The sequence below is a fragment of the Bombus huntii genome, unplaced genomic scaffold, assembly GCF_024542735.1.
Source record: "Bombus huntii isolate Logan2020A unplaced genomic scaffold, iyBomHunt1.1 ctg00000066.1, whole genome shotgun sequence".
NCBI classification, from domain to species: Eukaryota; Metazoa; Arthropoda; class Insecta; order Hymenoptera; family Apidae; genus Bombus; species Bombus huntii.
The window spans coordinates 59,129-131,217 of NW_026099325.1; the positions used below are offsets into that span (position 1 = coordinate 59,129).

General features: G+C 38.9%; 1 protein-coding gene across 1 annotated transcript; it reads left to right on the top strand.

Annotated features, from left to right (window-relative positions):
* The first annotated feature begins 40,029 nt into the window (after positions 1-40,029).
* Positions 40,030-41,011, top strand: LOC126876135 (uncharacterized). Its single transcript, XM_050639026.1, has 3 exons — positions 40,030-40,457; positions 40,542-40,688; positions 40,916-41,011. Exons 1-3 carry the CDS (start codon positions 40,077-40,079, stop codon positions 41,009-41,011), a joined length of 624 nt encoding a protein of 207 aa, XP_050494983.1. The 5' UTR covers positions 40,030-40,076.
* Positions 41,012-72,089: the final 31,078 nt, after the last annotated feature.

Genomic DNA, 72,089 nt, shown 5'->3' on the forward strand with positions numbered 1-72,089 from the left:
TTCTGCGCCCCGGTTCTTCGTTACTGTTGTTTTCTTGGTTCTATCTTGTTTATTGTTCTATCTTCGATCCAGTGTTCTGTTTGTTGTATCCGTTTATTTCTTCGTTGCGATTCTTTGTTTGGTTGTTGTTGTTGTCTCTATAAACTTGAAATATAAATGCAATTTCCTTTTAAATACAGTAACGAGGTTTATTCAATTTCGATAACATTGTATTAGTAAGATATCGAAGCTAGCAACTTTTCGTTGAAGTTTATTTTATATTTCTTAAATTATTCGGGTAAAGATAACTCCACACTGACGGCCTATTGTCCACAGACAGATGTCGTAGTAATCGGCGGACAATGTCTGTCAGTGAAACTTAAGGCGCGTACGGGCAGACTACAGGCGTCTGTAGACATTGCCTGCCGACAACACATGCCAAAACATGTATATAAACTGCCTGCAAGCAACGTCGCTTGTCCACTAGAAGTTTGCCGGGTATCACTGCGTATCGATGAGTCGAAGATGCCTTGGAGATGCAACACACGGATCGATTAAATCTACCTGTAATCCAATCAAGCTAGCCTAAAAAAAAGACAAATTCAACATTAAATTGTATCGGACATTTTGCTACAACGCTCAACTGATAGAAATCATGCTCAGGAACAAATATATGTCTTTGCTAACTTTCTAAATATATGTAGACGACGTTTTAAATTGCTAGTAGTTGAAACAAACAATATGATATATTTTTGAGTGATCTATAAGGATTTACAGGCCCACTGGGAAATCTTATTAGTGTTCTCTTGCACTATGTACTAAAGCGCATCAACACCGATAGAAGCACTGTACACGCGATATCGTCGCAGTGTCTCCTGAAAATCGGCGATAAGTCGCTCGAAACTTTACTGGAAACATTTCTCCATGTTCTACTGACAATCACATAGCATGTGTCATTGCTGGAATTTGATAAATTTGGTTGAGAACACGAAAGAATTTTCCGTTTACAGTAAAGCAATGGACTATCGAGTTGGAACAATTCGTGTTTGAAAATAGCGTTCTATGCTAAAATAGCGGTGGAAATTATACTACATGTAAAAGTGAGTCATAAAAACAAATACAATTTTCTTATTTTCTATCTTTTTTACTTTTATCGCAAGTTTGATTTCTATACATATAACTGTTTTCAATTTAAGGAGGAACTTATTTTCTTGAGGGCTTTTCATACAAATTTGAAAAATAACTGTTGTTTTTGATCCCTTATCTCTATCTTTATCCTTCTATTTTTGTGAGACTGTATCGGTTATTTATTCTTAATATTTACAATCCGAAGTCTAATTTATGTGCCGTATTAATTTTCTGTGAATAATTTAGAGATATGTAAAATCTTGCTATATATATATATATATACTGTTTGGTACCTATTAGAAGTGCGTTCGATCTAATGTGGAAAATTCTTAATTTTAATAAAATAGTTTCAAATTGCTAAGGCTGGGGCAAACTAAGAAGTTTCTGGAATATACAGGGTAGTAAGTCGCTTCGCAGATATGTGTACATCGGGACAATATGTTACATATGTAATCCCTTACACAGTTTCATATTATCTTGTAAAATAATCATTCTTCTTTTAATATCAGTTGGTTTTTGTATTTTTATTTCATTTATCTCATAGGTTATAATTCCTTTAGGAAATTTTTGCAAAAATTTTCGCTGGAAATTTTCAGAAAACCTTATTCCTGAACAAAATTTGTTTTGTACTACGAACTGTCGCATTTAAATAAGAAAAATTCTATTTATGTAATTTTGTTATTAAGCTTATTCATATCCAACTTCAAATTATCTGTAGCTTGTTTATAATTAATTAAGTTTGAAATGTTTGTTTGTTAGTTATTACAAAAGGGTCATAGCTAAGTTTTTGAGTTGTGCTCAGGTTATTATAACTTCAGTTATTATGCTCTGAGCGTCATGTTGTTTCTTAATAAAATTCTTTAGTCTCAATAATCAATTTTCTCTGTTCGTAAAGATGGTGGTTGTTTATTTTAAGAATTTTGTTCTTAATTCCAAATATTGCGGACATTCTTTTATTATGTATTAGTTGGTATCCAATCTTCTTGGATAGGACGTATTGCATATTCCATTTTTATTTGTTTTATATTTTATCCTGTTTCCTAGACTCACTGCACAATCACGTTTGTCTCTCTGCTAATCTAACTTGTACTATTATTCTTTTAGTTATTAACAATAATTTCATATCTAAGCAACTCACTTCAATTATGTTTTCTGAGTCGTTAGTATATTTATATACTTCACCGTTGATAATCCTGTAGATTATTCTATTCTCTCCGTTTATTACGCCCCAAGGCTTACTATAGGCCGTGTTCCTAACCGTCGCAAACAGATCGTCTTACATGACCGTCGAGATATACACAAAGTAGCGATAAACGCATAGTTGTCGTCAAGCAGCGAGTTCCAGAAACATCTATTCGCCTTCGGTGCGTTATTTTATCCGCATAAAGAAGCTGGTATACGTGATCATAGGCGCGAACGGTGGCGTGATCCGAGCGTAGTGGCGGTCGTCTTCCAGAAAAGACAACGAAAAGGATCGAAGAGTAATTGGTCCCTTCTGAAGAGTCAAACGTTATAAATTGCTTAGTCTAACGAATTCATTGAGAGATATCGCAAAGTCGGGTCGAATTCCTATAACATATCAACTGTATTTATCGCTAAATAATTTGTGACGTCTTTATTATTACATTCATTATTTTTAAATATACAAGCTATATTAACCTGTTAATACAGTGTTAAATTCATTGAACCACCCCTATTATCGTAACAGAAATCAGGGGATCGATCAGTTCGAGGCGTCGGTTATCTAATTGCAACGGGAATTTACTACTCCCGTTGACGTGCTTTCTCGCGATCGCGTCTCTCCGCGAATGCTCGAATAAACACGGATTGCTTTTTAACTAAACATATTCATACCCTGTTTTCTCAAAATCGAAAGTTTAAAACATCCGTTCTTACTGATGTTATTTCAATTATATTTATATCGCGTTATTTCAATTATCTAATATATTTTTTACTTTTTTCATGTAAAATCATCATTTTACCAATTGTACCATAATTATTAGGAAGCTCTGTTAGAATTTAATCTTGGAGTTAAGATTAATAATCTGTGGAAGACACAATGTTTGTGTTGAAACAATATAATGTGATATTTATTAAACAATTATTACAGGAATTATAATTGTGTGTGTTCTGGAATGTAGACAGTTGGATAGTTATTCACAGACTGACTGGCTTAGTGACCCATTTTTTTTTATTTATTTGTTGAAATTACAATCAATTCTCGCGTTGAGAGTTTTCAGTAATTTTTCTGGCGTGGCGCAGTGACATGGCTGTTTATTTACAATAAGTTAATACTTATTATAGATAGGTATAATTTATAAGTATTATAAGTAAGTGCATATGCTTAATTTGGATAATTAAATGAATCTAACGTTTAGGTCTTGCGGGTAGTGCCTCTTCAGCCTGCGAATCTGGTCCGTCGTATCGAGTAGTCCAGTGATTAGGGGGTTTCGGGGTTTGTTGATTCTTTTGCTATATCTGTCGCTATATTTTGCTATTTCCTCTTTGACGGTGGGTATCTTGAGGTCGCGGTGTATTGTTTCATTGGTTACATACCAAGGTGCGTCAATTAGGGATCTTAGCGTTTTCGATTGAAAGCGTTGGAGTATTTCGATGTTGGAGTTACTTGCTGTTCCCCATAGTTGGATTCCGTAGGTCCAGACAGGTTTTATTACGGTCTTGTAGAGGGTAATTTTATTCTGTATATTTAGTTTGGAGCGTCGGCCCGTGAGCCAATAGAGTTTTTTTAGTTTGTCCTTTAGTTGCTTCCTTTTATCTGAGATGTGTGTCTTCCACGTTAGTCGCCTGTCCAGGGTCATGCCCAGGTATCGGACTGTGTCCCTGCTAGGAACTGTTGCATCGTTGATGGTGACCTGGGGGCAGGTTTGTTTTCGGAGCGTGAAGGTTACATGTGAGGATTTCTTTTCGTTGACTTTGAAGCTCCATTTGTGAAACCACTTTTCCATGGAGTCGAGACTTCGCTGGAGAGTGGATGAGGCTATTACCGGGTCTGCGCGGGTAGCTAATAGCGCTGTGTCGTCTGCAAATGTCGCTATTGTTATATCGTTTGATATAGGTAGGTCGGCAGTGTAGATGGAGTACAGTAGGGGTCCGAGGACACTACCTTGGGGTATGCCGGCTTCTATTGGGAATGTTGCGGAAGTGGCGTCTAGGCATTTAACCATGAATTGTCTATTGGTTAGGTAAGATTTTAGGATGGAGTAGTAGGGGTGGGGTAGGATCTTTTTAAGTTTGTATAGTAGCCTTTCATGCCATACTTTATCGAATGCCTGTTGGATGTCTAGGAAAATCGCTGAGCAATATTTTTTCTTTTCGAGTGTTTGGCTGATCGTATGAGTTAAGCGGTGGATTTGCTCTACTGTAGAATGATGTTTTCGGAAGCCGAATTGGTGATCTGAGAGTGTTTTCAAGTTCTCTAGGATTGGAAGGAGTCGGTTCGTGAGCATCTTCTCGAATAGTTTGGACAGGGTAGGTAAAAGACTGATTGGGCGATAGGAGCAGGTTTCGTATATCGGTTTATCGGGTTTAGGGATGAGGGTAATCAATGAGATTTTCCAGGCCTTAGGATAGTGTTCCAGGCGAAGGATAGCATTAAAAATCGATGTGATGAGTGCTATCCCTTTTGCGGGAAGTTCCTTGATTGCTCTATTGCCTATTAGGTCGTGTCCTGCTGCTTTCTTGGGGTTTAGGCGACTGATTGTTTCTATAGTCTCTGCAGAGGAGAAGGGTTCGATAGGAGGGGACATTTGGAAGGGGGTGTGCAGGTATTCAGTAACGTCCGCGGCGGCTTGGGGGGAATGGGGTTTGAATACTTTTGACAAGTGTTTGGCAAACAGGTCGGCTTTTTCTATAGGGCTTCGCGCCCATCCACCTTGCGGACGGCGAATAGGTGGGATTATTTGTGGGGGGCGTGTGAGTTTCCTGGAGGCCTTCCATAGTGAGTAGTTGGCGTCGGCTGTGGGGGATAAGCTGGCGAGGTATTTATGGAAACAGTCGTTTTTATAGTTTCTTAAGGTTCTGGATAGCTTTCTAGTTGCGCTGTTAAGTTTGTGTTTGTCCTTCGGTGATCTATGAGTCTGCCATACTCTTCTTAGTCTACGTTTTTCTGCTATTTTTTTTAGTATGTATTGGGGATATTCTTGTTTGCTGCTAGATGGCTTTGTCGGTGTGGAGAGGCGGATTGCGTTTATTATGCTCGTGTTTAAGTATTCCGTGGCTGCTTCGATATCTTCCTTTGTTTTTAGTGGGGTGAAGGCTGAGGTTGAGTGTGTAAAGACTTCTCTGAAGAGCTGCCAGTTGGTGTGTTGGTTGTGAATGGAGCCATTAGGTGTATTCTCGATGATTGTTGAACTGACTGTTGCTATCATGGGAGAATGATCAGAGGAGAGATCAGCCGAGGAGTTGATCTGGACGTGTCTTGATGGGATATTTTTAGTTATGAAGAAGTCGAGAAGGTCGGGTATTTTGTTGGTGTCAGTGGGCCAGTATGTGGGTTCGTATGTGGTGAGGTAGTTGAGGTTGTTGTTTATTATGCTGTTTAAGAGGTTTTTGCCTCTTGCTGTAACCAGTCTGCTGCCCCATTGGATGTGCTTGACGTTATAGTCTCCTCCATGCACGTGCTAGCCGCCGTGGTACATCTCACGAACGCACGCTAATGAGGATATCGCTGAACAACGAAGGAAAGAATCCGTTCGATCAATCACCTCATCTGTATGCGATTAATATCGTTGTATTCCAACAAACTCTGAACAATAACTTAAACACGAAACTGTAATTTGTGTCTTTATAATTTGCAACGTTGTTAAAATTTTGTATCTCCCTTTGCAAATGCAAATAATTTAAATGAAAAAATACATGGTTTTTAAATCGTTTCTCTTATATTCGTAATAATAATTTCGTTCTACAGTGAATGCATTTATTATTCAACGACGTGATTTTCGGTTGTTTATTGGAAAGTGTTAGGGAAGTGATACATTTACACTGTACATGAGAGTGTGTGTGTAAGGGTTAGAGGGCGTCAAGGTCTTAGTGGAGACAAAAGACTGTTGCCAGATGTTAGAAGGATCTAGGATAGTCGGTTGGCGACCAGCGTGCGTGCAAGACGTTCTTCAGAGAGTAATATAGATGTATAACTGTTGTGTGGGAAATATAGTCAATTATTTGTATTCCCAAATCCTCGAATTTCCTTAACATGGTAGCAGAGCGTGGTTACTAGTTTTGCAAGATATTTAGTGCGTGGTTACGATCTTGCGAGTGAGTTTTCAGTAAAGAAAAAAAACTTTCAGAGAAAAAAAATATACTTCGAGCACGTAGGAACGCTTGAGTAAGAAAAGAAAAAAAGGAAGAATCAATTAAAATGGAGAGATCGGAAATCATGATACCTATATTCGATGGTGAGGATTATGGAATGTGGAAGCAAAGAATCACGATGTTTCTCAAATATAAGGAATGCGAGGTTGTTACAACTAGAATGAAGAACGAAAGAGACGATGAAGACTGGGACAAAAAGGATTTGAAGGCGATAAATATAATTTATAGTGCAATATAGAACAGACAATTGGAGTATGTTAGGGAAGGAAAAACGGCGTATGATATAATAAAAAGGTTCGATGAAATGTACTTGAAAGAGTCGACGGCACTGCAGATCGTATGCAGAAGGAGATTGGAAAACATAAGACTGGAGAACTACAGTGATTCAGCATCATTCTTTAACGACTTTGAAAAATTAATCAATGAATTAAAAAGTGCGGGCGCACAAGTAAGTGAGAGGGAAAAGCTGAATTACATGCTGAATACGTTACCCGAAGAATACAGCTACATAGCGGACATAATAGACGCATTGAAAGAAGAGGAACGGTAGCGTATGTAAAAAATAAAATAGAGATAGCAGAGAAGAAAAATAAATCCAATCGAGGAGAAAGGCAAACCAACGCCTTTTCTGCAAAAAAGGAAGGATGCTTCAGATGTGGAAGATTAGGACACTTTGCGAGAGAGTGTCAAAATGGCGTCCAAGCGGGAAGCAGTAACGGCTATTGGCATGGGCCAACACGTGGTCGAAGCAGAGGAAGAGGGAACAAAGGCAATACGAGCAGAGGACGTGGAAACTTTCATCGTCAATCAACAACCGGCAGGGGCGAGCATGGAAACTCAAGAGCAGGCATATGGACAGCAACGGCGCACGCAGCAAACAGCAGTGAGACGAATGAAATAAGTAAGAACGAAATGGTGTGGCTATTAGATAGCGGTTGTACCGATCACATAATTAATAATATAAATTATTTCGATAAATCTATCGACCTAAAAGAACCGGTAAATATATATTTAGGCGATAATAGACCGATAAAAGCGACAAAAGTTGGGAATGTTATAAGTTATTTTGAAGCATTCGGAAAACAAAATGAAATAAATATGAGGAAAGTATTTTACGCGAAAGAAATGTCCGCAAATTTGATTAGTTTAGGTAAACTAACAGACAATAAGAATACGGTTATTTCCAAAGGAAATATTGCGAAAGTAATAGATGAGGATAATAAACTTACAGCTGTAGCGTTCAAAGAGAATGGGACATATAGAATAAAAAGTATATTGAAAGGGAAGAAGCACTTAGTACACAGCGCCGAACGTAGTGGCATGAGTAAAAAGGAAAGATGGCATAGGATGCTAGGACACGTAAATTTTAAATATTTAGAGATTTTGGGTAAAGAGCAGCTAGTGACTGGCATACCGAATGAATTTGAAAAGGAAGTTTTGAAATGTAGGGTTTGTATAGAAAGCAAAATGCATAACTTACCTTTCAAAAATAATCGAACTAAGGCTAGGGAAATAATGGAAATTATTCATACGGACGTATGTGGTCCCTTTAAGACTACCGGATTCAATGGAGAAAAATATTTCATTTCATTTATCGATGATTATAGTAAAATAGCTAGGATCTATTGTATAAAATCAAAAGATGAGGTCTTTGATTCTTTCGTACAGTTCGTAAATGAAGCCGAAAATTTAACGGGCAAGAGGTTAAAAATATTAAGATGCGATAATGGTAAAGAATATTTAAGTAATCGAATTTATAAATTTGCTAGGGATAAAGGTATAAGAATAAATAATTGCCCAACATACGTACATGAATTAAACGGGACAGCAGAAAGGTATAATAGAACAGTGATGGACATGGCGCGTTGCTTGTTAGCGGAAGCGAAAGTACATAAAAGGTACTGGCCGGAAATAGTTTGTACAGCGGCATACTTGAAAAATCGAATATTAGCGAATACTATAGAAAGAAAGACATCTTTTGAAATATTCTTCGGGAAAAAACCAAGTGTTAAAAATCTACATCTATATGGAAGTAAAGTTTTTGTAAGAAGGCCAGAACAAAAAAGAGTTTCCAAATGGGACAAGAAGGCAGATATGGGAATTCTGTTAGGATATAGTGAAGTAGGATACAGAGTCTTATTAGGTGGGAAAATAACAATAGCTAGACATGTAGAGGTCATAGAGACAGACGCTAAATGTATCGGTTTTGAGGAAAATTCATCAGAGGCAGATAGAAATGATAGCGAAGATAACTATTCATTGGTTGGTATGGATAAGGAAGAGTTAGAAGGTAGGAAAGATGAAAATAATAGTAGTATTGAAAGCTCAAACACTCCTAGGAGATCTACACGTATTAAGAAAACTCCAGTAAGGTATCCAGAAAAGGAAAATATTTGCGAGATGCATGCAAATTATTGTAAAGTAGATATCCCTCGTACATTTGAGGAGGCGATTTGTTGCGAAAATAATGAAGTTTGGAAACAGGCTATGGATAAGGAAATAGAATGTCTCTATAAGAATAAAACTTGGAAATTGGTAGAAAGGGTAAAAGGCAAAGAAGTATTAGATGTAAAATGGGTTTACACGAAAAAATCAGAGGACAGGTATAAGGCTAGATTAGTGGTAAGGGGATTTCAACAAAGAAACGTAGCCGATGACATATATTCTCCAGTGGCGAGTAATCAGACCTTTAAGATATTGCTATCATATTGTTGTCAAAATGGATTAATAATTGAGCAAATGGATGTAGAAACTGCCTTTTTAAATGGTGAAGTAAGCTCGGAGGTATATGTAAATCAACCAAAGGGATATGCGGACGGAACGAATAGAGTTTATAAATTATCGAAAGCGCTTTATGGGTTAAAAGAAAGTCCGAGGGACTGGTATGAGTGTTTTGATAAGTATGTGACGAGATTAGGTTTTAAAAAGAACAATATAGAGCTGTGCCTATATACTTATAGAGAGGGAGAAAATGTTGTTTATTTGTTAATATACGTAGACGATTTGTTGATTTGTAGTAAAAACAAAGGGAAGATACAAAGTGTAAAAAGATTATTAACTGATAAATTTGAAATGAAAGATTTAGGTGAAGTAAAAGAATATCTTGGAATAAATATAGAGTATGATTATTTAAAAAATGAAATGAGATTAAGCCAAAAGAAATACATAGAATCAGCAAACAAATATAAATTACATAATAGCAAATTGTACTGTACACCTATGGAGACCAACTTAAAAATTGAAAAAGCTGAGATAAATAGAGAGGACATAGGATACAAGAATTTAATTGGCGCATTGCTGTATATTAGTGTAAATACCAGACCCGATATAAGTTATAGTGTGAATTATCTGAGTAGATTTCAAGATTGTTGTAACGAGACACATTTTAAATATGCCTTGCGAATATTGAAATATTTGTACCGAACTAGAGATTTAGGGCTACATTATAAAAGAAATGAAAAGTGCGAAACGATAGATTGTTATGTGGACGCTGATTGGGCAGGAGATCATATAGATAGGAAATCGACTTCTGGGTATGTAATTAGATTGTATGGAAATGTAATTGGATGGAAGTCTAAAAAACAAAGGTGTGTGACAAAAGCCTCAACGTATGCAGAGTATGTTGCTCTATCGGAAGCGGTGAGCGAAGTAATGACTATCAGAGAACTAATGAAAATCTTCGATGTAAATGTAGACGATAACCCTGTAAAAATCTATGAGGATAACTCTGGAGTAATGAGTATAGCAAAATACGGAACTTTTACAAAAAATTCTAAACACATCGAAGTTCATTACCACTACGTTCACGAGTACGTAAAGGAAAATAAGATAAACATAATAAAAGTAAGTACAGAAGAAAACACTGCGGATATTTTTACGAAGGCACTGTGTAGAGAGAAATTTGAAAGGTTTAGGTCATGGATGAATGTAAAATAAGAGAAATGTAAATAAAGCGATAAATGTTAAATATTTTGTTAATTCGACAAGTATGTAAATAAAATTAAGTGTACAGTATAAATGTAAGGAGGCGTGTTAGTGAAGTGATACATTTACACTGTACATGAGAGTGTGTGTGTAATGGTTAGAGGGCGTCAAGGTCTTAGTGGAGACAAAAGACTGTTGCCAGATGTTAGAAGGATCTAGGATAGTCGGTTGGCGACCAGCGTGCGTGCAAGACGTTCTTCAGAGAGTAATATAGATGTATAACTGTTGTGTGGGAAATATAGTAAATAATTTGTATTCCCAAATCCTCGAATTACCTTAACAGAAAGTTATAATGCTGCTGATCTATAGAATTAGTACTGTCTGTTATAGTAATATGCACAGCGAGTCATTTGTAATAAATTGTAATTACTTATAATGTATATCGATTGTAATTACTTGTAAACCACTCAATTCATAAATGCATACATATGTGGCGGCACTCGACAGCACAAATACGACAACTCGACACTAACTAATACCAGACAACGGCAGCGCAGTGGTTAGCGCCTCAAGTTACGAACGTTCGGGATCTGGGTTCTTAAATCCCGGCGACCGTAGTCCGATTTTTCTTCCACGATTCTTAAATGAAAAGAAAATACAGCAGTACCCTAGCAGCGACATCTACAGCCAGCAGCTACAATTATCATTTGTGTCTTTGTTCTCTCCTAAAGGCCGTCCAAGGGACTTGAGAATGCAAAGAAGAAGTGCTGCAAGAACATAACAAATATATTTACAAACCAGAACCAATTCGTTACAACGCTCATCCTTCAATTACATCCTCCGTCGCGAAAATCCTCCGCTTCCTTTCTGTCAATCCATCTTGCCCATATGTGGTTCCATAGCTGCTGAATCTTATATAAACAAACAACAACTTGAGTAAGCAAGGGGGATGGATGTAGAGCCGACAAATAAAGGAAAAGGAGAGAGAAGTGTTTCGTCCTCGAGTTTATCATATTGTGGTGGCCGGGGGATTCAACGCTATGTCCTCGATTCGCTCTAAGTACTCAGGTTCTAGACACCCTTGGAGGGCAGTAGATTTTTCTTCATCGCCCGCGATGCTCGTGTCACGACCGGCATACTTCAAATCCGACGGACTGACGATAGAGATAAAGATGTGGCGGCACTCGGCGACAATGTATATCGCTGAAGTGCCTAATGAACCATCAACATCCCAACGGTCCTTCCACCGAAGGTTCTAGAAGAAAGAGCACGTGGCAACGATCGCGGACGCCTAGCAAATGCATGGACGGTGGGGATGTTGAGGGATGACATAAGAAAGTAATCGGATCCGATCGAAAGTAAAATCATAAGAGTCAGTCTTAGAAAGTCACGCCTAGAGTTCGGGAGTAAATTGTAAAGTGTATTGATGTTAGAAAAAAAATAAAGTTTTCTTTTTTTATTTTTTACCTCAAATTCCTTTTTTATTTTGTTATTTTACGTGACATTTTGGCGATCCTGCCAGGATAGTGAAAAGTGTTTGTTCGGAAACCAAAAGACATTCATCATCTACGGAAGATCGAATTATTTGGGACTACGGTCATCCGCAACAACAAAGTAACTATCACGAACCAAGTGAAGTAACAATAAAAGGTAAACTGAATTCCTTTGTACGTTACCGTGAAAGAAAATTTAGCTTCAGTAGCCAAGACTCGTCTTCGTCTGAAAATTATAAATCAGCGCAATAATGTCTAAGGCAAACGAATCTCAAACTTCAACCTCAACTGACCCAATGTTGCGAGCAATATGGGACAGTATTCAAAAACAGAACGAGAACATTGCCCTTTTACGAGAGGAAATGTTACGTTTGTCTATGCAAAATGACGAAGAGAACAGACACAGGGCAGCAGAAATCGAGAATCTCGGGAAAACCGTCGCAGCGCTACGGACTGGGTTCGGATCCCCTGCGACCGATGAATTTGCTTCCATTATCACCGAAGACATTGAAAGTGCGTCGACAGCAATCAATCGCACCGTGAATATGGCAAAAGCACGCAAACTGTCAGGGTTAGCAGCTCCAGACACCCCACCTGTCCACCTCGACATCGAACAACCCGAGGTGGAAGAAAGAGGCTATTTTCCGCCCGCTCCTCCCACTCTACGAGCTAAGGATGCAATACGCTACATCCCAACGCTCAACGGAGATGATGATGTAGGAGTTGAAGACTTCATCAAAGAAGTGAGAAGTATGAAGGATCGCTGTATGGAGCAAGATCTATTGCTAAAAGCAATAAAAGTGGAAAAAATCGTGGGCAAAGCAGCCCAAAGTATTCGCAACATTCCTATTGAGTGTTACAGTGATCTGTACGACGCACTGAGAAATAACTTAGCAGCACAAGTGACTTCGGATGAGTACCAAGAACAATTACGGGAGTTGAGACAGGGACGCGAGGAATCAGTGCAAAGTTTTAATATTCGGTTTAGAAGAATACTCAACCGTTTGCTGTACGCAGTAACCAATGAGTACCCACAACCACTAACACGTAAAATTATGACTGAAGAAATCACGAAGAAGACTGTTCGTGTGTACCTAAAGGGACTCAGACGCGACATAGGGCGAATACTATTAAGCAGTGAACCCTTGAATCTTCCGGAAGCTGAAAAAAAGGCAGCCGATGTAGAACGCTACTTGCGAGAAGAACGACAACCTAATTGGTCATGTAATCGCTTACCTTCGGTTAGTAATCGCCCCGACAACCAGCATATGCAGGTAAGACGATCTAATGTACCATCAAGATCGCCTAACACGCCAGTAGCTCAGAAACCTGCTACATTTAACCAAGTAGAAAATAGATTACCTGCTGAACGCGCGCAGATGAAGTGCTTCAAGTGCGGAAAGCTGGGACACATTGCCAACAAGTGTCAAAATTTTCTACCACCGAGCCAGCGCGATCGACCACCCGCAAGGATTCCAGGCAGTCCAGGAATGGGACGAAATACAAGAAACAACATCGAACCAGGAGATGGACGAACCGTACGAGACATACGAGTCAACATCGCCACGGGAAGATTACTCGCAATACCTTTGTCAACCCGAACCGAAGAGCGAGTATTTCTGGTCGACACAGGAGCAGGGATAAACCTGGTGAAACGTAACAAAACTGTCAACGCGATACAAATAGGGCCTAAACAAAAATTTTCTATGGGACGAGACAAGTACGAAACTAACGAATACGTAACGAAACGAATTTTTGGACAAAATCACATTTTTCACATAGTACCGAACAATTTCCCTATTATCGAAGACGGAATCATTGGGCTACCATGTTTAGAGAAGTATAACTATTCAATATCCAATGACAAAATCCGATTAAACGACAAAACCATTTTATTTCAGAAACCAATACATTTGACTCCTGGAGAAAACAGAGTTCAAACAATCTATTTGGAAGGCAAACCAACTAAAGTATGTTTTATCAACACTGGAGAGCAAAACGTTGAAATTTCTAGCAATATTCAAAATTCTCATGACTTTTCCAACGTATCAAAACTAAAAAGCCTAGTGAGAACAGATCACATTGAAAAACCAATCCGTGAATCCATCGAAAAGATTATCCTTCATTATATTGACATTTTTAATTTAGAAACCGATCTTTTACCCTGTACTAATTTAACTCAGCACACAATTTCGTTAACCAAAGACAAAATTATTAACACACGATCGTATAGACCACCGGAATGTCACCGTGACGAGATTTCGCGACAAATAGGAGACATGTTGAAGAAAAATATTATAGAAGAATCCGAATCCCCTTATAACTCTCCGGTATGGGTAGTTCCGAAAAAATTAGACGCCTCAGGAAAACAGAAATGGAGGATAGTTATCGATTTCAGGAAACTAAATGAACTCACAGAACAAGACGCTTACCCTTTACCTGATATAGACGACATTTTAACACAACTAGGAAACGCAAAATTCTTTTCGGCGCTTGATTTATCCTCAGGATTCCATCAAATTCCAATGAACGAGAAATCTAAAAAATATACCGCTTTTTCGACACCGCAAGGGCATTTTCATTTCAATCGAATGCCATTCGGACTTAAAAACGCACCCGCTACCTTTCAAAGATTAATGGACAGAGCCTTAGCTGGACTTGTAGGAAAATACTGTTTTGTTTATTTGGATGACATAGTGATATTCGGAAAAACGATTCAAGAACATAACGAAAACCTCGCGATAGTATTTCAGAGACTCAGAGAATTAGGACTTAAATTGCAACCGGACAAATGTGAATTCGTAAAACCGGAATTAGAATACTTAGGCCATGTAGTTTCATCCGAAGGAGTCAAACCAAACCCCAAGAAATTAGACGCTGTAAAAAACTTTCGATTACCCCGCAATGCCACGGACGTGAAATCATTCTTAGGTTTAGCAGGTTATTATCGCAAATTTATTCGAAACTTTTCCAAAATCGCGAAAAGCCTTACAGACTTAACAAAAAAGGACACACCATTCCATTGGACTGACAAACACCAGATTAGCTTTGATACTTTAAAAGACAAACTCTGTAATTTCCCAATATTAGCTTATCCAGACTTTAACAAAACCTTTACCTTAACTACCGACGCAAGTAACGAAGGACTAGGAGCAATACTGTCGCAAGACGGTCATCCTTGTTGTTACATTTCAAGAACACTGAATCCACCCGAACGAAACTATACCACGACAGAAAAGGAACTCTTAGCCATCGTATGGGCCGTGAAAAGATTAAGACAATATTTGTTAGGACGACGCTTCATTATTCGAACCGACCACCAAGCTCTTAAGTGGCTACACAATTGCAAAGACCCTTCTAGCAGACTGATTCGTTGGAGACTTAGACTCGAAGAATATGACTATGAAATCGAATATACAAAGGGTAAAGATAACACAGCTGCAGACGCTTTATCTAGAGTTCACGCAGTAACTCGCGACGAAGTAGTTAACCTCGACCTAGTAATTGATCACACTAATTCATTCAACGCATGGAAAGACAACAACGAGAATCCGAAACTCTTAGAAATTAAACCAAATGACCAAACATTTTACCAATTAACTCGAAACGACTTAGGAGAATACGACGAGACACTTTGGATCAGAAGACTTTACAAAATTCTTAAAGATACAACAAAAATCGGCATAGGAAATAACGACTTCACTGAATTAGAGAAAACACAGATTAAACTCATGCTAATATATTTTAACGACACGTACAAGAAAATTACTTATGCACCTAATCCCATCTTAAAACTAGACGAAAACGAAATAATACAAGCAATAAAGGAAAACCATAACGACACCGTAGGACATTTAGGGATACAGAAAACGTATCAACGGATCAAGGATAAATTCAAAATTTCCGGACTTTTAGAAAGAGTAGAAAACTTTGTGAAAACATGCGACACATGTCAAAAGGAGAAACTAACACGTATCAGACCCAAAGAATCCCCACAAATCTCAGACACGCCACTTAACCCTAACGACAAAATCGCTATGGACATCATAGGACCGATGACGAAAACCAAACGCGGAAACCAATACATACTTTCAATACACGATGAACTTACGAAATATCTGATACTAGTTCCCCTTAAAACGCAACGAACTGAATCCATAATTAACGCGCTTATTGAACACTATATTTACATATTTTCGGCACCAAAAACGATCCTAACAGATCAGGGACAAAATTTTGTTAGTGATTTAATGACGAAATTTGAAGAAGCTTTTAAAATCAAACACATCAAAACAACTTCATTTCACCCACAAAGTAACGGATTCCTCGAAAGAACGCATGCCTCAGTTAAAGATTTAATTCGTACTGCATTACACGACAATGACAAAGAATGGGATGAAGTACTTAATTTCATTTGTTTAGGGTACAACACCGCGAAACATGAAGGAACAGGATTCTCTCCCTTTGAATTGACCTTTGGGCGAAAAGCTAACTTACCTTCCGCAATATCCAAATTTCCCACACTTACCTATGATGATATGTACTCACTTTGGCAAAAACAGTTGAATAAATATTGGGAAACAGCTCACAAAACACTTATTCAGAATAAGCAACGATACAAGCGAGACCAAGAAAGAAAGATTGTTAAAACTCAGACTGTGTTTAGGAAAGGAGACTTTGTTTTAATTCACAACGACCATAAAAGAGATAAGTTGGACATTGAATGGTTAGGACCCTACAGAATTAACGATGTGAAAACTCCTTATTACATTATTTCTATCGACAATGCTAAGAAAAAGATACATGGTAACCGATTGAAAGCGTACTTTTTTCAGGATAATGCTGACCCTAGCACTAGTAACAATACCCTTAATTAGTTGCCTTAAATTCACGGGATAGGAATTACGCCTTGTATACAAACCCAACCAATTCACGATCGAAAACTACATCATGATTACGCCTCTGAAATTATTAGCTTCTCGAACACTAACAAATATTGTAAAATTGCTATATTTAAGATTAACGAAATAACTTTTGTACCATCACATGCAGAAAATCAATTCATAGCGATCCCTGAAAAAAAAAGCGTAAACATATCCTTTGATCTACATTTAAATAATTCCATTCTACTACGATCTTAGAGGACCAAGATCAATCTAACCAGGGGGGTATGTCACGACCGGCATACTTCAAATCCGACGGACTGACGATAGAGATAAAGATGTGGCGGCACTCGGCGACAATGTATATCGCTGAAGTGCCTAATGAACCATCAACATCCCAACGGTCCTTCCACCGAAGGTTCTAGAAGAAAGAGCACGTGGCAACGATCGCGGACGCCTAGCAAATGCATGGACGGTGGGGATGTTGAGGGATGACAAAAGAAAGTAATCGGATCCGATCGAAAGTAAAATCATAAGAGTCAGTCTTAGAAAGTCACGCCTAGAGTTCGGAAGTAAATTGTAAAGTGTATTGATGTTAGAAAAAAAATAAAGTTTTCTTTTTTTATTTTTTACCTCAAATTCCTTTTTTTATTTTGTTATTTTACGTGACACTCGCCGCCGCGAGCTATCTCTCTAGTAAGGAGAACCATAGCACTATCTTCTAGGGCATCGTCAAAGGCACGCGGACTACTTCACTGGTCGTAACTGTTTTATTCTTGTTTGACATATCGTTAGCGCGCCCGGGATCATTGAAATCTCATTAGCTCGATCACGTCGGGGTCACTTACACCTCACATATTTCAAATAAAATCTGCATAATTCTGAGGGAAACACAACTACATTTGGGTTATCTTGTTTTCACAGAAACCTGAGAATTGCTCAGAGTATTTTAATAAAATATTCAACTACTTTAAAACGCAAAAAATAGTTTATTGTATGGAATATAGAGAGTGATTCACGCAATTGTTTCGGCATAATTGGAAAATTCGAAATGTGTAGCTTTAAAAATATTGCAGAGGAAAAATCGGATTCGTCGAGGACAACCTTCGTTCAGAAAGTAAGGGAATTGGTCAATTTGTATATCGGTGGTTAGAAAAGGATGCTAGCCGCTCTCGAGAGAAAGTCTCTAGTGGGAGACGTCGTTCGTTAAAAAATAGGCGTTTCGACCGTTCGCGGAGAGACGCGATCGCGAGATAGCACGTCAACGACAGTTGTAAGTTCCCGTTACGATTAAATAATCGACGCCACGAACTGATCGATCCCCTTATTTCGATTATGATAATAAGGGTAGTTCAATGAAATTCCACAGAATTAACACAAATAAATTAATGTTTATTTCAACAACTTATTAACTAGAAAGATATAAATGGAACAAAAAAAATGTAACTGCGTTTTGGTTGATAAGTAATGCGCGACATACCACATGTGTTGACGGTGTGACTTCTCGAAAAGTTCTGAACGCCTTTCGATTTTTTTCGTTTTTTCTGGAAGGCGACCCCCACTACGTTCGGATCACGCCACATTCTTTTACGCGAGGTAAAATAACGGCCACGAGTCGACGTTTCTGGAAGTCGCCCTGCTTAATGAACCACGCGCTTGCCACTACAATGTTTGTTTGCCGGGCAGACGCGACGATCCGTCTGCGACATTATAGTGGCGCGATCGACAGTTAAGAATATGACCTATGGTAAGCCGCATGGCGTAACAATAGGTTTCCCCTATCTTCCCGTAGTTGGGACAAAGACTGTTTGTCTGTTTGAAGGACTTTAGTTTCCTAAGAATTCTGCCGAATATCAATGGTCCGCCTGGCTTGGCGCGCAGGCTCTATTACAATGTTTGGGAACCCATCGTGACATATGGTGCGCCTGTGTGGGCTGATGCAATGAACTATGAGAAGAACAGGAAGATTATAAAACGGACCCAACGTACTGCCCTGTGCATTACATTTACAGCCTACCGCACTGTATCTCATGCGGTGCTTTGTGTATTGACCGGCAACTTACCGATCAACATTAAAGCTAGGATGTTGAAAGAATCATACGAGAGAATGAAGATTTATAAGAGCTTAGCTGTTGAAGGTGAAGTGATCGATAGATACATCATGTTAAAAGAAGAACTGGATGACATAAGGAAGAAAGCACTAATGGAGTGACAAGCGGAATAGGGCAATTACAAAGAGGACAACTTTACTAGGAAGTTGATAGGTAATGCGTCTATATTCGCCAAGAAAAGGAGAGACATCGATTACTTTACGATGCAAATGTTAATGGGGCATGGTATCTTCAACAGCTACAGAAAGAGGATCGGTAAGGGGGTCGACACTAAGTGTAGGGATTGTGGTGACCCGAACGACGATGCAGAACACGTCCTGTTCGTGTGTCCTAAATGGACCTAATGAACATAACGATCGAACTCGAGAATTTCCTGGGTCTCAGGATAAGTGTGGTCAACTTGGTGGACACCGTGGTTACCAAGGACGAATACTGGACAAAGCTCAAAGCGTTCTGCAAATCGATAATAAATTACAGAAGAGAAACGGAAATGGCTATGGGGTCAGCGAACAGGAGGAGCGGTACCAGCATGCAACGTTAAATATTCGGAGACGCGGTTAATGACAACCCTGATGAATGCTGATCGGCTATGCCGGGGTTGTCCGTGTCTAATCAAATAAAGGATCGAGTGGTTTTTAGGGCGTATGGCGATGTCACCTGCCGAGTCCTACATAACCCAGAGACGCGGATCTCTCTGGGTACGCGTAATAGCATTTTTCCCTCTTCACGCAAAAAAACCGGTTCATCTAACAAATTTTTGTTTCATGACGACGGTGTCCTCGAGATAAGGACTCATGGTAACTACAACATTCTCTACTATTCTCCTCGATAGGAACATGAAGAGATCCGTTCCTTTTTTCAACTACGATCGGATTTGCAAAGTCGGATTAAGACTGATCAATTACTTTGTCTTGCCGCATTTCTGTATCTACTTTAAACACCTCCGGGTGTCTATTACAATCTTTTTCCTCTACTTTACGAATAGAAGCATTTCCGTCCTTTATGTTTAATTCAACGGTATTCAGGAAGTATGTACCAATTATGAACGAGTGTTGCATCAAGGTATCTGAAACTACATGTATCGTTACAACGTACGACTCATCATCTATCACAATATTCGTCGAAAATTCTTCGAGTGTACAATTTCTTCCGGACCCGATACCAATTTTCACATACTGATTCGCTCTCATTAAAGTTAGTTCGCTACCGGTATCGGTATTGTCGCATTTCGATACGATGTGTCCGTACTCTCTACACTTAAAGCACTTGGGTCCTCTCGACCTATTCGGGCACTCTGCACACTCATATTCTTCGTCGCCGCAATTGTAACATCTCGTCTTCTTCATATCTCCAGATTGACTGGGCATCCTGCTCCTTTCAATTTTGGCTAGCTTCACAATCAATTTTGCTCTGCGATAATTCTGTTCCTCGTACATGATTAATCTCTTCTTCAATTCTTTAATGGATGTAGTAGACTTATTGTTTTCTTCATCTACTATTCCTTCTACAATATGCTCCACTTTAGCCTCCTCTTCCATATCAACATGGCTGGCTATTTCAAGCATGCGGTACATATTCAAGCATGCGGTACAATTTATATTCTAGAGAAAAATGGCGCGCCCGGGCGAATAGATGGCGTTAAACGCAATGATCCCAATTGAACTGAAAAGTCGTTATATATTAAGGGACTTGTGTGTAGAGGATGGTTAATCGTGAGATTTATTAGACGAGATTGCCCGTTGTAGAAACCGTCAAGTATATTTTAAAATGATTAAATAAATAAGAACAGATAATGTTCGCAAAGACGCTCGTATTAACGGATTCGCTAAGACAGTGTATAACCGCTCGCTCATAACTCGTTAGTAACTGATCAATACTCGGTAGATAGTCGGTAGAGTCATAGGACGTGGCGGATCGAGAGCGACTCATGTTGTTATGCCTCGGAACACGGACATCGCCTTGACGCACGAAACATATCGATAGGTAAACTCCGGACAAAACAAAGTCACCGTTATGGGCAATCGTCGATCTAAGATGAATTCAAATTTTCCGACCCCCCCTCCCCCAGTATAAATAAACGGACGTGATCGCGAGTTTGTATATACCGAGTACCTGCGAATTATCGATCAATATCTACGAGTTATTATCCGAGTCATCCGAGTTATAGTTATCGAGTTTTTCGCAAGCGACCATACCCTAGCTTCGCGAATACATTTGTACGAGCGTCTCTCGACGGTATTTATATTTATTCGTATTTATTTTATTTATTCTAAATATATTTGAGGCGTTGCAGCAGCAATTTCTCGTATTCTCTAAATTATTGATCCTCACACGATCCACTACATGATCGATAACTCTTTACGATTGCGTCCGTTTAAACTGGTACAGTATAAACTGGTCGGAGGAGAATCGGAAAATTCAAATTCGTCTTCGTTCGACAGTTGCACGTAGAGGCAACGTAGTTTTGTCCGGAGTTTATTTATTACTACATTATGTATGTCCTAACGATATTGATACTCCGAGGCAAAAAAACAACATAATATGAATTGTCCTCCAGCTCGTGTACCGCTACATGTACTTTCAAGGAGCAAAACTGGCACAGTCCCGCTTGTGACGCGAAACGGAGATTATCGTTTCCCTTCCTTTAACGCATTTTGCCATTGAAAGACACGAATTTCTGTGACTTGTTTTATCTCTGTTATAAAAGTTGATATTTACAATTTTGTAGTTTTTATGCAAACGTAAAACGTAAGTAAATATTAATAAATATTATAATAATATAATATAGTACTGTATAATAATATTAATAAATGCTTCGCTATTTACTTCTTTTATTTCCATTAAAGTATATTGTATTTTTCATTAGAGTACTTTCACTTTTATTTGGTGTAATAATAAACATATACGTTAATATTCATTGACATTAGTGTAATTGTAAGCTTCACTGTAAATTTAATAAAATTGATAAGAACGGTATTGTTAACAGTGTATATATTTGTAATTAAACTAGATTTTATTCTCAACGTTACTTCATTATTTTATTATTGTTTGATATAAATATTTTTTTGAAAAATAATTTACATATGCTTCTAAGTTAAGTGTTTGTATTAATTGTTACATATATCATAATTTCAACCACAATATTAAATTATGGTATGTATTATTAAAAAGTATAGTTTAATGTATATATTAAATACTTATGTAGTATCGTTGAGCTGTGCTCAGCGCTGTAGAGGTCGCTGCTGGGTACGGCCGCTCTTTTCCTCATTTTTTGTACCGTGGAAGAAAAATCGGACTCCTACGTTCGTAACCTAAGGCGCTAACCACTTCGTCGTCCGACACTAGTTAGTGTCGAGTGGTACTATTTAAGTATCGAGTGCCACCACAGGCCCTTCTTTCCACGATACTACACTTATAAAGAATTTATTTGCAGATTTATCGGTTGTAGGAATATCGGTACTACATCAAAGAATCGGATTAAAGCACTATTTACCAAAGATATATTGAATATACGTTGCTTGGGTGTTAAAAAATCTGTTAACGACCATTTTGGAGATACTTTGCTCAAACACCACAACCTGGCCCTTCAACTTCAACTACGCCGAAAGTTTTGAAGAGCCGAGCAAAAAGAGAGGGTTGAAGGAAAGCTGCAATTAATATTAAAAAACAACAGTCAATGTCACTTGTTGCAAAATTACGAAGGCCATTAATTCGTGACGATGACAGTGTCGTGTAAAATTAAGGTAAAAATAAGGAACTTGTTAATTTCCGAAAAGGAGATTAAGTTCTTTTTATTTTTTACTCAATTTATACAATTTTTTCCGGTTCGCGATGATACACTTTCGATACTTGGATTAGTTGAGAGTTTTTTATTAGACTGACTGGATGATTTTGAAGGGAGCATTTATATTCTTCCATTCGTTGGAGTGGGAGAAGGTTTTGTTTATACTTAGTGTAAATTTCGGAGAACGGCTGGAGTGATCGAATGCCATTCAGGCGGCTGAGAACGGGTGGTGACCGGACGGTCACACGCGATAAGGCGTTCGGAATTTCGGTTTGTTATATACAGTTGCTCGAATTTCGTCTGTGACATTCCCCCCTTCTTAGATTGAACTTGATCCCTCAAGTTTTCTTCAGAAGATTTTTGTGGAATCGGACTTGACGTGGCTTGAAAATTACAGCTGATTCCTCCTCTTCATCTGAGTGGTATGTGTTGGTTGGAATATAGATGTTGGGTGTTGAGCCCAGGGTGAGTGGTACTGGTGGGGCTGTCGCATTGTGGCTGTTGATTACAGTTTCATTTCGGCAGCAAAATAAATCGATACATAATTTGTTCGGTATACATTTCCTGATGCATTTGAATACCCCTATTTTGTTTAATCCATATATACCTAGTATGCCTAATGCTATGTACCCTAATATCTGGAGCGTGGTTAGTCCCCAATACTGTATATTTTTAATTCTGTGTTCGAAATTAAGAGTTTCTATCTCGTCGCCTATTTTATCGATCGTTGTTTTATAGCCTTGTAAATTATCTATTATTTTCGGTGCTCGCTCGAGTTTATCTAATAGATGAGTGAAACTATCGTTTGTTTTGAGCGCTAGGGTTTTTGTTTTGATTTCGTATATGACTTCGTTTTTTGTTTCGCCTATACGCATGTGTTCGTCTTTGTACAATATATCGCAAGAAGTGTTAGCTCTTATGATGGAAGGCTTGTCAAGTTTTTGTAAGGTATGTTTCGTTTGGCAAATTGTGTCTATCTCTATCGGATTTGCTGGTATCGCAATGTAACAGTTGCTAGTTTTGAGCGGTATAAAGCTAATGTCTTCAATCTTAAGTACAGTTATTTGACAATGTTCAATGTGTGGTTTGAAATTTATTATTTCGCTGCGACAATCGGTTCTTGAATTTCTGTCATGGATTGGTAGTGTTTGTTTGCATATAGTGGTTCCGGCTCGATTCTTACAAAGTTTGTTGAAATACTCGATATCAGCGTTTATAAATGAAAGATCTGAAGTTAAATATATCTGATGTTCGACTACTGGAGCCAAAAATACTCCATTTCTTTTACTCGGGATAGGATATACTTGTAATATGTTCCATTCTGTGTTAGAGACTAAAGGTACTATGATCTTGAAAAATATTTTGTCATCTATTGTGAAGATTTTAAGATCGCTGATGTCGAGTATGAATTGAAAATGTTCGGTTTTGGCAGAAATCGCGGTGTTGTACATCTGGCTACCTATTGTCTTGGCGTAATTTTCTATGAATTCATTGGGGTCAAGTATTTGTGGACTAATTATTCCTTGTTTGCCTAATATCATGACGTTAAGTATTTCATCTAATTGGAAGTGTAAAGTTTGCATCGCGGTGTCGACTTTCATGATTATCTTAAGCATAGATCTATCGATATTTGCCTGCTGTTGTAATTTTAATATATCATTATATGATCTCTCTAAGTGGTTTAGGTTTTCTGAGTTTACAATTTTTCTAATAAGTGATGTTTGATTAGCTATTATGGTCTTGATTTTATTATTATCATCGAATAGTTTGTCCATATTTTTGTTTATGAGCGTAAGATCATCATCGTCGAGAGTCCCGAACAGACTTTTCGATACGGAACCTATGATGTTAAGCAAACCTCGTGTGCTCCGGGTATGTGTTAACGCTTTCAAGTGTTTTGCGAGTTGTTTTAGGTTATTGATGCGATTTTGTAATCCGCCTAACTCTTCGACGTATTGTTTGCTGATTGCACGTGAGTCTATTGTTAATTTATATGATTCTATTGCGCTTATCTGTTCGTATATGTCGCTAGTGTCTAATCCTACTATTACATTGGCAGTGTCGCTGTATAAATATCCTTTTCCTATGTTTTCTACGAATACAGAGTTTCCTTCTAATGGTGTAATATTTATTTGCGCGGATACTATTCCGGCAAAGAGGAGCGTCGACCTGGAAAGTAAGGTTTTAAACGATTACCGTGTATCTTTTTGTCTTGAATCAGATAGTATGGAGTACATACTTTATCAATCGTGTACGGTCCTAACCATTCCACATCAAGTTTATGCCTTTTATGATCGTTATGTATTAAAACAGAGTCTCCTTCTTTGAAAACAGATTGAGGTTTTATAATTTTACGTTTTTGATCGCGCTGATATCGCTGTTTACTTTTGATCAATGTTTCGCGAGCGTGTCGGAGTCTAGAGTCCCATTCCTTTTTGCGGAACGTGACTTCGTCTGCGTATGTGCGTTGGAGATTCTTGGATATTGTGGAGGGAAGATTGGCTTGGTGTCCGAATGTGAGTTCGAATGGCGTGTAACCAGTAGAGTCGTGTATCATTGTGTTATATGCAAGGCATACAAAGTTAAGTCGATCGTCCCATTCTTCATCCGAATTTCGCTGTATCGATTTTAACATGTCTGTTATTACTGCGTGTGTCCGTTCTAACGATCCGTTACTTTGTGGGTGGAAGGATGTCGTTTTGATATGTTTGATTTTGAACGCGTCTTCGTACTGTTGCATTAAACTAGATATAAAATTCTGTCCGCGGTCAGTTAATATCTTTTTTGGAGCGGAAAAGATGTAAATGTAATGATTCAAGAGTGCGTTCCAAATTGTTTCCGTTTGCTGAGTTTTTAGTGGTACGAGTATTAAGTATTTTGTCAATTCGTCATGTATGGATAGAATGTACTGATTGCCTTTTTTCGTCTTTTTCAGTGGGCCTAATAAGTCCATAGCAATTTTATCGTTTGGTTCGAGGGGTGTGTCGGTGATACAAGGTTCTTCGCGCGGTCTGATACGTGTAGTTTTAGATGTTTGGCAGGTGTCGCATGATTCTATGTGTTGTTGTATACGTTTCATCAAATCTGGTACTCTGTGCCGTTCACGAATGCGGTCGTATGTCTTTTGTATACCGGGGTGTCCTACTAAATCGTGATTTTCCTTCAATAATTCGTCTATTTCTTCGTCGCTATATGTTTGAATTGGTTCCCATGCAAAATTTAATTCTTTTACGGTGTCGTTCAGGAATAGTAAAATTTGTTTGATCGCGTTCTTTTCGGTCTCTGTGAAACTGTCGTCGCCTATACCTATCTTTTCGTTTATATGAATAATTTCGTTTAATTTAGTTAACCATTCGATTCTGTCGTAATTTCCTAGCTCTGTTTTGGATAATTGATAGAAAGATTTACGGTTCGGAGTCATTTTGAGAATTTTGGGTAACCCGTCGGTAGATTTTTCCCAATCGTGATATTTTTTATCGAGTTCTATGTTTAAATTTTCGCGTCGTCTGGTCAGAACATGTATTCTAGATAGTGCGTCGGCTGCAGTATTATCTTTTCCTTTCGTGTATTCTATGTCGTATTCGTATTCTTCTAGTTTTAATCGCCATCTCATCAAGCGTGATGAGGGGTCTTTGCAATTCTGTAACCATTTTAGTGCTTGGTGATCGGTTCGGATGAGGAATTTCCGTCCTAACAGATATTGTCGGAGGCGTTTCACGGCCCATACTATTGCTAAAAGTTCTTTTTCTGTAGTGGAATAGTTTCGTTCCGGTGGGTTTAGAGTTCGCGAGATATAACAACATGGATGTCCGTCCTGTGATAAGATTGCACCTATACCTTCGTTACTGGCGTCAGTCGTTAATGTGAATGGTTTCGCAAAGTCTGGGAATTTTAGTACGGGTGATGAACAGAGTTTGTTTTTTAATGTCTGGAATGCTTCCTGGGTTTTATCTGTCCAATGAAATGGTGTCTCCTTTTTTGTAAGTTCGGTCAATGGTTTCGCGATCTTAGAAAAGTTTCTGATGAACTTACGGTAATAACCTGCTAGTCCTAAGAACGATTTGATGTCTGTGGGATTACGTGGCTGTTTGAAATTGCTAACGGCTTCTAATTTTTTGGGATTTGGCTTTACACCTTCGGCGGTTACTATATGTCCAAGATATTCTAATTCTGGTTTGAGAAATTCGCATTTGTCCGGCTGTATTTTGAGTCCGAGTTCGCGTAGGCGTTGCAATACTATCGCGAGGTTGCTATTGTGCTCTTCAATCGACTGTCCGAATATTATAATGTCGTCTAAATATACGAAGCAATGTTTATTTATGAGTCCTCTTAGCGCGGTATCCATCATGCGTTGAAATGTTGCAGGTGCATTCTTTAAACCGAATGGCATCCTATTGTAATGATAGTGTCCTTGTGGTGTGGAGAATGCTGTGTACTTTTTAGAGTCTATGTCCATTGGGATTTGGTGGAATCCGGAGGATAAATCGAGGGCTGAGAAGAATTTTGCGTTGCCTAGTTGGGATAGTATGTCGTCTATGTCAGGTAATGGATATGCGTCCTGGTCAGTTAGTTCGTTTATTTTTCTGAAGTCTATTACAATTCGCCATTTCTGTTTCCCTGAGGCGTCTGCCTTTTTTGGTATTACCCAGACTGGTGAATTGTAAGGAGAATCGGATGGTTCTATAATGTTCTTTTGTAGCATTTCGTCCATTTGTCGTTTGATTTCTTCTTTATGGCATTCAGGCGGTCGGTAAGATTTTGTGTTAATGATTTTATTTTCTTTTAACGTTATTGTGTGTTTAGCAAGATTAGTGCATGGTAATAAGTCGGTCTCTAGATTGAATACGTCGAGGTAGAACAGCAATATCTTTTCGATTGGTTCACGGAGGGTTTTCTCTATATGCGAAAGTCTAACTAAATCTTTAAACGTGGAAACTTGATCGTACGTATTTGAATTTTCGATAAAATTAGTCATTTTGGCTGGGCACTCACCACCATTGATAAAGCATATCGTTGTCGGTTTTCCTTCCAGGTAGACTGTTTTTGACACTGCTTGTTTTGGAGGTACGTCGTTTTCCTGTTGCAATAAAAGTATATTATTGTCAAGTTTTAATTGTTGATTCGAGAGTTCAAATTTGAATTTAGATAGAGCTGGCAAACCGAGTATGCCGTCTTCTATAATTGGAAAGTTGTCTTCTACCACAAAAAATTCTAGAGTTTTGCCAAATAGTTTTATCAAAGCGTGTTCGTTGGTTTTAAATTTAGAGTGTCCCATCGAGAATTTCCGTTCTTTTGTTATTCTTGGTCGTAATACGCATCTTCGCTTGAGTATATTAATTCCTGCTCCGCTGTCAATGAGGAATTTATGTCGCTGTCCGTCGGATCGTAAAAGTACTGTGGGTAGTCTTCCTGTTGTGGCGTTAATTCGTAGGTCTGGTCTATTGGTTCCTCTATTTCCTCCTTGTGTGTCTCGAGATTGTGGACTGCTGGTGGTCTCGGAAATTGGCTGGGTGTTCGAAAATTTTTACATTGACTGGAGACATGTCCGATTTGGTTGCATTTGAAGCATTTTAATTATGTCCTTTGGGCAAGTGGTATTTGTTCGGTTTGTCGGAAGCTTCTTGGCATTGGATTGGGTGTTGGAGTTGGTTTTTTAGTGATCGGATTAGGATTATTGGTTGTTAGTCGTTGCTGCTCAGGAAGTCGTAATCGTTCTATTGGTTTTGGTCGTCGATTTCGATCTTCCCTGAAGAATCGCTCGATGTCGGTGGCTTTCTTTTCGGCTTCAAGGATATTGTATGGTGGATTGGCGAGTAGTAATTGTCCTATTTCGCCTTTCAGGCCTCGGATGAAATCGATCACGGAGTCTTTTAAAATCCTGTCGTTCATAGCTCGTCTAGTAATTTCGTCACGGTATTCGTTCGTTATACTGTATTGTAACTTATTGAGCGCTCTGCGGAACCTGATGATATAATTTTGTACACTTTCGTCGTGACGCTGTCTCGTTTCGCGTAGCTGGTCTTGATGTTCTCTAACAGAGTCTTGGGTGGCTACGTTTCGTCTTAGGGCATCGTACAGGTGTCCGTATTCGTATATCGGTATATTGCAGATGGCCATTGCGGCTTTACCCGCGATTTTCCCGATTTTGATCATTTTTAATAGTAGCGTGGGTTCGCTACACATGGCTCGTAATTCGCGTACTTCGCGTATGAATTCTTCTACTCCGATATTGTCTTCGCCGTTTAATTGCGGAATACATACTATCGCGTCTTTGGCCCGTAAGCTCGGAGGGGCGAATTGCGGTGGACGGTCTTCGTAAGAGGGATGGTTGTCTTCTTCTGTTCGAATTGGAACGCATGGTGGGGAAGTTCTATCTCTCGCGGCAACAGATTCGTCCATAGTAATAAGGGAGCCTAGTTCTGTAGTAGCGTCGCGTCCTATTTTTATTTTAGAGATATTTTTGCCTAATAGTTGCCTAATAGGCCGTCCGTTGTGTCTCTTCTACACGTTGCGCAAGAATTTCAATTTGTTTTTGTATCACGTCGAGTATGGCACGAATCGAATTGTCCGTACCTCCGTTTGTAGAAACGGTTTCAATAGTTTCGACTTTGTCTTTTCGTGATGTGGGCATGATTCTAATTGAGCTTATTGAGTCTGAACTACTGTTGCTATTTGGACTCGAAGCGCTTGAGAAACTGGGTTTTCTCACACGGTATCGTGAAAATGAATCCAGATTTTTCAGCTTACCGTAGTAGCTATGACCGTTGAGGAGTCTCAGGGATGTTTCCTCTCTGGCTGGTTCTAGATTCCGAATCTTATTCGTAGGCTTGCCCTGTGCTGACCGTAGTCCTCTCGTCTAGTTTCACCGTAGTGGAACGTTGAAAGTTGCTGCAGGGCTTCGTAGTAGCAAAGATTCACACTGGGTCCGTTGATCCTTCGATCTTCAATGATGCGCGTACGCCGAAATCGTAATTTCGTTTGCACTGAAGTGAATAGATCCTGGCACGGATCGCCAAAAATGTCGTGTAAAATTAAGGTAAATATAAGGAACTTGTTAATTTCCGAAAAGGAGATTAACTTCTTTTTATTTTTTGCTCAATTTATACAATTTTTTCCGGTTCGCGATGATACACTTTCGATACTTGGATTAGTTGAGAGTTTTTTATTAGACTGACTGGATGATTTTGAAGGGAGCATTTATATTCTTCCATTCGTTGGAGTGGGAGAAGGTTTTGTTTATACTTAGTGTAAATTTCGGAGAACGGCTGGAGTGATCGAATGCCATTCAGGCGGCTGAGAACGGGTGGTGACCGGACGGTCACACGCGATAAGGCGTTCGGAATTTCGGTTTGTTATATACAGTTGCTCGAATTTCGTCTGTGACAACAGTAATGTAAATGTTTGTATCATATTATGATGAAATTTAATATCTTTAATCTTACCCCGAATCTCATGTTACTGATCAATACTAACCTTTATATATAGTACCTAATAATGCTTGATATCGGTTAATTAATATGTTGAAATCTAATCGCTTAATGTATGTACATTGTGCATATAAATTCTATTATAACGTAATTAAATATATCCTACATTTTTAGAGGAAACGTGAAAACCGATCTAAAAAAAAGGAAAAGTGCTAGAAGTAGCTCAGAAGAAGAAATAACACAAAGCCCTACAAAACATAGTAAATGAGAAAAGTGTTTTAAGCGAAACAATTTCAAGGAAGATCGCGGGTACTTCACAGACACATTTACAAGATCATCTTTCTATAAGAGAAGATGCAATACAGCCAGAAAAGTGTTCAATGACAACAAGAAATAGTAATAGAAAGAGAACTTTTTCACAGAGTGAAAACACGAAGATGCATCAGCTAAAAGAAGAAGATGAGTCATTCCCTGAAGTGAAAAAGTTTCAAGCAAATATTCAGAAACAAGAAATTAAAAGGCGGCAAAACAGATCTATGACATTGTGTTTCGATCGCGGAGAGACGCGATCGCGAGGAAGCACGCCAACGGGAGTCGTAAATTCCCGTCACGATTAGACAATCGACGCCACGAAATGATCGATCCCCTATTTCGATTAGGATAATAGAGGTGGTTAATTGAATATGACACTGATGTAGCAAGGTGTTAATGACAGTTTATTCCAACAACTTTGTGAAGAAGATAGTTACGCTGGTGCGTATGTATAAGATAAGTGACTGACTGATCTTCGGGTGTAGACCCGGTCGACGGATGTTGTATGTTTGAAGGTTGAAGAATCAGTGATGTTCGGTGACGATGCTGTAGCGGAGGAAAGCTAAGGATGCGTGTGTCTAGCGCACGGGACCATCGGATTTGTTGTTAATTGGTTAAACGAAGGTTGGTGGACTAGGAAGGGTCTTAGCTGCTCTCGATAGAAAGTTGTTATTAGGAAGCATCGTACGTGGGAAAACCCAACTTTCCCTTGTCAAGCCGTGGTAGACAATAATCTTTAGAAATGATTCAGAAAACAGATGTTTGTAGGGTCTGAAGGACCTTAGCAAGCAAATTAGTGGGATTTATGACGGGTGCTTAAGGTTATTGAGGGTACGCCGTAAGAATGAGCGGACATCTGGGGCCTGTCTGGCCCGCGGTGTATGGCCGGGTCCAGGTAGAGTGTTGCACGACGCAACATATTGAGTGAAGATGAAATACAACCATCTTCGGAGGAAGAGAGAATGCACTGTTCGATCCATTTGAACAGGCAGGCACGGACACTTCAAAACTTGTTCAACTAGGATAACTAGAACGAAAATACGAGAACAAAACACTAGAGCTATTGCATGAACAAAAGCTTTGAAAAATGCAAACATTGCAGAGGAAGCGATTGCATATAAATCCGCTGCGTTAAATGTGCAGTTACACTCCCCACTGACCAGTGCACTAAATCACCGGAAACCCCAACGAAGTGCATCCACTGTCAAGGTGACCATTCTGCTAACTACAAAGGCCGCTCAGCCTACAACCTAAAGAGACAACCAATCAAATACCCAGTCTTCCGAAATTCACTACTACTTCAATCTCCTATACTACTCCCAAGCAGTACAAGGAAATCAAAATAATCCAAATAACCACAGGGACCATTCTCAAAATAATGTCTCCAATTCATAAAACACAGACGACGTTTCTAGTGTCACAGTGGCCCCGGGAATGCAGCAATAGGATAATCATATCTCACATACCTTAGCCATCGAAACAGTAACTAAGCAATAACAGGATCCCTATGTGACCGGCATCCAACGATAACCCCTCCACAGGAGCCAACCCCTTGATATAAAAAAACCTCCCAAGTCAGTACTCGACATTCTATTCTGTTCTGTTATAACATTCTGTATCGTTACTTTGTCAGTTTCTAATAAATTTTGTAATAACGATCATAATTGAAATACGAATCTATTAAGGAAATTCGAGGATTTGGTAATACAAATAATTGACTATATTTCACACACAACAGCTATACATCTATATTACACTCTGAAGAACGTCTTGCACGCACGCTTGTCGCCAACCGACTATCCAGAATCTTTTAACGGCTGTCTTTTGTCTCAACTAAGACCTGGACGCCCTCTGACCCTTACACACACACTCTCATGTACAGTGTAAATGTATCACTTCCCTAACAATTTTTATGATTAGATTTAAATTATTAATATTTGTATTTTTAGTAATATTAATTAGTTCTTTTATTTAATTATATAGAATTAGATATATAAATTTAAATAATAAATATTTAATTAATCGTTTTTATTATTTAATATTAATGTTTTTAATATCAATAATTTTTTAAATTTTGAGACCTAATATATTAACTTTATTATTAGGATGAGATGGTCTGGGTTTAATTTCTTATTGTTTAATTATTTATTATCAAAAATTTTTATCATTTAATTCAGGAATAATTATAGTAATTTTAAATCGTTTAGGTGATTCTAGTTTATTAATAATTATTTCTTTTTTAGTAATTTTTGGTACATGAAATTTAATTTTATATAAAATAGATTTATTAATTTTATTAATGTTCTTTTTAATAGTATTTACAAAAAGTGCACAATTAATATTTATGATGTGATTACCAGCTGCAATAATTACTCCTACTTCTGTGTCTTCATTAGTTCATTCATCAACTTTAGTTACTGCTGGAATTTATTTATTAATTAATTATGAGATAATAATTGATTTTAAATATAAAAGATTTATTTTAATAATTTCAAGAATAACAATATTAGTTTCAGGAGTTATAGCTAATTTTGAAATAGATTTTAAAAAGATTATTGCTTTATCAACATTAAGTCAATTAGGTCTTATAATAAGAATTTATTCTTTAGGAATAACAGATTTAACATTTTTACATTTATTTATTCATGCATTTTTTAAATCTATAATATTTATGTGTGTTGGAAGATTTATTCATTATATCAATGGTATTCAGAATTTTCGTTTTTATTCTGGTATATTTTATTTATATCCAATAAAAGGATTATTAATAATATTTTCATTATTAATATTATGTGGATTTCCGTTTTTAGTAGGATTTTATTCTAAAGATTTAATTGTTGAATATTATTTTTTAAATATGAAAAGAATTTTTAGTATAATAAATTTAATTTTTGGAACAATTTTTACAGTATCATATTCTTTTCGTACAATATTTATAATAATGGGAAATAATTATATAATAAATTTAATTTATTTAAATGAAGATTGTATTATAGCTGGAATTATATCAGTAATTTTAATAATTATATTAATTTTAAGAAAATTTATTTTTAATTTTTTCTTTTATCAATTAAATATTAATTTAATTTATAGTTATAAATATCTTGTATTTAAGATAATATTATTAGGATTAATATTTTTAGTATTAATATTAAATATTTATTTGAAAAAAATTAATATTTATCAAAAGATTTTTTATAATAGAATTTTTTTATAAGTTTATAATGAGTTATTTAACAAATAAAATAATTTATTATGAATTTTATTTTGAAAAATGTTTAGTTGAAACATTTACAGGAAAGATTATAGGATATGTTTGTGATTTATTAGAAATACATTTTAGATTAAAAATTTCTTATTTATTATTAATATATATTTATTTATTAATATTAATAATAATAATTTGATTATAAATATATTTATAATTAATTATTTAATTATTATTACTAATTTATATTTAAATTAAATAAAGAGAAAGATGAACTTGTTTAATTTAAATAGCTTATACATTTAGAGCATAATATTGAAAATATTAGGAAAATTTAAAAAATTTTTGAATATTAAAAAAAAATATTTAAAAATATTAATATGTATGTCGGATTAGCACTGGGAGTAGGGTTGTGGGCGTCAAATGAATCTTCACGGGAATTAGCCATTGGTACGGTACACGCAGGTGTAGTTTATTACAATAATAGAGTTATTACAGTCTTGACAATTGATCCCGACAATTGGCACTCGCGACACTAGTGACGATGGTCTCAGGCCCGACAACGAATCCGCGGCCAATGGGATCACAAAAGAACGTGTCGGAGATGAAAGGAAAACCGGAGCCTTCCCTTTGCAATTTTGCGAGAGTCTTCTGGTGCTTTAGCCTGGATTTTGTCATAGCTGTAATTAAGCAATTGTTGTCATTTGTAATTGTTCGATATATGTGATGGCGAGGGTGGGTTCGAGGTGGCAGCTGGTCGCCGAGCGTAGCCGCGGTCACGGGATAAACGTTTTGCCTGACGAAGGTGTGGATCGGTTGTATTGTTCTCCCTAGAAATCACATAGAATTGTACTTTGGAGATGTCGATATAATGGGACACACGTTGTATTAGGAATCAGACTCCAGACAGAGGCTGCCTAGCAACGGCGTTTGGAACTTTCTCGATGCTTCCAACGAGTGTGCCTAGCAACGGCGTTTGGAACCTTCTCGATGCTTCCAAACGGGTATAGAAAACAAAATGCAATCGTACAGGGAGAAAAATCTCCACGAGGCTGGCATTCTTGCGATTGCCTTGGAGAGTGATACATCGAGCATTTTCGACGGTCGCATTTGCGTCTAAGTTAGTTTCGCTTAGTAAGGAGTTATCCCGGTGACCGTGGATTCGTTTGAACTCAAACATTGCTAATAGTATTATTTAATTTAATTATTCGTAGATCGTATTATTCATTAGGCTTAGTGTTCGTTAGACTTATTATTAGTCGTACTTATTATTTGTTAAGCTTAGTGATAGACCTGTATATACGTGTAAATAAAATCTCGGCTTTGTGAAACGATGGCTAGTCCACATGAAGAGTCGTCGCGCGCCCAAAATTCGAATCGTGATCCGACATATATAATATTTTAAAATATTAATAAAAAATAATAATATTACTATAAATATTTAATTATCTATAAAATTAAATTATAAAATATTAATACTTAAATATTCTACCCTTTATTTTTAAATTGTTTAATATACAATTCTTTTTATTTTGAAAAAATGGAAATTACTATAATATAAATTGTATAATATATAATTTAAAAATTTTTTATTTATGATATATATATATTAAATTATAAAATATCAAAAATTTTAATTATATATTAATATAAATAAAAAATATTAATGATACTATAAAATTAAAAATATTAAAAATTTTAAGATTGTATTTTTAATATTAATAAAAAAATATTAATAATATTACTATAAATATTTTATTTATAATATTTAAATAAATATAATTATTAAATTATAAAAATATTAAAAATTTTTAAATTATATTTTTAGTTCTAATAAAAAGATATTAATAATATTATTATAAATATTTTATTTATAATACTTACATAAATATAGTAATTATTATTATTATTAAATTATAAAAATATTAAAAATTTTAATTTAATATATATATATTATTTATTCATTAATACGTTCATGCTGTAATACACGAACATATGCGTTACTCTGCTACTCACGATGCATCGTAACAAGTATGCATTTTTGTATGAAAAACCGTTTATTTTCATTTTATGTTCGTTTTTAAAGTCAGATGCGATACGAAATAACGTCAGTGTTGTTTTCTGGCTGCTCGCGAACATATGATATCTATTCCATTTTCAAATTGATTTTATCTACACGTTAAAGCGAGCTGTGGAATAAATCAAACTTGCTCGAGCCTGCTTGAATCTCTGTATCATTGTATCATAATGTGAGAACTTTCACAAGCCTAAATCTTGGCAGTCTGACGATCGAGAATATTGCTATCGGAAGAATCGCTCTCATCCGTAAACAAGATATTTCCAAGGATTGCGTTATAATTTTCTTAGCGGCTAACCATCGAATATTCGTCAAACGACATAATTTCGCACACGGCGAACCTTATAACGTACACCTTTTTGGCGTATTATTTTTCCCACTTTTTTTTTTTTTTTTTTTTAACGTGGAGGACACCAGGTCGCTTCTGGGAAAAAGCGGCGTGGTAGTGGCGGACGCCAACGGACTAAAACCTCCATGATGACCGTCCCGGCAGCGATCTAGAGGGGCCCGGGAACTGGTGTGAGGGATACACCCCCCCCCCCCCCCCCCCCCGCGCTCAATACACCCCCTAATGGAGCGATATGCGGCCACGTCACACCGCGCCTCGTCGCCGGAGCCGCCGTGCCAGACAGTCCGGTTCCCCTGCCGGGCTGATTTGCTGCCCCGGGGCGCTGAGTTGCCAGCGCCTAAGTTTGCACCCCACCGGGGGGTGCGACGGACCTAGCGCGCCTCACCGAAGCGCTTCCATGGCCTCTGCCGCGCCCTCGCCGGTCAATTCTCTCAGGGTGAGAGTATTATTTTTCCCATTGCTGCGTGTGAAACCCCTATTGGACAAACTGTTCTTTGCAATACATCGATGGATAAATACGCGCACAAACACGCAATACGTGCAATAGAATGCTCGAGGTCAATTTTGTGATCCTCTTTTTCAACAGATCTTCGCAAATCCGAAGGTGTAGAATTACCTCCCAAAGACATAAGATGACAACAAACACTTTCTTGACACACTGTATAACATTGAGGTATCCAGTTTTGCCACATACAATTTTGTCATTGTCACGTTTGACTTTGTTCATTGTAAAGTCAAATTTGCACACTCCATCTGTGAAATAGTACGAAGAAATCATAGTGACTTGTATTCCTTATGATATCATGATGCCACATAATATATAATACAATACAATAATTCGCGAACAGATCACTCGTTAATTGCTTTTAAAAGAATTACCACGGAAGCTTCCTAACACGCTACCCGGGGGCTAGGGATTTATTTCGTCGATAAGTTAGGTTATTAAACTTATGTTCTTTCATTGAAGACATCGATGGACGCTGTGTTCCAGAAATGTGTTCCAATCACACTTGGCGAAGCATAATAGTAATTTACAATAACAAATACTTAAGAATGCCTAATTTTGTTAAACATAGGGTTCAATTTACAATTATGTAAATATTACTTCTTGAAAGTAACTTCTTAATCAATTTTAACAAATTTTGTAAAATCATGTAATAAATCTTTTTATTTATCGGAATAGTTAATACACAAATAAACACTGTACATATGTCGTGACAGAAATAAAGAGAGAGTTCATATTTCTAGAACAGTCATATTTATGATAACATAAAAGCTACCATATATGCAATAATATAATTTCGCATGCGAAAAACATTTCTTTCGTTTCCATAAATCCCATGATATTCAATTTTTATCGTTGTAATCTGTGTTATTGTTTATACGTCTGTATTTATCTCTGGAAATTCTCGCTATTCAAATGAATATGAACAAAACGAAATGACGAAACCACATTGTAGCAATAACAATGCGATAGAATAACAGTTTTATATTGTGAATAGAAATAGTAACATGGTGCAAAAATGAGTAAATATACGAATTAAATTTGCTCTTAATCAACAAAACTAATTACTAATTCCAATGGTTGGCTTTGGCAAACTGATTCGACTAAGCAATTGATTACCTAATGAATCACAACAGCATAGAAATATTAGTTTGACGTCAGTAATTTCTGCATATGATTAATACATATTTGGTCAGACAAACATAACATGGCTGTGTGACTGCAAATGAAAGGTTCTATTATTTCTGTTCAATATCTCGCGTATTATATATTAGTATATAATTATAATTACGTAGTAATACAAATCGGAATAAAATATTTGGAATTCTCCATCTTCGAAGAAAGATACCAAGTTGGAAAATTGTATTTCTAATGATTTGTACCAATTTATATTTTTAACGAACGTATATACGTATCAGTATCAATGGTATACTTTAATAACGTGTGACACGTAAGGGTAGAAGTGTTAAAAATATTTGTAGACTACTTTGTTTTAGAATAATAAAATAAGAATTAAAATATTTAATTTTTTGATTCATCAAATTTAAATTTATTGTTACTCGTATCGATTCACAAAATCATAAAGGTATGTTTTGTCAATTCCACAGGATATACACCATGATAACATATTTCAAATAATTCGTCAATAAATTATTATTACAATCAATTTTTAATTAAGTAGTAGATAACAAAAAATATGGAATACAATTTTTTCACACAACGCCTTGTTTGAGAGAAAAATAAAATTGAAAATTTATCATACGCGTGTATTAAGCCAATTGCCAACCGAACATGTTCAAACTGTATTTTTTTCAAAACGGGACCTTAAGCTAAAAAGCTTTATTTCACATATTCGACTTGTTCTTGTATGTGGTATCAGCACCTAGTCGGATGCCCGCGTTATGCAGGACACCCTGATGGCGTTGAACGCAACGATTCAAATTGAACTGAAAAGTCGTTATGTTTTCAGAGGACTTGTGTGTAGAGGATGGTTGATCGTGAGATTTATTAGACAAGATTGCTCGTTGTTGAAACCTTCAAGTATATTTTCAAATGATTAAATAAATAATTATAGATAATGTTCGCAAAGACGGTAGATACTCGTAGATACTGATCCATAACTCTCGTGAACTCTTTACGATTGCGTCCGTTTAAACTGGTATAGTATAAACAGATCGGGGGAGAGTCGGGGAATTCAAATTCGTCTTTGTTCGACGGTTCGACGGTAACGTAACGGCGACATTGTTTTGCCCGGAGTTTATTTATTAATATATTATGTATGTCCTCACGATCTTGATACTCCGAAGCAAAAAAACAACAACATGATTTGAAATGTTCTCTAGCTCATGTACCGCTACGTGTACTTTCAAGGAGCAAAACTGACACAGTTCCGCTTGTGACGCGAGACGGAGATTATCGTTTCACTTCCTTTAACGCATTTTTGCCATTGAAAGACACTAATTTCTGTGACTTGCTTTATCTCTGTTATAAATCTCTCTTTATATTTAAAATTTTATAGTTTTTGTGTAAACGTAAAACGTAAGTAAATATTAATAAATATTATAATAATATAATATAATGCTATATAATAATATTAATAAATACTTCGCTATTTACTTATTTTATTTCCATTAAGGTATATTGTATTTTTCATTGCATTACTTTCATTTTTATTTAGTGTAATAATAAACGCATACGTTAATATTCATTGGCATTAGTGTAATTGTAAGCTTCACTGTAAATTTAATAAAATTTATAAGAACGGAATTATTAAAAGGGTATATATGTGTAATTAAACTAGATTCTATTCTCAATGTTACTTCATTATTTTATTATTGTTTCATATATATATATATTTTTTTAATTTACATGTGCTTCTAAGTTAATAGAACTAAACACATGTGTATGTATTAATTGCTATATACGTCATAATTTCAACCATAATATTAAATTATGGTATGTATTATTAAAAAGTATAGTTTAATGTATATATTAAATATATATCATTTATTCGTAGATTTCAAATATGGATACTGGATCAAAGAAGGAGATTAAAGAAATGATTACCAAAGATATATCGAATATACATAATTATTCCTTGGATGTTAAAAAATATATTAACAACCAGCTTGAAGACACTCTGGATTATTTACATGGTTTAATTGCTGAAATACCACAATCAGTCCCTGGCCCTTCAACTACAAAGAGGCCGAAAGTTTTGATTAATTAACATTAAAAAGCAGCAGTCAATGTCACTTGTTATAAAATTACGAAGGCTAACTCTTGATGATGACAGTAATGTAAATGTTTGTGTCATATTATGATGAAATTTAATACTTTTAATCTTACCCCATATCTTATGTTACTAATCAATACTAACCCTTATATGTAGTACCCAATAATGTATAATATCGGTTAATTAATGTGTCAAAATCTAATTGCTTATACAATTGTATGTACATTGTGTATATAAATACTACTATAACGTTGTTAAATATATTCTAAATTTTTAGAGGAAACGTGGAGGCCGACCTAAAAAAAAAGGAAAGTGCTAGAAGTAGTTCAGATGAAAAAAAACACAAAAGGTCCTAAAAAACATAGTAAAACAAAAAAGAATGTTTTAAGCGAAACAATTTCAAAAGAAGATGCAATACAGCCAGAAAGGATTGAACCATTAAAGTCTTCAATGACAACAAGAGATAGTAATATAAAGAGAACTTTTTCACGGAGTGAAAACACGAAGGGTAAATATTCTAATATTATTGATGATACAGTAATTCCATCAGCAAGAAATGATATTGAAGATCCTTCAATGTGCGAGGATGCACTTGAGAAATTTACTCCTCTTATGAATTCCACGATGGACATCAATTCTACTTATACGCAGAAGATGATGGACGCTACCGCAATTGTAGAACCTTTATCACCAATAAAATCAAACGAAACGGTAGTAATTAATAAAAACTTGGCTAGTAGTATAGGAAAAAATAATGAACCTAAATTTACATCACGGTCGCCAATAACTCTGCAGGAGGAGGTTCAGCAGCTGAATCAAGCGATTGGACTCACCGAGTTCGAAGAATTATTCGCAGAAGATGAGCCATCCAGTGAAAGGGAAATGTCTAATAGAAACATGACGAAACAGGACATTCAAAATGAAATGAAGAAAAATGTGCCCGTAAGAAGGAGAATCGAGGCCTTTGAAAAAGAAAAAATTTCAGAAAAAGCCGTTGTTTAAAAACTGGCACGAAGATCTGTCGAAAAAGCAAAAAAAATCTTATTAGCGAAACAAAAGAAGAAGACTCAGATGATGACATCGCAGGTAACATTACAAACAGTATCAAAGTATTCTTCTGTTATAAAAACACAAGCTATTATTCATTCGATATTTTATCCAAAATATAGCTCCAAACAGCAAGGTCCACTTCTGTTTTGCACAGTAAACCTGACGACGACACATCGGACGATGAAGCCAGACCAAGGCATACAATTCCACATTAGGCGCAATGTAAGTGTTGTTTTACTTAATGAGTTAATAAACATTATAATGCATGGAGTACTCGAATTTTTATCAATTTTAGCGTACATACGCGAAAATGAACTTGCAATGCAACGATAAATTCCGAAGAAAGCAGTCTATAAATTCTTTGATAGAAGAATGTGCACACCAGATTTAACTGAAATGTTTGAAAATATAGATAGGAGTAGATTACAACGCACGTCCGGTGCAATATGGAAGACACCACCGCGTTATTCCATGATGGAAAACGAATAGAAGTTATAATTTGTTAAACTGAATGTTGTTGATTTCAAATTGTGCCTTAGAGCAGGAATGCTTGACATACCTTGCGTGTAATATAAAAATGATGTTACATTGCAACTATCGTTAAAAGATGTATGTGTTCTTAAAATATACCAATGAACGTAAGACTATTTCACTTTTTATATTTTAGAATGATCATAGGCATATATTACTTTTATTATACTAATCAAATTTTACCATTTTTTCTTATTTATATGTATCTTCTTAAGAATTAATAAATAAACCAATTAATAAATAATTGTTTTGGTACGACTTTTTAATGAGAAGTAAATTTTATTAGATTTGCCTTATTATCACTGTCGTGTAATAATTCGCGAGATACGCGTGATATAATTCGCACGATTAAATAGCACTGGTGATTTCGTCTCTTCGTGTAACGAGGAGGGTCTGGTAAATGGGTCGACCGTGGACGTTCAATCTTGTAAGAGAACAAACGGCGGCACCGTATCGTCGAGCATTTTTCTTTCGGTCAACAGCCATCCATTTTATATTTAGCACATTCGGTTGCGACGCTAAATTTTCGTTACACCACCAATTGTTTCGTCTGAAATTCGCGTGACGTAAGTGCATTACACTCTCGCACCCGTCAGCCATTCCTGCGACCACTTCGCGTGCGTTAACTCGATAATATTTCGTCTCTGTTACCTTGTCGCCGTTGCTGCTTGACACATCTCGCTTGCTGGACGACTGATCGATGAAAATTAAAACGGGACGCTGATTTACCGTATCGTTATTTTTGTGTCAGGTATTCTCTTTTTGCCGTTTCGGCGAATTATTTTCATTTCGAACTTTTTTAGTCTTATTGTTACGTCGATTCTTATATTTCAAGATCTAGTCTTGTACGTACGCTGGGGAGCGCTTTTATTTATTGATTCAACAAAGAATATCGTTGTAGGTGTCATACATGCGAGTAAAAGTAACGAAGTACGAGCAGTTTCACTGTAACATACTTCCTGATAATTTCTCGTTATTTATACCATAAGAAAGTATCAAAGAGGAACTCTTATCTCGAACGTGGATCTATTTGTCGATAATGCATGCGTGTAATACTCGAGTGTCGTTCATACAGCGTAAATATACGTGCAGATACGTAAACCTTTTATGATTTTTGTATCAAAGGCAGACCTGCTATAATACTCGCAAGTGAAATATAATTCTACGAAAGAAAATGGAGCAAAAGAGTTTCGTTGGTAATATATTCTTCCTTTTTCATCACAAGTTTCCTCTTTGTTGTGCTTCTGTTACATTATAATCCTGTTAGATTTACGCGCGCAAAATTTCACTTTGTTGCACTATATCTCATCATCGCCATCTGCCGAACACCTGTGAGAAACGCGGTTTACTTTGTCTCAAAGCGAGCAAACGTCTAATTTCACAAATTGGAAAACCATCACGAACATTTGTCCTTCGCGCCATCAAAATTCTATCTTCTGAGATATTTTTCGCGTTTCCGAGGTCATCGCCACTCTCCTTAACTTTGCCTTACGATGTATAATATCTCGATGTTACGGTAGTTAGAAATTTGTATTAATTTGGAGAACCTTGCAAAAGTACGCAAATCTGCTACGATAGTCGGATGGAGAGTATCGGCAGAGATCTGTTCCTTTATCGTGAAACTCTCTCGGACAACTTAGATGCTACCAGATATCGATTCTCGCATCCAACCATTTCGTAATAAACGTAGATCATCCAAGAAATTTCTCAATTGTCATCCGTTAATTTCGCGCAACTTTTGCTTTACTTTAGCTACGTGGGAACCTATTAGTGCGCAAATGTTACCCCGAAAATGTTACTCCTCTGTGCCAAATATCGTTCACGTGTATAATCAAAGTTGCATAAAACCGCGTACAATTGCATCAGGAAATTTCTAATAATTTGCTCGTCTCGCAGGACGAAAACAGGCTCACGAAGGATCCCTCTGTCCTGGCTATCGAATGTACCGCAAGCACGTAGTTTCAAGTGTCCGTTCTCTAGAAAATTCGAAACAATTTATGGTCGATGGTCGAGTGAACGGTGCAACGGTCGAGTCGGAAAGATCAGAAAGACAAATCGTCATAGTTCGAACAGACCGGGAAGCAGAAACGCACTTCCATGATCATTTGTATCGTTGCTCGATCTGTTGCTGCTCAATGACCGACCAAGCTGTTGATTTTTCTTTTTCTGCGATGCTACTATACTCTACACTCTATGCTTTATACCGTTCTTTTGCCCGCTATTTACCTTGTACGCGAACTTTTTATCGCTAGTGGATTGCAAAAATCCTTTTTTATCACGAATTTTACGTGACAATGCGTAGGTCAAGGTGGACGTAAGACAAAGGAAGGTGTAGATAAATAAGACAGGGTGTATTTAAAAATAATAAGTTATTTATTACAGTTTATTTAATATGTATACAGGCTATTCGTATTATAGCAGCGATAGCTAGTGTTAAATTAACAATGACAGTTTCTATCGTAGTTAATATTATATTGGTTATTGGCCATGACGAAGGCGAATTTTGATAGCCCTGGTCGAGGTCCGTGGTCTGGATCTATAACAAATAGTACTATATTAATATAGCAAAGAAATGTCGTAAATATCGATATCATTTGCAAGGCGATTCTTTTTGGGCATAGTGAAATTATGTTGATCAGTTTGTGGATATTACGTTGAAATTAGATAATAAAGTTATAGATTTACCCGTTTTAAGGGATTGTTCAGGCGCCGTTAATTCACTGGATATGTCGCCCTGAAGCAGGATGTTTAAATTTTACATCATATATTGTACTGATAGGAAGTATTTTATCGATACAATTATGAGTTTATTTGATTAAAATATCTAACGTAGTGTCTAGTCACCAAACGAATTAGTAGATCAGCCGTGAACAATGACAGTAATTTGTATAATAACAAAGGATAAGCCAAATATAGCAGAATGACTCATCGGCTAGCGGGAGGTTGTGTCTAATTATCAAAAGCGAAAGAAATATGAAAGATCCTAGTTTGTAGGACTTGTTGACAATCAATGTCAACAATTTTTTCGTTTGGTCCATAGAATGTTTTGAGTGGGCTGTATTTCGACACACGACAAAATTGATAACGTAAATAAATCTTATATATTTGTTTCAAGAAATGATAGCTTGTTTGTGAGCGGTATCTTTAGACAGGTTGTTGAAAACTGGATGTTAATTCGGATTTTATATTTTCAATAACTTCGCATGAGTATTTTAGTCAAATCTAGCACGAATCGAACAGGTGAAAACAATCTATACGGCGTTCGTGCTGAGGTTGTATGGTGATAGGTGCGTAAGAAACTACTCTTGGTGTTTTTAACGAACAATAGTTTATTTAGAACTAATCAACAATCAGAGTTAACAATTAACAATTAACAATTACACTTAACAGACAACTGGTAACAACTAACAAATAACGATAGACACCGAGAGATCATTCGACGCGTTGCTATGCAAATAGTACCGAGGAGTTACACATTTAATGGCGTAAGACAGACTGCCTGTGCTTTTGTTTCGGATCGCGCAGATTCTTCCCTTCGTAGCCCATCGATATCCCCCACTAGCGTGCATTCATTAGATGTGCCGCCAGTGCTGGCACGTGTATGCTCTTCCGAGAATTCGGCGGAAAGAGTGTGAAGATATCGATGGTACATTGGGCACGTCGGTGTTGCGCTTTGGCGGCGTCGCGCTTTGCATCCGGAGCCGTTGAAAAGTTCCGTGGCCCGTGCCGCCACAGTGCTTGGCAGGTTTTTATTTTGTTTACCTAGTGGATCGGCATGATAGAGTTCGAGACATGTGGAAAGTACGGCTTCCAGGCAAGCAGGGGCTGATTCAGCGCATTAAAATAAGAAGAAAATTTCGTATAAACGTTTTCGAGTAGACGCTTGCTTTGTGTCACAGTACTTTCTTACCTATCTTTAGAGAAATTACTCGAATCGACCAGTTCCAGTTTCTACGGAAACGCGAATGCGTCGCGTCATAGATCGTCCATCTTGTTCGAACAGCTTACACGAATTTGTCGAAAATTTTGATCGTCACGTCAACTAACGTTTTATAAGTAAGAGATTTTAAACGTCCCCGTATTTAATAATCGAACGGATTCGGATCCGAAGAGCGTATTGGTCCGGAAATAAGGCCGGCACGATTTATCTATTTTCCAAGAAATCGTTCATCTGTGTAATGTTTAGCATCGCAAAATAAGCTATAAGCGGAACGTAAGGTCATATTAGGCATATTATGTTATATAAAATTTTCTTCTTATTTCAGTATTCAGAATCAACCTCTGCCATATTTTCCACGTGTTCTGATTCACCTTGTATAATATATAAGAATGATAATTGCAAATATATTTGTATAATAACTCTATGATAAGCGCTTAATAATACATACAGTGAACTTGTACAGAGTAACGTTTGCTGACTGTCGGAGGCACATTGTTGCTGTCTATGCAAAGACAAGTGCCCATTTTTTGTCGAAGAACTCCAGTCAATTCTAGCGTTTCACCCACATAAGTTTTCAACGCTGAAACATGCAAATATATAGTCGTTATTTTTTAGCTTTGCCTCTATTTGATCTTCATCTTATCTGCTTACGCGCTTAATAATAGAACTAGGTTTGGTCTACGTAAAAAGTAACTTCTTTTTATTAAGACTCATATTTATTAAGATTTAATAAGATACAATTTATTAAGATACATGTAACGAAAGGCAGGAAGTAGTAACATTTTACGTGAATTTGCATGGATCGAATATGCTGATGTGCTTACGAATAAGAGAGTATTGGCCGATAATTATTAAAGCCAATTGTTTGTGACATGGAAATAAGCAAAAGTCATTTTTAAGTTTAAAGATCTTTAGTTTAGTATTGAAATGTGTTTAATGTATTTTAGCAAAAGTAGATAAAATAGGAATATTAAAAAGTTGTGTATTGAAGACAAAATTTGATAAAAATGATGCATATACAAATGCTATCTGTGGTCATTAATATATTTTCTCGTTATCGACAGAACATTTTCCCTTGATTTTATTGACATATTGGATTAATCACTTCTTTAAGTTACTCGTTGTTGAAACAACATCAAAATCGTATATTGTTTCATGCTAAAAAATCTACTAAATCCATTGACAGTGAAACGATATTTCGTATACGGTTCTTACAAGAATTATTATTATTTAAGACTTAGGAAAATGTATATACAGTAGCCACGCACACTGTGCGTATTTCTGGCGCGCGTTTCCGTTCAGTGACAGTACTTCGGCGGACTGGATTGCCGAAGCGAAAGGGTTAAAAAAATACGATAAAATCACATGTAGCTCTCTATTTGTCTAGTCGCTTTTGTAGCAATATCACTATGTCCTCTGACATACTTGAGGTTTCTTACAATTCACAAATTAAATGAACAACTGTGCAAGCGAAATCGCTGCTGTACAATCCCCGCTTCTGTAGAATCAGTCGTATGGATTTCAAAATTTAGTGTGTCGTCGGGATTAGCATTATCCAAAGTAGGCCACAGGAATAGAACATAAAGATATTTCTCAAAATTTGTTATTGCTGGTATGATATTGCTGAAATACAAGGCTGCAGTTTCTTAATATCGTTAAAACATTCAGTTCTTTTTTGGTCAGTCACTTTTCGCGTGTGTCACGACCGGCATACTTCAAATCCGACGGACTGACGATAGAGATAAAGCACTCGGCGACAATGTATATCGCTGATGTGCCTAATGAACCATCAACATCCCAACGGTCCTTCCACCGAAGGTTCTAGAAGAAAGAGCACGTGGCAACGATCGCGGACGCCTAGCAAATGCATGGACGGTGGGGATGTTGAGGGATGACAAAAGAAAGTAATCGGATCCGATCGAAAGTAAAATCATAAGAGTCAGTCTTAGAAAGTCACGCCTAGAGTTCGGAAGTAGATTGTAAAGTGTATTGATGTTAGAAAAAAAATAAAGTTTTCTTTTTTTATTTTTTTACCTCAAATTCCTTTTTTATTTTGTTATTTTACGTGACGCATACATCGACACTCTGTGTTACCACAGATTTTATACGAAATAGTGAAATTGGAAATTGAATACTGTATTCAGAGTTAAAATATAATGCTATATGGAAATGAAATAGCACTTCAAAGACTTGATAGATTTCGTTAATAAAATAAAGCAAAATAAATCTTTAATTCACTCACTACGAATTTATGGTATTGACTAAAATGAATGAATGTAGAGTTACTTCCGATTAAGGGTACAACTGTTATAAATTAAGAGCATAATTACATTGAATTATTGGGAAAATGTTGTTATAAATTATTGGTATAACTGTTAAGAATTAATGATGTAATTGTTTTAGATTAATGGCTTAAATGTTATAAATTAATGGCTTAGAAGGTATAAATGAATAGCTTAAATGTTATAAATTAATAGTTTAAATGTATAAAATAACAGTTTAAATGTTGTACATTATTGGCTTAGATGTTGAAAATTAATAGCTTAAATGTTATAAATTAATGGCTTAAATGTTATAAATTAATAGTTAGATGTTATAAATTAATGGCTTAAATGTATAAAATAATAGTTCAAATATTGTAAATTAATGGCTAAGATGTTGTAAATTAATAGCCTAAATGTTATAAATTAATAACTTACATGTATAAAATAACAGTTCAAATGTTGTAAATTAATGGCTTAGATGTTGTAAATTAATAGCTTAAATGTTATAAATTAATAGCACAAATGTTTTTGACAATTGTGGATCTTTGAAGCCGAAATAATGTTATAAGAACACTAAATTTATACTGAGGATTAATATTAAAATAGTAATCTATTTATTTCATGGACGATTTCTTATATATTCATCGATACACACTTGCGCGCGTCTCAGCACTTTCTTCTATACCCGACTGTTAACCGACTGAACAGTTTACATTCATCTGTTTTCGAGACGCCGCGCACACACATACATCCACACGCTGATATTCACATACAAGTATCTCTACTACACACTTAACCCAGTCCAACACAGAAAATTATACATATCTCAACAAATGTTATAAATTAATAGTTTAGACGTTATAAATTAATTGCTTATATGTTATATATTAATGGCTTAAATGTTATAAATTAATAGCTTAAATATTATAAATTAATTTCTCAAGTATTGTAAATTAATGGCTTAGACGTTATAAATTACTAGTTACAATGTTGTTATTTGATATTTTTTTTTATTTACCTTATATTTAAATTCTTCTTGGATGTTCACTGTCCGGAATTTCATAATCTCGCGTTATTCGTATCATCGAGTTTGATTTTCTTCAAGAAAGTAGTAATTACTGGAAAATGTTGAGATTTCTTATTCGAATCTTTCGAAGAAATTAGACGAAGCTGATTCATAAAAAGAAAACTGCACAGATTTAACAAAGGAAGAAAAGCGACTACAGTCGCGTAACATAGATTCTAGCAGTCTACGGGCAGCAATCCGATGACCTAATCGGGCCTGGTGATCTAGCGGTCGAGTAATGGTACCAAGGAGAAAGTAGTTGAGAATAGTTGGAAAGATACAGTTATACTGCCACGTCCCGCGCTGCGCACGCGCCGTAACGTAGACTGAAACTACCAATTGCGCGAGTGAGCGTTCCAATTTGAAATTTAAATAAACCTTAACAATTTGTATAGAAACCAAATTCGAGCCTCACAACCCCCACGGAATAACCCGTCACATGACGACCCCTCCACGGTAGACCTAAATACAAATAAGCGTAGCGACATAGAAGAGAGAGAAATAATTCCTTAGTTCGTAGTAGTTAATTCCTCAGTTCTGTGTGATTAGTTCCTCAGTTCTTGGTGATTAATTCCTTGGTTCTTGCCGATCAGTTCCCCAATTCTTGGCAAGTTACTGTTACTGTGAAGCTGCATGCCATTTCTAGACGGGTGTGTCGCAGAAACTGTTCAGCAATCGAAAATATATCAACCGCATTCCTCCAACTGGAACAACACCTTTCTTAATACAATAATTGATCTGTCTTGGAGACCCCTATAACAAATTATTAACGTATGTATGCGCCCTTTCAAAAGTAGAAAAAGCGGACAAACAAAATAGTTGAAGGCGTTGACGGACATGAAGAGTATAATGCGCTTCGAATTGCCAACGTACCTCTAATTGCGATGAATTGAATATTTTAGCCTAAATATGAATCCTGCATATACATTGGATTTGAATCTGACCAGAGTTGATATAGCGTAAACTGGCCAACGAGCTCAGTAATTGGTAGAAAATGTGCAGTACAACACACATCGAAGTGTCGACATATCTGAAATAGAAGCGGAGATGTGATGATTTGAATATTTAAGACAGAATCTGCAAAGCTGTATTTACGCTGGATTTGACAGAGACAAGAGTTGAGATAGCGCGAACCGGGAGATGAGCACTGTATTTGGCAGGAAATGTAGAATACAACGTGCATCGAATTGTCGAAATATCAGAAATGGAAACGGAGATACGTTCAATTGAATATTTAAGACAGAATCTGCAAAACTGCAATAACGCTGTATTTACAGGACAGAGTTGACATTGCGCAAACCGATTGAGGTGCGCTATTTGGCAACAAATGTGGAGTATGTCGCGCCTCGAACTGTCAAGATATCACCAATAGCAGTGTAGAAACGTTCAATGGATTATTGAATCCTGAACATGCAGTACTGCAATAACATTGGATTTGACGTCGACCCGAGTTGACATAATGCAAACAGGTGCAGGTGCCCTGTATTTGGCAACAAATGTAGAGGTATAAGGCGCGCCGAATTGTGGCGATATCCGGAATAAAAACTCAGATAAGCTCTATTGAATATTTAAGACTGAATCTGCAAATCTGCAATAAGGCTGTATTTGACAGGGCCCAGAGTTGACATAGCGCGAATCGGCTGAATTACGTTGTATCTGGCAGCAAATGAGGAGTACATCTCACATCTAGTTAGCGTCAAATGTGCAATAACGGCGGTGATACGTTGACTTTAATATTCAATAATGGGCCTCTTACGATACAGATAGTATATTCCACTTTAACGCAAGGAATGTAACGCATTGCGCGACTCAGCGTCAATGTAAGTTACATTGTCGATATTTCGTCAGAATATTGTCGCGACTGAAACAAATTGCCGTCTCAATGGAACCATTTTATTTCAAGGTTTACGCTACAGTTCTGAATCATTTTCGCCGGACAAGACCGTTTCAAGTTCTCCCGAAAGCGAGCAGTCAAATTAAGGTACATACTATCAATTAGAATCTGATACATTTTTGTGATCCAACATCGATGGGACGATTTCGCTTCGACATTTTCGGTGGACCAGGGAACCTTCCAACGACGACCACCGTACGAGCAGCGGATAAGCTTACTTCGCATCTTAGGTTTCGTCCACCACGTAATCTACATCTTGATTCTTGATTGGTAGCATTCGCGGCTGCTGGTCCGAGAAACTCTTTCCTGACTCGCTTTTTCGTATATCGCATGTGACGTCTTGCTCTCCGCCGTAGACACTTGTCCGATCTACATATGTTTAACCATTTGCGCGAGACAAGCGCGGCTCTCTGCAGAGTTGGGGGATCCAATTTTCGAAGTATCAAGTGCGAAATCTCCAGTGGTAGTTCGGAAATGATATCTACCTTGCTTGGCACGAACAGACCAACGTCGCGTAATAGAGATCTAAACAACTCCATGTTGCTTCTACTGTTGCGCGAGCACGACTGACGGCCTGACTGAGAATTGAGGTATATATATGTGCTGCTCGTCACGGTGGACTGCATGTTCCGCTTCCGGGTGAGAGTGCCGTTCAGTCAGAATCGATCGCGTGTGCATGTATCTTCATACATGTATATATATGTCGGAGATGAAAGGACACCGGAGCCTTTGGATAGCCCCGCAAAATTGTAATCTAAGGTCTACTCTAGCGGTAACTAAACAATTGTAGTTATTCAATCCAACTGTAATAGTTCGAGATTAGTGATAGTGAACTTTGGCTCGAGGTGACAGTCTGTCGCCCAACGTAGCCGCGGTCAAGGGATAAAAGCTTTGTCTAACAAAGGCATGGAGTAATTCTATAGCTCCCCTTAAAAAGGAAATAGTTGTACCACCCGACAGTGAACATTCCAACGGTCTCCGTCCCGTAGCTCACCACACGCAGGCCCTATACTTCGAGTAAGATGATTGCCAGATGTCGATGCGTCTCCGCAATACATGTTCAGCTAGCCCGAGGGCCCGTTATAAATCTAAAGATTCAGCTAGCTAAAGTCCTACAAATAGACAAACAGTCTTTGTCCCAACTACGTTAAAATAGGGGAGATCTATTATCAACGAGCGGCGTCTACCACTAGCAGCCTTCCCTCGAGGGCGGCTAGCATCTTTTTCTAACAACCGATATGGAGATTGACCAATTAGCAGCAACGCCAATTTCCCTTACTTTCTAAACGAAAGCTTTTCTCGACGAATCCGATGATCTCGTGTCCTTAGACACACCCCATTATAGTTTTCCTCTGTGGTATCATCGGGACGGGAGATTCATTCTCTCTCGCGATCCCGTCGACTAAAGAGTAACGTCTTTACACTCAGAAACTATTTTCACGTTTTACCAACAAAGAGTCAGACTTAGATTCTGCGAGAACGTCCATTTATCATCCCGTTGGCCGCGGATTCGTTATCGAACCTGAGAACATTGTCACTAGTGTCGCGAGCGCCTAACCGCCGTGGTAAATTGTCGAATCTGTGTTATCCATACTTGTGTCAATAAATCTTACCTTTGTTACACCGCAACGATGGCTACTTTCAATGAAGACTCATCAAACACCAACAACCCTTCCTCAACGTCAACCCGACATATGTATATCTCATGAATTCGTGCTCGTTCGCGATTGTACTGTCCGGGTAGAATGCTTTCAAGTGGAAACTTGAATACCATATGTCTAAGAACATTGCTGTATCTGCCCTGTGCGTTCATGTATGGTACACATTGCCTTCGCGCAATAAAGTCACCAGGCAAGTATCCTCGCCAGGTGGAACGTTCAAATCGATAGCACGCCGGTTCGAACGTATACACTTAGACATTATCGTGATGCAATACTCGCTAGGCACCGATATTGTCTAACGTGCATCGAACGTTTTTCGCGTTGTCCTGATGCCGTTCCCATTGCCGATATGGAAGCCCCCACCGTGGCCTCGGCCCTCCTTTCGACTTGGATTTTTCGTTACGGCGGTCCCTTGAAAATAACAACTAATCAAGGACGACAATTCGAATCGTGTTCGTTTGAAGAGTTATGCCGTGTGCTCGGCATCACGCACTTGCGCAGGTCGTCCTATCATCCCGCCTCTTGTGTGATGGTAGAGCGCTTACATAGACAACATAAAGCGGCGATCAAGTGGTACGACACGTGCAAATCGTACTATTGGGCATTCGAACCGTGATAAAGGAGGACCTAGACGCAAAGGCAGCTGAAATGATCTACGGCACCGGCATGCGGTTGCCGCCGGAGTTCTTTTTGCAAACCAATCGGCGAGCCAATCCGGAATTCGCGAACCTGCTTAAAGAACGGATGGGGAAGGTCAGACTACAGCACATTACACGACCTGGCGGAAGAAAGATATTCGTTTTCCGCGATTTGGATCCTTCGCCGTACGTATTTTGATGACTTGTCCCGATTACAATCCCTTTGCGGCCGCCTTAAGAACGGGCCGTTTAAAGTAACGCAAAGAGGCGAAAAGAAGTACACAATCGAAGTCAACAATCGCGACGTAACGATTTTCCGTAGACAGGTTAAAGCCAGCCTTTGTAGTACCGGAGGACCTCGAAGAGGAATCGACCGAAATCCTTAACGTGCTTATTCCTGTAGAACACACGAACGAAAACATTAGCAATAGGTTCGTTACGCGATCTCGTCGAAGAGTCCGTCTTCCCGATTGATAAGTTTCGGTTATGCATCGTTAATTATCGGACGCGGGGTATACTACGAAAATATTAAAAACAGCGACGGTCGATGTAAACACGTGATGAACATATCACATTAAAAACGTTATCACTGCTTTTCGGGGGGGGGGATGATATAGCGGCACATGAGTCAGAGGACAATTCAAATCGTGTTGTTGTTTTGCCTCGGAGTATCGAGATCGTAAGGATACAAGTAATGTAAGAACAAATATACTTCGGGCAAAACAACGTCGCCGCTACGGCGAACAAAGACGAATTTGCATCATCCGACTTCACCCCCGACCAGTATAAATAAACCGACGCAACCGAAAGAGTACAGTATGTTCGAGAATCTACGACTATCAACGAGCGATCTACCGAGTTACGTGACAATCATTTATCGAGTTTTCATCCGCAATTTTATTTTGCGATTTATACTTTGTATCAAGGACTCAGCGATTATAGGCCGTACTTTAATTTATTATTTTAAATAAAGTTTTAAGTACAGTCAAATCTCGCGTTATTCGTATCATCGAGTTTGATTTTCTTCAAGAAAGTAGTAATTACTGGAAAATGTTGAGATTTCTTATTCGAATCTTTCGAAGAAATTAGACGAAGCTGATTCATAAAAAGAAAACTGCACAGATTTAACAAAGGAAGAAAAGCGACTACAGTCGCGTAACATAGATTCTAGCAGTCTACCGGCAGCAATCCGATGACCTAATCGGGCCTGGTGATCTAGCGGTCGAGTAATGGTACCAAGGAGAAAGTAGTTGAGAATAGTTGGAAAGATACAGTTATACTGCCACGTCCCGCGCTGCGCACGCGCCGTAACGTAGACTGAAACTACCAATTGCGCGAGTGAGCGTTCCAATTTGAAATTTAAATAAACCTTAACAATTTGTATAGAAACCAAATTCGAGCCTCACAACCCCCACGGAATAACCCGTCACATGACGACCCCTCCACGGTAGACCTAAATACAAATAAGCGTAGCGACATAGAAGAGAGAGAAATAATTCCTTAGTTCGTAGTAGTTAATTCCTCAGTTCTGTGTGATTAGTTCCTCAGTTCTTGGTGATTAATTCCTTGGTTCTTGCCGATCAGTTCCCCAATTCTTGGCAAGTTACTGTTACTGTGAAGCTGCATGCCATTTCTAGACGGGTGTGTCGCAGAAACTGTTCAGCAATCGAAAATATATCAACCGCATTCCTCCAACTGGAACAACACCTTTCTTAATACAATAATTGATCTGTCTTGGAGACCCCTATAACAAATTATTAACGTATGTATGCGCCCTTTCAAAAGTAGAAAAAGCGGACAAACAAAATAGTTGAAGGCGTTGACGGACATGAAGAGTATAATGCGCTTCGAATTGCCAACGTACCTCTAATTGCGATGAATTGAATATTTTAGCCTAAATATGAATCCTGCATATACATTGGATTTGAATCTGACCAGAGTTGATATAGCGTAAACTGGCCAACGAGCTCAGTAATTGGTAGAAAATGTGCAGTACAACACACATCGAAGTGTCGACATATCTGAAATAGAAGCGGAGATGTGATGATTTGAATATTTAAGACAGAATCTGCAAAGCTGTATTTACGCTGGATTTGACAGAGACAAGAGTTGAGATAGCGCGAACCGGGAGATGAGCACTGTATTTGGCAGGAAATGTAGAATACAACGTGCATCGAATTGTCGAAATATCAGAAATGGAAACGGAGATACGTTCAATTGAATATTTAAGACAGAATCTGCAAAACTGCAATAACGCTGTATTTACAGGACAGAGTTGACATTGCGCAAACCGATTGAGGTGCGCTATTTGGCAACAAATGTGGAGTATGTCGCGCCTCGAACTGTCAAGATATCACCAATAGCAGTGTAGAAACGTTCAATGGATTATTGAATCCTGAACATGCAGTACTGCAATAACATTGGATTTGACGTCGACCCGAGTTGACATAATGCAAACAGGTGCAGGTGCCCTGTATTTGGCAACAAATGTAGAGGTATAAGGCGCGCCGAATTGTGGCGATATCCGGAATAAAAACTCAGATAAGCTCTATTGAATATTTAAGACTGAATCTGCAAATCTGCAATAAGGCTGTATTTGACAGGGCCCAGAGTTGACATAGCGCGAATCGGCTGAATTACGTTGTATCTGGCAGCAAATGAGGAGTACATCTCACATCTAGTTAGCGTCAAATGTGCAATAACGGCGGTGATACGTTGACTTTAATATTCAATAATGGGCCTCTTACGATACAGATAGTATATTCCACTTTAACGCAAGGAATGTAACGCATTGCGCGACTCAGCGTCAATGTAAGTTACATTGTCGATATTTCGTCAGAATATTGTCGCGACTGAAACAAATTGCCGTCTCAATGGAACCATTTTATTTCAAGGTTTACGCTACAGTTCTGAATCATTTTCGCCGGACAAGACCGTTTCAAGTTCTCCCGAAAGCGAGCAGTCAAATTAAGGTACATACTATCAATTAGAATCTGATACATTTTTGTGATCCAACATCGATGGGACGATTTCGCTTCGACATTTTCGGTGGACCAGGGAACCTTCCAACGACGACCACCGTACGAGCAGCGGATAAGCTTACTTCGCATCTTAGGTTTCGTCCACCACGTAATCTACATCTTGATTCTTGATTGGTAGCATTCGCGGCTGCTGGTCCGAGAAACTCTTTCCTGACTCGCTTTTTCGTATATCGCATGTGACGTCTTGCTCTCCGCCGTAGACACTTGTCCGATCTACATATGTTTAACCATTTGCGCGAGACAAGCGCGGCTCTCTGCAGAGTTGGGGGATCCAATTTTCGAAGTATCAAGTGCGAAATCTCCAGTGGTAGTTCGGAAATGATATCTACCTTGCTTGGCACGAACAGACCAACGTCGCGTAATAGAGATCTAAACAACTCCATGTTGCTTCTACTGTTGCGCGAGCACGACTGACGGCCTGACTGAGAATTGAGGTATATATATGTGCTGCTCGTCACGGTGGACTGCATGTTCCGCTTCCGGGTGAGAGTGCCGTTCAGTCAGAATCGATCGCGTGTGCATGTATCTTCATACATGTATATATATGTCGGAGATGAAAGGACACCGGAGCCTTTGGATAGCCCCGCAAAATTGTAATCTAAGGTCTACTCTAGCGGTAACTAAACAATTGTAGTTATTCAATCCAACTGTAATAGTTCGAGATTAGTGATAGTGAACTTTGGCTCGAGGTGACAGTCTGTCGCCCAACGTAGCCGCGGTCAAGGGATAAAAGCTTTGTCTAACAAAGGCATGGAGTAATTCTATAGCTCCCCTTAAAAAGGAAATAGTTGTACCACCCGACAGTGAAAATTCCAACGGTCTCCGTCCCGTAGCTCACCACACGCAGGCCCTATACTTCGAGTAAGATGATTGCCAGATGTCGATGCGTCTCCGCAATACATGTTCAGCTAGCCCGAGGGCCCGTTATAAATCTAAAGATTCAGCTAGCTAAAGTCCTACAAATAGACAAACAGTCTTTGTCCCAACTACGTTAAAATAGGGGAGATCTATTATCAACGAGCGGCGTCTACCACTAGCAGCCTTCCCTCGAGGGCGGCTAGCATCTTTTTCTAACAACCGATATGGAGATTGACCAATTAGCAGCAACGCCAATTTCCCTTACTTTCTAAACGAAAGCTTTTCTCGACGAATCCGATGATCTCGTGTCCTTAGACACACCCCATTATAGTTTTCCTCTGTGGTATCATCGGGACGGGAGATTCATTCTCTCTCGCGATCCCGTCGACTAAAGAGTAACGTCTTTACACTCAGAAACTATTTTCACGTTTTACCAACAAAGAGTCAGACTTAGATTCTGCGAGAACGTCCATTTATCATCCCGTTGGCCGCGGATTCGCTATCGAACCTGAGAACATTGTCACTAGTGTCGCGAGCGCCTAACCGTCGTGGTAAATTGTCGAATCTGTGTTATCCATACTTGTGTCAATAAATCTTACCTTTGTTACACCGCAACGATGGCTACTTTCAATGAAGACTCATCAAACACCAACAACCCTTCCTCAACGTCAACCCGACATATATATATCTCATGAATTCGTGCTCGTTCGCGATTGTACTGTCCGGGTAGAATGCTTTCAAGTGGAAACTTGAATACCATATGTCTAAGAACATTGCTGTATCTGCCCTGTGCGTTCATGTATGGTACACATTGCCTTCGCGCAATAAAGTCACCAGGCAAGTATCCTCGCCAGGTGGAACGTTCAAATCGATAGCACGCCGGTTCGAACGTATACACTTAGACATTATCGTGATGCAATACTCGCTAGGCACCGATATTGTCTAACGTGCATCGAACGTTTTTCGCGTTGTCCTGATGCCGTTCCCATTGCCGATATGGAAGCCCCCACCGTGGCCTCGGCCCTCCTTTCGACTTGGATTTTTCGTTACGGCGGTCCCTTGAAAATAACAACTAATCAAGGACGACAATTCGAATCGTGTTCGTTTGAAGAGTTATGCCGTGTGCTCGGCATCACGCACTTACGCCTCTTGTGGGATGGTAGAGCGCTTACATAGACAACATAAAGCGGCGATCAAGTGGTACGACACGTGCAAATCGTAATATTGGGCATTCGAACCGTGATAAAGGAGGACCTAGACGCAAAGGCAGCTGAAATGATCTACGGCACCGGCATGCGGTTGCCGCCGGAGTTCTTTTTGCAAACCAATCGGCGAGCCAATCCGGAATTCGCGAACCTGCTTAAAGAACGGATGGGGAAGGTCAGACTACAGCACATTACACGACCTGGCGGAAGAAAGATATTCGTTTTCCGCGATTTGGATCCTTCGCCGTACGTATTTTGATGACTTGTCCCGATTACAATCCCTTTGCGGCCGCCTTAAGAACGGGCCGTTTAAAGTAACGCAAAGAGGCGAAAAGAAGTACACAATCGAAGTCAACAATCGCGACGTAACGATTTTCCGTAGACAGGTTAAAGCCAGCCTTTGTAGTACCGGAGGACCTCGAAGAGGAATCGACCGAAATCCTTAACGTGCTTATTCCTGTAGAACACACGAACGAAAACATTAGCAATAGGTTCGTTACGCGATCTCGTCGAAGAGTCCGTCTTCCCGATTGATAAGTTTCGGTTATGCATCGTTAATTATCGGACGCGGGGTATACTACGAAAATATTAAAAACAGCGACGGTCGATGTAAACACGTGATGAACATATCACATTAAAAACGTTATCACTGCTTTTCGGGGGGGGGGATGATATAGCGGCACATGAGTCAGAGGACAATTCAAATCGTGTTGTTGTTTTGCCTCGGAGTATCGAGATCGTAAGGATACAAGTAATGTAAGAACAAATATACTTCGGGCAAAACAACGTCGCCGCTACGGCGAACAAAGACGAATTTGCATCATCCGACTTCACCCCCGACCAGTATAAATAAACCGACGCAACCGAAAGAGTACAGTATGTTCGAGAATCTACGACTATCAACGAGCGATCTACCGAGTTACGTGACAATCATTTATCGAGTTTTCATCCGCAATTTTATTTTGCGATTTATACTTTGTATCAAGGACTCAGCGATTATAGGCCGTACTTTAATTTATTATTTTAAATAAAGTTTTAAGTACAGTCAAATCTCGCGTTATTCGTATCATCGAGTTTGATTTTCTTCAAGAAAGTAGTAATTACTGGAAAATGTTGAGATTTCTTATTCGAATCTTTCGAAGAAATTAGACGAAGCTGATTCATAAAAAGAAAACTGCACAGATTTAACAAAGGAAGAAAAGCGACTACAGTCGCGTAACATAGATTCTAGCAGTCTACGGGCAGCAATCCGATGACCTAATCGGGCCTGGTGATCTAGCGGTCGAGTAATGGTACCAAGGAGAAAGTAGTTGAGAATAGTTGGAAAGATACAGTTATACTGCCACGTCCCGCGCTGCGCACGCGCCGTAACGTAGACTGAAACTACCAATTGCGCGAGTGAGCGTTCCAATTTGAAATTTAAATAAACCTTAACAATTTGTATAGAAACCAAATTCGAGCCTCACAACCCCCACGGAATAACCCGTCACATGACGACCCCTCCACGGTAGACCTAAATACAAATAAGCGTAGCGACATAGAAGAGAGAGAAATAATTCCTTAGTTCGTAGTAGTTAATTCCTCAGTTCTGTGTGATTAGTTCCTCAGTTCTTGGTGATTAATTCCTTGGTTCTTGCCGATCAGTTCCCCAATTCTTGGCAAGTTACTGTTACTGTGAAGCTGCATGCCATTTCTAGACGGGTGTGTCGCAGAAACTGTTCAGCAATCGAAAATATATCAACCGCATTCCTCCAACTGGAACAACACCTTTCTTAATACAATAATTGATCTGTCTTGGAGACCCCTATAACAAATTATTAACGTATGTATGCGCCCTTTCAAAAGTAGAAAAAGCGGACAAACAAAATAGTTGAAGGCGTTGACGGACATGAAGAGTATAATGCGCTTCGAATTGCCAACGTACCTCTAATTGCGATGAATTGAATATTTTAGCCTAAATATGAATCCTGCATATACATTGGATTTGAATCTGACCAGAGTTGATATAGCGTAAACTGGCCAACGAGCTCAGTAATTGGTAGAAAATGTGCAGTACAACACACATCGAAGTGTCGACATATCTGAAATAGAAGCGGAGATGTGATGATTTGAATATTTAAGACAGAATCTGCAAAGCTGTATTTACGCTGGATTTGACAGAGACAAGAGTTGAGATAGCGCGAACCGGGAGATGAGCACTGTATTTGGCAGGAAATGTAGAATACAACGTGCATCGAATTGTCGAAATATCAGAAATGGAAACGGAGATACGTTCAATTGAATATTTAAGACAGAATCTGCAAAACTGCAATAACGCTGTATTTACAGGACAGAGTTGACATTGCGCAAACCGATTGAGGTGCGCTATTTGGCAACAAATGTGGAGTATGTCGCGCCTCGAACTGTCAAGATATCACCAATAGCAGTGTAGAAACGTTCAATGGATTATTGAATCCTGAACATGCAGTACTGCAATAACATTGGATTTGACGTCGACCCGAGTTGACATAATGCAAACAGGTGCAGGTGCCCTGTATTTGGCAACAAATGTAGAGGTATAAGGCGCGCCGAATTGTGGCGATATCCGGAATAAAAACTCAGATAAGCTCTATTGAATATTTAAGACTGAATCTGCAAATCTGCAATAAGGCTGTATTTGACAGGGCCCAGAGTTGACATAGCGCGAATCGGCTGAATTACGTTGTATCTGGCAGCAAATGAGGAGTACATCTCACATCTAGTTAGCGTCAAATGTGCAATAACGGCGGTGATACGTTGACTTTAATATTCAATAATGGGCCTCTTACGATACAGATAGTATATTCCACTTTAACGCAAGGAATGTAACGCATTGCGCGACTCAGCGTCAATGTAAGTTACATTGTCGATATTTCGTCAGAATATTGTCGCGACTGAAACAAATTGCCGTCTCAATGGAACCATTTTATTTCAAGGTTTACGCTACAGTTCTGAATCATTTTCGCCGGACAAGACCGTTTCAAGTTCTCCCGAAAGCGAGCAGTCAAATTAAGGTACATACTATCAATTAGAATCTGATACATTTTTGTGATCCAACATCGATGGGACGATTTCGCTTCGACATTTTCGGTGGACCAGGGAACCTTCCAACGACGACCACCGTACGAGCAGCGGATAAGCTTACTTCGCATCTTAGGTTTCGTCCACCACGTAATCTACATCTTGATTCTTGATTGGTAGCATTCGCGGCTGCTGGTCCGAGAAACTCTTTCCTGACTCGCTTTTTCGTATATCGCATGTGACGTCTTGCTCTCCGCCGTAGACACTTGTCCGATCTACATATGTTTAACCATTTGCGCGAGACAAGCGCGGCTCTCTGCAGAGTTGGGGGATCCAATTTTCGAAGTATCAAGTGCGAAATCTCCAGTGGTAGTTCGGAAATGATATCTACCTTGCTTGGCACGAACAGACCAACGTCGCGTAATAGAGATCTAAACAACTCCATGTTGCTTCTACTGTTGCGCGAGCACGACTGACGGCCTGACTGAGAATTGAGGTATATATATGTGCTGCTCGTCACGGTGGACTGCATGTTCCGCTTCCGGGTGAGAGTGCCGTTCAGTCAGAATCGATCGCGTGTGCATGTATCTTCATACATGTATATATATGTCGGAGATGAAAGGACACCGGAGCCTTTGGATAGCCCCGCAAAATTGTAATCTAAGGTCTACTCTAGCGGTAACTAAACAATTGTAGTTATTCAATCCAACTGTAATAGTTCGAGATTAGTGATAGTGAACTTTGGCTCGAGGTGACAGTCTGTCGCCCAACGTAGCCGCGGTCAAGGGATAAAAGCTTTGTCTAACAAAGGCATGGAGTAATTCTATAGCTCCCCTTAAAAAGGAAATAGTTGTACCACCCGACAGTGAACATTCCAACGGTCTCCGTCCCGTAGCTCACCACACGCAGGCCCTATACTTCGAGTAAGATGATTGCCAGATGTCGATGCGTCTCCGCAATACATGTTCAGCTAGCCCGAGGGCCCGTTATAAATCTAAAGATTCAGCTAGCTAAAGTCCTACAAATAGACAAACAGTCTTTGTCCCAACTACGTTAAAATAGGGGAGATCTATTATCAACGAGCGGCGTCTACCACTAGCAGCCTTCCCTCGAGGGCGGCTAGCATCTTTTTCTAACAACCGATATGGAGATTGACCAATTAGCAGCAACGCCAATTTCCCTTACTTTCTAAACGAAAGCTTTTCTCGACGAATCCGATGATCTCGTGTCCTTAGACACACCCCATTATAGTTTTCCTCTGTGGTATCATCGGGACGGGAGATTCATTCTCTCTCGCGATCCCGTCGACTAAAGAGTAACGTCTTTACACTCAGAAACTATTTTCACGTTTTACCAACAAAGAGTCAGACTTAGATTCTGCGAGAACGTCCATTTATCATCCCGTTGGCCGCGGATTCGTTATCGAACCTGAGAACATTGTCACTAGTGTCGCGAGCGCCTAACCGCCGTGGTAAATTGTCGAATCTGTGTTATCCATACTTGTGTCAATAAATCTTACCTTTGTTACACCGCAACGATGGCTACTTTCAATGAAGACTCATCAAACACCAACAACCCTTCCTCAACGTCAACCCGACATATGTATATCTCATGAATTCGTGCTCGTTCGCGATTGTACTGTCCGGGTAGAATGCTTTCAAGTGGAAACTTGAATACCATATGTCTAAGAACATTGCTGTATCTGCCCTGTGCGTTCATGTATGGTACACATTGCCTTCGCGCAATAAAGTCACCAGGCAAGTATCCTCGCCAGGTGGAACGTTCAAATCGATAGCACGCCGGTTCGAACGTATACACTTAGACATTATCGTGATGCAATACTCGCTAGGCACCGATATTGTCTAACGTGCATCGAACGTTTTTCGCGTTGTCCTGATGCCGTTCCCATTGCCGATATGGAAGCCCCCACCGTGGCCTCGGCCCTCCTTTCGACTTGGATTTTTCGTTACGGCGGTCCCTTGAAAATAACAACTAATCAAGGACGACAATTCGAATCGTGTTCGTTTGAAGAGTTATGCCGTGTGCTCGGCATCACGCACTTACGCAGGTCGTCCTATCATCCCGCCTCTTGTGTGATGGTAGAGCGCTTACATAGGCAACATAAAGCGGCGATCAAGTGGTACGACACGTGCAAATCGTACTATTGGGCATTCGAACCGTGATAAAGGAGGACCTAGACGCAAAGGCAGCTGAAATGATCTACGGCACCGGCATGCGGTTGCCGCCGGAGTTCTTTTTGCAAACCAATCGGCGAGCCAATCCGGAATTCGCGAACCTGCTTAAAGAACGGATGGGGAAGGTCAGACTACAGCACATTACACGACCTGGCGGAAGAAAGATATTCGTTTTCCGCGATTTGGATCCTTCGCCGTACGTATTTTGATGACTTGTCCCGATTACAATCCCTTTGCGGCCGCCTTAAGAACGGGCCGTTTAAAGTAACGCAAAGAGGCGAAAAGAAGTACACAATCGAAGTCAACAATCGCGACGTAACGATTTTCCGTAGACAGGTTAAAGCCAGCCTTTGTAGTACCGGAGGACCTCGAAGAGGAATCGACCGAATTCCCTAACGTGCTTATTCCTGTAGAACACACGAACGAAAACATTAGCAATAGGTTCGTTACGCGATCTCGTCGAAGAGTCCGTCTTCCCGATTGATAAGTTTCGGTTATGCATCGTTAATTATCGGACGCGGGGTATACTACGAAAATATTAAAAACAGCGACGGTCGATGTAAACACGTGATGAACATATCACATTAAAAACGTTATCACTGCTTTTCGGGGGGGGGGGATGATATAGCGGCACATGAGTCAGAGGTCAATTCAAATCGTGTTGTTGTTTTGCCTCGGAGTATCGAGATCGTAAGGATACAAGTAATGTAAGAACAAATATACTTCGGGCAAAACAACGTCGCCGCTACGGCGAACAAAGACGAATTTGCATCATCCGACTTCACCCCCGACCAGTATAAATAAACCGACGCAACCGAAAGAGTACAGTATGTTCGAGAATCTACGACTATCAACGAGCGATCTACCGAGTTACGTGACAATCATTTATCGAGTTTTCATCCGCAATTTTATTTTGCGATTTATACTTTGTATCAAGGACTCAGCGATTATAGGCCGTACTTTAATTTATTATTTTAAATAAAGTTTTAAGTACAGTCAAATCTCGCGTTATTCGTATCATCGAGTTTGATTTTCTTCAAGAAAGTAGTAATTACTGGAAAATGTTGAGATTTCTTATTCGAATCTTTCGAAGAAATTAGACGAAGCTGATTCATAAAAAGAAAACTGCACAGATTTAACAAAGGAAGAAAAGCGACTACAGTCGCGTAACATAGATTCTAGCAGTCTACGGGCAGCAATCCGATGACCTAATCGGGCCTGGTGATCTAGCGGTCGAGTAATGGTACCAAGGAGAAAGTAGTTGAGAATAGTTGGAAAGATACAGTTATACTGCCACGTCCCGCGCTGCGCACGCGCCGTAACGTAGACTGAAACTACCAATTGCGCGAGTGAGCGTTCCAATTTGAAATTTAAATAAACCTTAACAATTTGTATAGAAACCAAATTCGAGCCTCACAACCCCCACGGAATAACCCGTCACATGACGACCCCTCCACGGTAGACCTAAATACAAATAAGCGTAGCGACATAGAAGAGAGAGAAATAATTCCTTAGTTCGTAGTAGTTAATTCCTCAGTTCTGTGTGATTAGTTCCTCAGTTCTTGGTGATTAATTCCTTGGTTCTTGCCGATCAGTTCCCCAATTCTTGGCAAGTTACTGTTACTGTGAAGCTGCATGCCATTTCTAGACGGGTGTGTCGCAGAAACTGTTCAGCAATCGAAAATATATCAACCGCATTCCTCCAACTGGAACAACACCTTTCTTAATACAATAATTGATCTGTCTTGGAGACCCCTATAACAAATTATTAACGTATGTATGCGCCCTTTCAAAAGTAGAAAAAGCGGACAAACAAAATAGTTGAAGGCGTTGACGGACATGAAGAGTATAATGCGCTTCGAATTGCCAACGTACCTCTAATTGCGATGAATTGAATATTTTAGCCTAAATATGAATCCTGCATATACATTGGATTTGAATCTGACCAGAGTTGATATAGCGTAAACTGGCCAACGAGCTCAGTAATTGGTAGAAAATGTGCAGTACAACACACATCGAAGTGTCGACATATCTGAAATAGAAGCGGAGATGTGATGATTTGAATATTTAAGACAGAATCTGCAAAGCTGTATTTACGCTGGATTTGACAGAGACAAGAGTTGAGATAGCGCGAACCGGGAGATGAGCACTGTATTTGGCAGGAAATGTAGAATACAACGTGCATCGAATTGTCGAAATATCAGAAATGGAAACGGAGATACGTTCAATTGAATATTTAAGACAGAATCTGCAAAACTGCAATAACGCTGTATTTACAGGACAGAGTTGACATTGCGCAAACCGATTGAGGTGCGCTATTTGGCAACAAATGTGGAGTATGTCGCGCCTCGAACTGTCAAGATATCACCAATAGCAGTGTAGAAACGTTCAATGGATTATTGAATCCTGAACATGCAGTACTGCAATAACATTGGATTTGACGTCGACCCGAGTTGACATAATGCAAACAGGTGCAGGTGCCCTGTATTTGGCAACAAATGTAGAGGTATAAGGCGCGCCGAATTGTGGCGATATCCGGAATAAAAACTCAGATAAGCTCTATTGAATATTTAAGACTGAATCTGCAAATCTGCAATAAGGCTGTATTTGACAGGGCCCAGAGTTGACATAGCGCGAATCGGCTGAATTACGTTGTATCTGGCAGCAAATGAGGAGTACATCTCACATCTAGTTAGCGTCAAATGTGCAATAACGGCGGTGATACGTTGACTTTAATATTCAATAATGGGCCTCTTACGATACAGATAGTATATTCCACTTTAACGCAAGGAATGTAACGCATTGCGCGACTCAGCGTCAATGTAAGTTACATTGTCGATATTTCGTCAGAATATTGTCGCGACTGAAACAAATTGCCGTCTCAATGGAACCATTTTATTTCAAGGTTTACGCTACAGTTCTGAATCATTTTCGCCGGACAAGACCGTTTCAAGTTCTCCCGAAAGCGAGCAGTCAAATTAAGGTACATACTATCAATTAGAATCTGATACATTTTTGTGATCCAACATCGATGGGACGATTTCGCTTCGACATTTTCGGTGGACCAGGGAACCTTCCAACGACGACCACCGTACGAGCAGCGGATAAGCTTACTTCGCATCTTAGGTTTCGTCCACCACGTAATCTACATCTTGATTCTTGATTGGTAGCATTCGCGGCTGCTGGTCCGAGAAACTCTTTCCTGACTCGCTTTTTCGTATATCGCATGTGACGTCTTGCTCTCCGCCGTAGACACTTGTCCGATCTACATATGTTTAACCATTTGCGCGAGACAAGCGCGGCTCTCTGCAGAGTTGGGGGATCCAATTTTCGAAGTATCAAGTGCGAAATCTCCAGTGGTAGTTCGGAAATGATATCTACCTTGCTTGGCACGAACAGACCAACGTCGCGTAATAGAGATCTAAACAACTCCATGTTGCTTCTACTGTTGCGCGAGCACGACTGACGGCCTGACTGAGAATTGAGGTATATATATGTGCTGCTCGTCACGGTGGACTGCATGTTCCGCTTCCGGGTGAGAGTGCCGTTCAGTCAGAATCGATCGCGTGTGCATGTATCTTCATACATGTATATATATGTCGGAGATGAAAGGACACCGGAGCCTTTGGATAGCCCCGCAAAATTGTAATCTAAGGTCTACTCTAGCGGTAACTAAACAATTGTAGTTATTCAATCCAACTGTAATAGTTCGAGATTAGTGATAGTGAACTTTGGCTCGAGGTGACAGTCTGTCGCCCAACGTAGCCGCGGTCAAGGGATAAAAGCTTTGTCTAACAAAGGCATGGAGTAATTCTATAGCTCCCCTTAAAAAGGAAATAGTTGTACCACCCGACAGTGAACATTCCAACGGTCTCCGTCCCGTAGCTCACCACACGCAGGCCCTATACTTCGAGTAAGATGATTGCCAGATGTCGATGCGTCTCCGCAATACATGTTCAGCTAGCCCGAGGGCCCGTTATAAATCTAAAGATTCAGCTAGCTAAAGTCCTACAAATAGACAAACAGTCTTTGTCCCAACTACGTTAAAATAGGGGAGATCTATTATCAACGAGCGGCGTCTACCACTAGCAGCCTTCCCTCGAGGGCGGCTAGCATCTTTTTCTAACAACCGATATGGAGATTGACCAATTAGCAGCAACGCCAATTTCCCTTACTTTCTAAACGAAAGCTTTTCTCGACGAATCCGATGATCTCGTGTCCTTAGACACACCCCATTATAGTTTTCCTCTGTGGTATCATCGGGACGGGAGATTCATTCTCTCTCGCGATCCCGTCGACTAAAGAGTAACGTCTTTACACTCAGAAACTATTTTCACGTTTTACCAACAAAGAGTCAGACTTAGATTCTGCGAGAACGTCCATTTATCATCCCGTTGGCCGCGGATTCGCTATCGAACCTGAGAACATTGTCACTAGTGTCGCGAGCGCCTAACCGTCGTGGTAAATTGTCGAATCTGTGTTATCCATACTTGTGTCAATAAATCTTACCTTTGTTACACCGCAACGATGGCTACTTTCAATGAAGACTCATCAAACACCAACAACCCTTCCTCAACGTCAACCCGACATATATATATCTCATGAATTCGTGCTCGTTCGCGATTGTACTGTCCGGGTAGAATGCTTTCAAGTGGAAACTTGAATACCATATGTCTAAGAACATTGCTGTATCTGCCCTGTGCGTTCATGTATGGTACACATTGCCTTCGCGCAATAAAGTCACCAGGCAAGTATCCTCGCCAGGTGGAACGTTCAAATCGATAGCACGCCGGTTCGAACGTATACACTTAGACATTATCGTGATGCAATACTCGCTAGGCACCGATATTGTCTAACGTGCATCGAACGTTTTTCGCGTTGTCCTGATGCCGTTCCCATTGCCGATATGGAAGCCCCCACCGTGGCCTCGGCCCTCCTTTCGACTTGGATTTTTCGTTACGGCGGTCCCTTGAAAATAACAACTAATCAAGGACGACAATTCGAATCGTGTTCGTTTGAAGAGTTATGCCGTGTGCTCGGCATCACGCACTTACGCCTCTTGTGGGATGGTAGAGCGCTTACATAGACAACATAAAGCGGCGATCAAGTGGTACGACACGTGCAAATCGTAATATTGGGCATTCGAACCGTGATAAAGGAGGACCTAGACGCAAAGGCAGCTGAAATGATCTACGGCACCGGCATGCGGTTGCCGCCGGAGTTCTTTTTGCAAACCAATCGGCGAGCCAATCCGGAATTCGCGAACCTGCTTAAAGAACGGATGGGGAAGGTCAGACTACAGCACATTACACGACCTGGCGGAAGAAAGATATTCGTTTTCCGCGATTTGGATCCTTCGCCGTACGTATTTTGATGACTTGTCCCGATTACAATCCCTTTGCGGCCGCCTTAAGAACGGGCCGTTTAAAGTAACGCAAAGAGGCGAAAAGAAGTACACAATCGAAGTCAACAATCGCGACGTAACGATTTTCCGTAGACAGGTTAAAGCCAGCCTTTGTAGTACCGGAGGACCTCGAAGAGGAATCGACCGAAATCCTTAACGTGCTTATTCCTGTAGAACACACGAACGAAAACATTAGCAATAGGTTCGTTACGCGATCTCGTCGAAGAGTCCGTCTTCCCGATTGATAAGTTTCGGTTATGCATCGTTAATTATCGGACGCGGGGTATACTACGAAAATATTAAAAACAGCGACGGTCGATGTAAACACGTGATGAACATATCACATTAAAAACGTTATCACTGCTTTTCGGGGGGGGGGATGATATAGCGGCACATGAGTCAGAGGACAATTCAAATCGTGTTGTTGTTTTGCCTCGGAGTATCGAGATCGTAAGGATACAAGTAATGTAAGAACAAATATACTTCGGGCAAAACAACGTCGCCGCTACGGCGAACAAAGACGAATTTGCATCATCCGACTTCACCCCCGACCAGTATAAATAAACCGACGCAACCGAAAGAGTACAGTATGTTCGAGAATCTACGACTATCAACGAGCGATCTACCGAGTTACGTGACAATCATTTATCGAGTTTTCATCCGCAATTTTATTTTGCGATTTATACTTTGTATCAAGGACTCAGCGATTATAGGCCGTACTTTAATTTATTATTTTAAATAAAGTTTTAAGTACAGTCAAATCTCGCGTTATTCGTATCATCGAGTTTGATTTTCTTCAAGAAAGTAGTAATTACTGGAAAATGTTGAGATTTCTTATTCGAATCTTTCGAAGAAATTAGACGAAGCTGATTCATAAAAAGAAAACTGCACAGATTTAACAAAGGAAGAAAAGCGACTACAGTCGCGTAACATAGATTCTAGCAGTCTACGGGCAGCAATCCGATGACCTAATCGGGCCTGGTGATCTAGCGGTCGAGTAATGGTACCAAGGAGAAAGTAGTTGAGAATAGTTGGAAAGATACAGTTATACTGCCACGTCCCGCGCTGCGCACGCGCCGTAACGTAGACTGAAACTACCAATTGCGCGAGTGAGCGTTCCAATTTGAAATTTAAATAAACCTTAACAATTTGTATAGAAACCAAATTCGAGCCTCACAACCCCCACGGAATAACCCGTCACATGACGACCCCTCCACGGTAGACCTAAATACAAATAAGCGTAGCGACATAGAAGAGAGAGAAATAATTCCTTAGTTCGTAGTAGTTAATTCCTCAGTTCTGTGTGATTAGTTCCTCAGTTCTTGGTGATTAATTCCTTGGTTCTTGCCGATCAGTTCCCCAATTCTTGGCAAGTTACTGTTACTGTGAAGCTGCATGCCATTTCTAGACGGGTGTGTCGCAGAAACTGTTCAGCAATCGAAAATATATCAACCGCATTCCTCCAACTGGAACAACACCTTTCTTAATACAATAATTGATCTGTCTTGGAGACCCCTATAACAAATTATTAACGTATGTATGCGCCCTTTCAAAAGTAGAAAAAGCGGACAAACAAAATAGTTGAAGGCGTTGACGGACATGAAGAGTATAATGCGCTTCGAATTGCCAACGTACCTCTAATTGCGATGAATTGAATATTTTAGCCTAAATATGAATCCTGCATATACATTGGATTTGAATCTGACCAGAGTTGATATAGCGTAAACTGGCCAACGAGCTCAGTAATTGGTAGAAAATGTGCAGTACAACACACATCGAAGTGTCGACATATCTGAAATAGAAGCGGAGATGTGATGATTTGAATATTTAAGACAGAATCTGCAAAGCTGTATTTACGCTGGATTTGACAGAGACAAGAGTTGAGATAGCGCGAACCGGGAGATGAGCACTGTATTTGGCAGGAAATGTAGAATACAACGTGCATCGAATTGTCGAAATATCAGAAATGGAAACGGAGATACGTTCAATTGAATATTTAAGACAGAATCTGCAAAACTGCAATAACGCTGTATTTACAGGACAGAGTTGACATTGCGCAAACCGATTGAGGTGCGCTATTTGGCAACAAATGTGGAGTATGTCGCGCCTCGAACTGTCAAGATATCACCAATAGCAGTGTAGAAACGTTCAATGGATTATTGAATCCTGAACATGCAGTACTGCAATAACATTGGATTTGACGTCGACCCGAGTTGACATAATGCAAACAGGTGCAGGTGCCCTGTATTTGGCAACAAATGTAGAGGTATAAGGCGCGCCGAATTGTGGCGATATCCGGAATAAAAACTCAGATAAGCTCTATTGAATATTTAAGACTGAATCTGCAAATCTGCAATAAGGCTGTATTTGACAGGGCCCAGAGTTGACATAGCGCGAATCGGCTGAATTACGTTGTATCTGGCAGCAAATGAGGAGTACATCTCACATCTAGTTAGCGTCAAATGTGCAATAACGGCGGTGATACGTTGACTTTAATATTCAATAATGGGCCTCTTACGATACAGATAGTATATTCCACTTTAACGCAAGGAATGTAACGCATTGCGCGACTCAGCGTCAATGTAAGTTACATTGTCGATATTTCGTCAGAATATTGTCGCGACTGAAACAAATTGCCGTCTCAATGGAACCATTTTATTTCAAGGTTTACGCTACAGTTCTGAATCATTTTCGCCGGACAAGACCGTTTCAAGTTCTCCCGAAAGCGAGCAGTCAAATTAAGGTACATACTATCAATTAGAATCTGATACATTTTTGTGATCCAACATCGATGGGACGATTTCGCTTCGACATTTTCGGTGGACCAGGGAACCTTCCAACGACGACCACCGTACGAGCAGCGGATAAGCTTACTTCGCATCTTAGGTTTCGTCCACCACGTAATCTACATCTTGATTCTTGATTGGTAGCATTCGCGGCTGCTGGTCCGAGAAACTCTTTCCTGACTCGCTTTTTCGTATATCGCATGTGACGTCTTGCTCTCCGCCGTAGACACTTGTCCGATCTACATATGTTTAACCATTTGCGCGAGACAAGCGCGGCTCTCTGCAGAGTTGGGGGATCCAATTTTCGAAGTATCAAGTGCGAAATCTCCAGTGGTAGTTCGGAAATGATATCTACCTTGCTTGGCACGAACAGACCAACGTCGCGTAATAGAGATCTAAACAACTCCATGTTGCTTCTACTGTTGCGCGAGCACGACTGACGGCCTGACTGAGAATTGAGGTATATATATGTGCTGCTCGTCACGGTGGACTGCATGTTCCGCTTCCGGGTGAGAGTGCCGTTCAGTCAGAATCGATCGCGTGTGCATGTATCTTCATACATGTATATATATGTCGGAGATGAAAGGACACCGGAGCCTTTGGATAGCCCCGCAAAATTGTAATCTAAGGTCTACTCTAGCGGTAACTAAACAATTGTAGTTATTCAATCCAACTGTAATAGTTCGAGATTAGTGATAGTGAACTTTGGCTCGAGGTGACAGTCTGTCGCCCAACGTAGCCGCGGTCAAGGGATAAAAGCTTTGTCTAACA

Excerpts from the sequence above, each read along its gene's own strand:
- LOC126876135 (XM_050639026.1), top strand. The coding sequence starts at position 40,077 with ATGAAAAAAAACACAAAAGGTCCTAAAAAACATAGTAAAACAAAAAAG. Across the intron at positions 40,458-40,541 it reads CAATAAAATCAAACGAAACG|GAGGAGGTTCAGCAGCTGAA; the intron begins GTAGTAATTAAT and ends ATAACTCTGCAG. Across the intron at positions 40,689-40,915 it reads AAATGAAGAAAAATGTGCCC|CTCCAAACAGCAAGGTCCAC; the intron begins GTAAGAAGGAGA and ends TCCAAAATATAG.